The sequence below is a fragment of the Henckelia pumila genome, chromosome 3 (assembly GCF_033568475.1).
Source record: "Henckelia pumila isolate YLH828 chromosome 3, ASM3356847v2, whole genome shotgun sequence".
Classification (NCBI taxonomy): domain Eukaryota; kingdom Viridiplantae; phylum Streptophyta; class Magnoliopsida; order Lamiales; family Gesneriaceae; genus Henckelia; species Henckelia pumila.
In genome coordinates this window covers 68,727,614-68,799,702 of record NC_133122.1, presented here as the reverse complement: position 1 = coordinate 68,799,702, position 72,089 = coordinate 68,727,614, and the positions used below count along the sequence as shown (strand labels likewise).

At 38.5% G+C, this 72,089-nt stretch overlaps 1 protein-coding gene across 2 annotated transcripts; it reads right to left on the bottom strand.

Annotated features, from left to right (window-relative positions):
- Positions 1-33,199: 33,199 nt before the first annotated feature.
- On the bottom strand, positions 33,200-40,475 carry LOC140887219 (YTH domain-containing protein ECT4). Of its 2 annotated transcripts, none has more exons than XM_073294324.1 (8): positions 40,128-40,475; positions 39,101-39,138; positions 38,771-38,948; positions 37,709-37,767; positions 37,110-37,622; positions 36,026-36,520; positions 35,327-35,539; positions 33,200-33,940 (listed from the first exon to the last, which is right to left on the bottom strand). In XM_073294324.1, exons 1-8 carry the CDS (start codon positions 40,180-40,182, stop codon positions 33,680-33,682), a joined length of 1,812 nt encoding a protein of 603 aa, XP_073150425.1. In that variant the 5' UTR covers positions 40,183-40,475; the 3' UTR covers positions 33,200-33,679. The 2 variants fall into 2 exon arrangements, with proteins under 2 accessions (XP_073150425.1, XP_073150426.1); XM_073294325.1 differs by having other exon boundaries at positions 36,026-36,511.
- Positions 40,476-72,089: the final 31,614 nt, after the last annotated feature.

Below are 72,089 nucleotides of genomic sequence, written 5' to 3'. Positions count from 1 at the left end.
GGAATTTATTTGGCGAGTGAAAGAGAAGGGGAAGAATTAATCCCGTGAAAGTCGGGCTGACGACTTTAAACCAAGCGCTACTTGGGAGGCAACCCAAGCATTTTCTTTTATTTTAATATTTTTTTTTATTTTTAGTTTATTTAATTTTTGTTATTTAATTGTTTTAAGTATTCTATTTTTTTAATTTTATTTTCAATTTTTGAGCTTAATTTTTCTTAATTTTCAAAAATTTGTAGGCTCCAGAAATCTCAAATTCGAGCTAGCGGCGCGCCCGCTCCATTTATCAAAGCGCCCGCGCCTTACCTGGATGAAATTGGAGTTGTTTTGCGACTTAAAGGCGCGCCCGCGCCACTCCATTCGAGCGCCCGCGCCTCCCCTTCGTTGCACTGATACACGAACAGCGCATGACACTTGCCTAACTTGCGCCAACAAGATCACCAAGTGCGATAGCTCTTCCACCAGCGCAATCGCGCCCCTACAGCGCTGCATCCTAGCGCTATCGCGCACTTCATCAGCGCTGCATCCTAGCGCTATCGCGCAATCCAACAGCGCAAGAACTAAGCGCTATCGCGCAATCTAATGGCGCTGCATTGTGCGCTTTCGTGCTCTCTAACCGCGCTCCATCATGCGCTATCGCGCAACTTAAGGCCACCGCGGATTAATTCTGATTCAGAGATTTAAAAGCCCACTGCAGTCTGCTCGTTTCCATTCCATATCTAAATCTCACACTCTCGCATCTTGCCATCATAAATTTTCCCTTGGACAAAATATCATCATCTCAAGGATTTTGATCTGATTACAAGGCAGAGATTCTCAGAATTGGTCTTGCTCCATCTACGCTTGTCGAGAAAGGGGAATTTGGAGAATTTGGAAAATGTTATTCTTGAACGGTACAAAAGCTGAAATTTTATCTATTACATTTCATTCGTGATAAATGTTGTGATTTGAGGCTATTGGGTTGTCTGAGTTGTGGTATTGAGTACGTTTGATGCAGTGAAATTCTATATCATTTTATTCGTGCCTACCAAGTGTTTGCTGAATTGCTTGAGTTATATTTGAACGTTGGTTGCTGGAATTGTTTGGAGTTTAGTGCATTGTTTGAGGCATTTGATTTGATTTGAGTTGAATTATTGAGTTACAATGCCACCGAAAACCAAAGGGAAAGGAGCAATTTCTTCGTCCTCTGCTGCTTCATATGATAGACACAGATTTTGGAATGCCACAGCAGAGGAGTATTGTTTTGATGTAATGGAGAGAGGGATGCACAAAGAAAGAGGAATGAGTTTGAGAGAGCATAGTGCGCCGGTGTTAATTGAAGCTAAGAGAAGAGGTTGGGAGACATTTGTGAGGAGTCCACCAGATGCTGTTATATCATTGATTCATGAGTTTTATGAAAATTTGATGGTCAAAGATGTGAATCTGAAAGTTCGAGTTCGAGGTAAATTGGTGCCTTTTGATAAGAGTACAATTAACAGTCTCTATGAAATGCCGGATTTGGACATTTCAGATGATGAGTATGAGGTATTTAAGAATGAGTCATATCCAGAGAATATTGTAATTCAGACTTTGTGTCATGATGGGGCGGAATGAAAGAGGAATGCAAAGGATGAAGCTGTTACATTTCCATCCATCTTTCTTAGAAGAGAAGCGAATAATTGGCATGAGTTTGTGGCTGCCAGAATTTTGCCATCTGGGCATACATCTGATGTGACTAAGGTTAGAGCTGGTCTTGTGTACTGCATTGTCACTGGAAAATCTGTTGATGCTGGGAGGGTGATTCAGGAGTCTATTATTGCTGCAGTTAGGGGTTCCTCGACTATCAGTTTACCCCACTTGTCTTTGATTACTCAACTTTGCCGGTTAGCTGGTGTTGTGTGGGATGATACGGAGCAGATTCTTCCAATTCGAGGTCCTATAAGAATTACTGGTGCACTGAGACGGGACAAGAAGAAGAAAGCAGCCAGTACTTCTGAACAGGCAGCTGAACCACCGCAGCCCTCTGAGCCACTACCACACTTTGAGCCAGCACCTTCCCATTTGGAAGGACCTATGTCACTACCGACGCATCCGGCCACTGAGTATTCTACTCGGGATGATTCTACGGCCATGCTTACTCAGATGAAGAAGCAGTGGAAGATGATGCAAGCACATATGACATATATGCATAACTTCACTACCGCTCTCGCTCAGAATTATCCGCCCACTGTTGTGCCTTATCCACCTCCGCCGCAGTGGTCTTCTAATGATACTGCTGCTGCTGCAACTTCTTTCCATGGAGATGATGATGATGATGCCGAGTCCTGATGCTCGGTGTCGAAGGTATGAGTCCCTTGTTTTTTTTGTTTTTTTTTAATCATTAGGGACAATTATTACATTAAGTTTGGGGGGTGAATCAATGTTTGATTTAGTTGTTTGGTTGTTTGGTTGAAAGTTAGAGTTTTGAATTTCATAGATAAAATTTTTGTTGAGTTTAGTTATTTTTGGTTGAGTTGAGTTGAATTTAAAAGAAGTTGAGAAATATTGGATGCATGGCCGATGAAAAATATTTTTGTGCTATAACTGAAATCCATGATTGTCTACCTATTTGACAGATATTTTTGAGAAAAATGGAACCAATTAGATGAACAATTTTCTATATACTCTGTGATTAATACTTGAATCTGATTTTTGAGACATACAGACATAGATATGATTGAGGCATTGTTTAAAATTTTGGGCCTAATTTTCATTGAATTTATCCTTAGTTGCCCATTTGAGCTACAAGTATATTAGTACATTGAGGTACGAGAAAATCTAAATTTTTTGTGAAAATCATCGTTAACTGCTGATGATTATTTTTTCTGCACTGATTGAATTTGTATGATTTAATTGTGGATTGAGACTTGTCTAGAACTAGTTCGAACACTCTTCGAGGCAAAATACGGGCAAAACTGAGATTAGGAATGATTTAGGCAATTTTTTCTGAATTCGTTTGAGCCTTTCAAGCTACCTTGTAATGAATTTTATCCCTAGTACCTTATTTGAGCTTTATTGAAAATCGAATGGCATGCATGTAAACGTGTGATTAAACCCCCATTCGTCATTATTTCAAGGTCCTACATTGACTACCTGAATAGCTTATTCACTAATTTCTACCTTTAAGGGAATAATTTGAATGTTAAATTGTGATATGCTCCTAGTTTTATTTGTGAAAAAATGGAATGGTGTGATGATGAATTGAAAAGATGCAAAGAGGTAGTAGAAAAAAAAAATTGAAATTGTTGGGAAAAAGAAAAAAAAAGTTGTGAAAAAGAAGAGAACGTGAAAAGGTTGAAATTTTAATGAAGTGAATTGAAATAGAAGTGAATTGTGAAAGAAAAGGAGTTGAAATTAGAATTAGAGCATGAATGTGAATTACTCCTTATTTTTGAATTCTTATCCTTCATTTGTAGCCATGAGCCAGGCCTTACATTATAAGCTGAATAAGTCCTATTGACCAAGTCTCAGTTGCCCAATATACTAGTGGAGAAGAGTTGCGAGAATTTAGCCTATGGACTGTTGATTGATGCTTTTAATGATTATGAATTTTGATCGAAACACGCACATACTATTATTCTTTGCATTTACCTATTTGTGAGTGTTTTTTATTTATATCCTATATTTGATCCTATGTTATCCTTGAAAAGTCCTCATGATCTATGAATGTTTGAATTGAACTTGGATAATGGTGTTTTGAACGTGAGTTGCGGAGATTGTGAGTTTATGCGGTTATTATTTTGTGATTGGCTAAAACTTTCAAGTGTTAGTAGGTGTGACATGATTGGATTTGATATTTTTGAAATCATTGATGAGGCCATTGCTCCATAATATTTCTTGATTATTCTTGTGAGTTTATGATGATTTGAGTTTTTGGAAGTTATTGAATTTTAATAGTTTTGCTCGGGACTAGCAAAAGTCTAAGTTTGGGGGTATTTGATAAGTGTATTTTATACACTTAATTTATATATTATTTTTATTATTAATTGTTTTTTTCGAGCAGATTTATGTGGGTATTTTGTTGTTTTTGTGAGTGTAGGAAATTATTGATTTTATGTGGAAATGAGAGGAAAAAGGAGAAAAGAAGAATAAAAGAAAGGAAAAAAGAAAAGAAGAGAAAATTGAAGAAAAGAAAAGAAACGTACAGTAAAGAGAGGTTAATGGGCCTTTTGTTATTGGGCCAAGAGAATTCTTATCAGCGCTCCTTGTTAGAGCTTCTTCAAGAGCTAACGCTCAGAGTGTTGAAGACTGGAGAATTGGAAATTACGAGTTGAAGGCGCGCCCGCGCCGTCTATTGAGTGCCCGCCCCGTAGCTGTTTGGAAAGTTTTATTATTTCGGGTAATTTTTATGGGCTTGTTTTTGTGGGCTTTTGCTGAGCGATATAAAAAGATTTTTGTCAGACAAATTTGGGGAAGAGCCGCCACACACACTAGAAATCAGAGGGTTTGATCGTGTGATTTCCTGGAGATTTTCTGAAGCTTAACTTGAAGAACGAAGACGGAGTTTGATAGTCCGGACACGGCATCGACGATGGATTTGTTTCTTTTATCTTTATTTATTTAATTCTGAACATGTTTGGATTTATTATTTATTGTTTTCAGAATTTTATTATGAACTAATTTTTATAGTCTAGAGGTCGGATGGAACCTGGTGTAGACGCTTTCATGAATTCTTGATTTTATTGAATTGAATTTCTTTTAGATTAATTGTTTTTTCTAGAATTGATTGTCTTTTCAATTATCTGATCAATAATTGATTTGTTATATTTATTTGAAATCATTGCTCGGGAGAGGGGATTTTGAATAGGACATTAGAAAATACACTGTTAATTACTTATACAGCTCGGGAGAGTGTATGATTTTAACAGAGCTTTTAAAAAAGAACATTGGTTTGTGATAGATCACTGCGATAAATTCTTAATAGGGATATTGGAATTTAATTGTAGTTGATAAACATTATTTGTTGCTCGGGAGAGGGAAATAATATACGTAAGTATTCTTGGTTATTAATTGACTGAAATTCATGAAGATTAATTAATTAGGATTGATTGTTGTTGAAACCAGGTGAAGTCTATACCTCTAGACCATTTTTCTCTGATTGATTTTTAATCTGAAAGTTGTGTGCGCGCTTTTAAATCTTTTAATTATTTTATTTTTATTGCAAAATTCTCGATTATTGATTTTCTAGATAAAGTTTAGACTATTCTAATTACAAGTACTAAATATTTTCATTTTACTCCCTGTGGGATCGATATCTGAATTATTCACTATATTAAAACTTGACACTCGTACACTTGCGAGCAATTTTCACAACAATCAACAACATGTATTTCTAGGAATTCATCAAATATCAACCGACGGTGTAACGGTTCGAAACCGGAAATCCCAAAGGCTTTAACATATTCTTAACAAGCATTTAAACTCAATATCATCACAAATTCAGCAGCTTACACACGTGACCAGCAGCTCACATTTTCAGAAAATATTCGATAATTCAATAACATGTTCAAACGACGATCTTTTCTCGATCCGTCTTAGATATGCTATCGTCGTATATGCTAGAACATGTTTATACAATCAAATCTTAATTCTAACAACATCATAAAATTCAAACATGGTAGAACTTCATAAAACTTACGTCAAAAAGTGGCACTCAAAGTCGTGATCGCAAATATATGATCAATCGAAAATTCTACCGGGCGGATCAATTTTTATCGGAGCTTGAAAGGTTGAAAATGGACTTGGAACCCTTCTCCTTCTTCTCTCGGTTTTCTTGGCTGAGTGGGCTGAGATTCTGATGCATTCTATTCCACTTTACACGTTTTTATGGCCAAGTTTCAAGGAAATTACATTTTGGTCCCTGAACTTTGGCCTAATTTCAAATCAATCCCCGGACAAGCGATTTAATTCAATTTAAATCCTAAATAATTTAAGAATAGTAGAATTTAATTATAAACTCTAAATATTTTCAAATTAAATATTCTCGGATTAAAATTAAATCATTTTGGACCTTATCGCATTTTAGTCCTTAAATTTCTCAATATTTGCAAATTGGCCCTTGCTCGGATTTCATCCTCAAAGTCAATCCTTGATATTTATAATCTTTGAATTTACATCTTAAATTCCATAAATATCAATTCAAATATTTTTAATCTTTTAATTTAAGAATTCCGGATATTAAAATCTTAAAATCCGAAAAATCCTCAATTTAAATATTGTTGACCCGAAATTTAAATCTCTAATTCTGACATTTCTCAAATTCATATTTTCTCATATTCAGAATTTTAATCTTAAATCCCGTAATTAATAACTTAATATTTTCGGGCCTTGCAATTCCTCCCCTCTAAGGAATGATTTCGTCCTCGAAATCGCATTCGATCTTACTGCTGATTCTTGTATGTTGTATAGCTAACTGAAGTAATACTTACTTCAATTCTATGAGCTGTAGATATCTATTCTGACATCTTCTCTTCTATAGTATCTTATTCTTCTTTCTGATCGCTTCTGCAATCATATCTATTTTCATTAACATATAATCACTGAGTCAACTTATATCTAAGTTGATTTTTCTCGTGATCTAACTCTGCATCGGTTAGTCTTCTTCTCTTAAAATCCTATCGGTTTCTACTTTATCTTAATTGAATGCGCATACATATTCTAGCTTATATTCTTCAGCCAATGCATATGGATAACAATTCATCTATCTGACAATTCGAGATTGAGTATTAATCAATAAGCTAGATCAAATATTTACAGGGATCAATTATTATTTCACTACTAAAATCTCTTTCTGAACCTAATGATGCTCGGGAAAAAACTTCTTTTCTGATCATTCTGTTCAGGCTTCAAAATTCATATCTGTTGCTCATTTGCTAACTCTATCTATGCTACTCTGTTCTTATCCTGTTCAAATCAATCTTCACATTCTCTATCTTTTCTTGACTCATATCTGGTCTGATAGCTGATACTTCTTAAATATCATTTCAATCTAAAGATAATTCTGCTTTTCATATCATCTAAAAATCAAAATACTGTCTCTATATCTATCAGATAGCTTTCACAGGAATTATAGTAATCAAGTGGCAAATAATCAATCAACTAGTACCGAATCTAGTACTATAGTTCTGAGCATATCCTCGGAAATCTGGATAATCACATCTGATAGTCCACTAATCAGAGGATGGTATAATGAAATCTCATACAACCAAACACTCAGAACATCTGACAATCAGTGCCACAATCTAGAAAACAAATTTACAGTCTATCTCGACAATATATTTCAATAATTCCTGTAATCGGATCATATTGCTAACTTCGTAACAAGTATCTCTTTATGTTTGTATCATGTATAATACAACATATTCTTGAATCTGTCAAAATCTACTACAATCTAAATCGCAAAATCATGAAGATTTGAGTATAATCGAACTAAAATCTTTCACAAATTTGATCTTCTTTCAGCTCTTATGTAACTAATCTGTTACAGAAACCACTTGGGTTCTTCTTTTCTGCTTCTTTTACTGGAATTTTGGTATTGGTAATGTTAATTCTGTCGTATCTTTTTTCATTTCTTTCACCAATACTGATTTCCAAGTAATGACTACATGTAAGCCATACATGTTTAGACAACTGAATAGATATTAAATCTGTTGTCATATGCCTCTTTCAAAATCTGATATTTCATATCTGGAATATCTGGCATCCTCAAGCGATTATTCATCACAAAATTCATCTGTTTTGATCTGTTGTCTTGTCTCATATATTAATAGCATTCTCAATCAAATTTTGATTGCTTGATCTAATATCAATGTTATTTTTTATCTTTCCAAACCAATCGATTTTATCTTGGATTGCAACAATTCTGATTGTTTGAGTATCTGTCTAGCAAGTCACGTATAAAAATTACAGATCTGTAATCACTCGATCAAGCATTCATCTACTTTTCTTCTTCCTATTTCCCAAGTACTAGCAAATCATGCAATCAACCCATAAATATTGTGGATACTTTGAATCTGAATTTCTATCAGTTACGAGCCAAAAACTTCTAAATATACTGAATATACACATAAAATAATCAATGATTCACAAATTCGAATCAAAAAAACTCGCTCAAGGAAATGTCAGTCAAAATCAAATATTTTGAATGACAGCGAGTGAATCAAAGCAGACTCTAGCAAAAGAATAAGAGTCAATAAAAATCGATCGAGGTCAAATAACACAACCTCAGAATCGATATCAAGAAATTCAAGAATCATGATTTTTATGATGTAATAGCTTCAACAACATTGAAGAGAAAGCTCGACTGTAACTAATTTTTTTTATCTTCTATTGACATGAGTTTAGCTATTAATTCCCTTTTGACAATAGTCGAATATTATCTTTTCGACTTAACTTGTTGTCATAGAATTAATAATCACTTCGGTACTAGAATAATTCTTTGCTAATCAATATTTTGCTGTTTTTGGAGTTCTTCAGTTCAAGTAGTGCTTTTGAAACGACCCTAACTCTCTAATATGAATAAATATGCGGAAATTTTTTTTTTTATATACTTACTGAGTAAAGATATGTACATACATGCCCATACATATATGCACAGAATAAATAGATTTAAAAATAAATAAACTAAATAAAAATGCAACCTTTAATAAATTAAATATCTGAGTCAAACATTTAATAAAATACTGACATAAGAAAAAATAAATAAAATTTGCATGCACTGAAAATATTTAAATAAAATATTCCATAATGTCAACCACTGAAAATAAATAAATAAATGTATAACATGCTAAAATATTCAAAACATGCATAAAGACTCAGACGACTATCACGGTCACGGGGTCACTGCATGTCCGCTCATATGTCCTCGCCGCCGGTGGGAACCACATCCTCCTCTACGTACTCACCTGCACCATACCAGTGTAGTGAGCCTAGAGGCCCAACATGCTAACATAACAAGGGTTTAAAAATAGTATAAATCACTTTATTACTAATACATAACATATACATGAATGAGCATGCTTAAAATTATCATGACATAACATAACTTAAATTAACTTAAATATCATAATCATACATAATACATAAACATTGTTGAGCAAAGTATTTTCTAACATCGCATGGTTGTATCCATAGTGTAACCTTAAATCATACATTAAATACTGATCAGCGTGGAAACTAACGTACGTGGCGGTGACGAATCACCTCTTAAATTGGCAGTAAACTGCCCTTCAATAGTTCACATATGGGGACGAATCCCCCTTAAATTGTCACACTACTTCAACTTCCAACATAAAATTATTTTCTTTTGCTCAACCTTAAACATTAAATCATGCATAAAAATTATTTCATGAATGCATGTACTTAAATAAAATGTGTGTCCTTCATATATATTTAATTTTTATATTAACATATAAATACTAAAATAACATTCATGCATAAAATAATTAAATATATATTTAGGACACATGCAATTTCTCATGGTTTGTACTGAACTACTGGCCCTAACACTCAAGCTCATTTTCTTAAATTCTGGCCCACTAGCACTGAGACTGGCCCATTAACATACTTAAGCCCAATAATTAATTATTCTAAGCCCACTTAATTAATTAAAGCCCATTAAAACATTCTTGGCCCATTAACATTCTATTCCTGCCCAATGGGCCCAAAAGCCCAAAAACTGGCCCAATAATTCCCATGGGCTCTCAAGCCCATAAAAATTAGTGGACTAACTTAAATTAATTATTCAAGCCCATTAATAAACTTAAATGTAGCCCATTAATTTAATTAATCTAATTAGCCCAATAAAACACTTTAAACTTAATAATTAACTTAAAATTAAAAATACCCGAGCCCAATTAACTTAACCCGGACCCGGACCCAACTAACTTAACCCATGACCCACGGAATTGACCCGGACCACTAACCCGACCCGGAACCCACCTGGAACCCTAGAACCCGTCGCCCTATTCCCGTCTCGGCTGCGGCCGTGAGCAGCAGCCACTCCTTGGCTGCTGCCGGCCTGCTCCGGCCGCCCCTGGACGGAGCGCCGCCGCCCAGACGTAGCCCACGTCTAGGCGGACCTAACCTGCATCAGCCCCCAGCCCCATGCAGCCTAGACCCCCATCACCGAACCTCCTTCTCAAAACCCTAAACCTGCGCACTCCTGGAACCCGATTGAACCTAGCTTGCTTCCTGGGCTCTTTTGGCTCGAACCCTTCGAGCCACTCGAGTCCAGACCACCCTCACACCACCTAGGAATCCTTGGCCAGCAGCTAGACGCACCCATGGCTTAAAAACGTGAGCATGATTCCACAAAACATGAATAAAGCACATACATCCAACCAATTTCAATTATTTTCTGAAAGTCTTTGAATAAAACTGATGTATACACACACACACACACATGAACACTGATATAGTACAATAAAACGAAAGGAAACATGCCTTGCACCAATAAAAGAATAGGTAGGAGCGTGTAGAACAAATCCGGGACGACTGGGCAATGACAATCAACTTGGAAGCTTCAAAAACGTGGCTATGGAGTCCTTGGGGATGGCTGGTTGATGAAGAAGCTGATGAACAAAGGAGGGGGTGGCGGCCAAGGCTTGAAAACGTGGGGTTTAGGGTAGATTTAGGGTGTAATTTAAATAAAATAGGGGTTTGGTTAATTAAATTATTAATAAGGATTTTTAAATATAAAATATATAACTTAAAAACTCTAAATAAGAAGTAAAATCTGATAACTAAATTAAAATCCCGAAATATTAATTTTAGGGAATTTTAAATGTAATTAAAAGTCAATATTTTGGCTAAATTTGGATAAAAATGGACTCCTAAAATTATATAAAATTAAATACTGATAATTTTGAGGAAATAAAACTTAAAATAATATTTTTGGGCTCTAAAAAGACTCATAAAATAATTTGGATAGAAAGTTGTCATCTCGTCCGTCCACGGTCCCGTCTACGCGATCAAAAACAATTAATTTCCATAAATCGTGAAAATCACTAATTATGGGTTAAATGCTTAAAAATAACTTAAAACATGCACAAATAATTTCACATAATTATTTAACCCATAAATCTAAAATTTTCAATAAATAAATTTCCTAATTATGCATGCGAATTTACGTATTTAAAAATACCGGGTGTTACATCTTTTCTATACGAGTTGTCATAAGATTTTCTTACTAGACACCACTCTATATCGAACTGCAATCATATCGTAGAAAGGTCGTAATATGTCATTAAACTATTTCCTCATGCGATCCCGAATCTGTGTCACAACATCAGCTGTCTGCTGCACAATCTCAGGTCCAAGTAAAATCCTCTCACCGACCTCATCCCAATGCACAGGAGATCTGCACCTCCTCCCGTACAATGCTGCATAAGGAGCCATACCTATAGACGACTGAAAACTGTTGTTATAGATAAACTCCACTAATGGCAGTCTAGTCTCCCACGAGCCCTAAAAGTCGATGACACAAGCTCTCAGTAGATCCTCGAGAACCTGGATCACTCTCTTAGACTGACCATCTGTCTGGGGATGGAACGCTGTACTGAACAAAAGTCTAGTCCCCAATGCAGTGTGCAAACTCCTCCAAAAAGCAGACATAAATCTCGGATCTCTGTCTGATACTATCGACACTGGTATGCCATGCAGTCTAACAATCTCCTTGATGTAAAGCTCTGCATACTGTGTCAACGAGTAAGTAGTCCTCACCGGTAAGAAATGAGCTGACTTGGTGAGTCTATCCACGATCACCCAAATAGCTGTGCAACCTCTGGCACTCCTCGGTAAGCCAACTACAAAGTCCATCGTAATATTCTCCCATTTCCATTCCGGAATAGGAAGAGGTCTAAGAAGTCCTGCTGGACGCTGATGCTCAACCTTGACCTGCTGACAAGTCAAGCACTCTGACACAACTCTCCTGATGTCTCTCTTCATCCCGGGCCACCAATACAATAGCTGCAAATCTCGATACATCTTCGTACTTCCGGGGTGAATGGAGTACGGAGATGTGTGAGCCTCTGCTAAGATCTCAGCTCTCAACTGATCGACGTTCGGTACCCACATCCTACCACGGTACTGAACAATGCCATCCACAACTGTATACAGAAGATTACCCTTGGCCTCATCTCTTTGTCTCCATCGCTGCAACTCCTCATCAGTAAACTGTTCATCCCTGATCCGATCTCGCAGAACTGGCTGCACCGTCAACACTGACAAGCTCGGTGCATGACCACTCGAGTAAAACTCCAAATCAAACCTCTGAATCTCACTCTGCAGTGGTAGCTGCACTGACAAACACGATACCACTGACGACTTCCGACTCAAAGCATCGGCCACTACATTAGCTTTACCCGGATGGTAGGTAATGTCACAGTCGTAATCCTTCACCAACTCCAACCATCTCCGTTGCCTCATGTTCAACTCCTTCTGAGTGAAGAAGTACTTGAGGCTCTTATGATCAGTGAAAATCTTGCACTTCTCGCCATACAGATAGTGCCTCCAGATTTTCAAAGCGAAAACCACTGCCGCTAACTCCAAGTCATGTGTCGGGTAGTTCTGCTCATGAATCTTCAACTGCCTCGACGCATAAGCAATAACCTTACCACACTGCATAAGTACTGTGCCTAAACCTAGCTTAGACGCGTCGGTGTACACCACTAACTCCTCGTGTGGTACTGTCATCGCTAAAACCGGTGCAGTAGTGAGTGCTTCCTTCAGCTGATCAAAGCTCCTCTGACAGTCTGAACTCCAAATAAACTTCGCGTTCTTCTTGGTTAAGGAAGTCAAGGGTACTGCAATAGAGGAAAAACCCTATGAACTTCCTATAGTATCCTGTCAAACCCAAGAAACTGCGAATCTCTGAAGCATTCTTCGGAATACCCCATTTCTGCACTGCCTCAACCTTCGTGCAATCCCATCTCTCGAAATAATGTGGCCAAAAAATGCCACCTGCTCGAGCCAAAACTCGCACTTGCTGAACTTGGCATACAAACGATGCTCTCTCAAAGTCTGCAAGGTTGTCTGTAGATGCTGCCTATGCTCCTCAACGCTCCTAGAGTAGATCAAGATATCATCAATGAAGACTATGATGAACTGATCAAGATACGGCTGAAATACCCGGTTCATGAGATCCATGAAAACCGCTGGAGCATTGGTCATCCCAAATGGCATCACTAAGAACTCGTAATGCCCATAACGTGTCCGAAAAGCAGTTTTGGACACATCTGCCTCTCTAACTCGCAGCTGATGGTAACCAGATCGCAGGTCGATCTTGGAGAACACCGAAGCTCCCTGCAACTGATCAAATAAGTCCTCTATCCTCGGCAGTGGGTACTTATTCTTCACTGTGACCCTATTGAGCTCTCGATAATCGATGCACAGTCTCATACTGTCATCCTTCTTCTTCACAAATAACACTGGAGCTCCCCATGGAGAAAAGCTAGGACGAACAAAGCCTTTCTCTAATAATTCCTGTATCTGCTCCTTCAACTCTTTCATCTCGGTAGGAGCAAGTCTGTATGGTGCCTTAGAGATAGGCACGGTGTCTGGCACTAAGTCGATGCTGAATTCCACATCTCTCACTGGTGGAATTCCTGCAACATCCTCCGGGAAGACGTCCGGAAAGTCACGAACCACATCTATCTCTGATAATGATCTGCTAGGTGATTCTGTGGCCGTGACAATACTTGCTAGAAAACCTTGGCAACCCCGTTTCAACAACTTCCTCGCCTGAATAAGAGATATCACCTGAGAAATATCACTGCTCTGAGATGCATGAAAAATAAACGGGTCGCCTCCCGGCGGTTTCACTGACACTGTCCTTCGACGAAAATCAATCAAAGCTCCATTGAATGTCAACCAGTCCATACCCAATATCAAATCAAATCCACTCAATGGCAAAACCACCATATCTGCGCGAATGGAGTGCCCCTGAAGCTCCAACTCCAGTTCTCGAATGACACTAGAAGTAGAAATAATCTGTCCTGACGGCATAGTGACATCATAACCACTGTCAACAATCTCGGGTGTGATGCCTATCCGTCTGATAAACTCCAGGGAGATAAACGAATGCGTAGCCCCTGAATCTAGCAACGCAAACGTGGAGTTGCCTCCAACTAGAATTCTCCCTGCACGCAGAAGAATCCCAAAAATTTCATACCACTACTAAACTTTCCCCAAAGAGTCGCTAAAACCCTTAATTCTAATCACAAGTAAAACATGCTTCTTATTCTAACATGAAAATAGATAATCCAAATAACAACAATTCCACAGAAAACGAAATTCTTAACCAAAGGAAGAAATTATAAAATACTAGAGGTAAGATATACCAGTGATCAAGGAGGTGTTTGGGTCTGCCTCCTCTGCCTGCATGACGAACACTCTACCAGCGGTGTTCTTCTTCCTCGGGCAGTTAGCTATCTGATGCCCTGGCTCCCTACAGTGAAAACAAACTCCTGCTCCCAACAGACAAGGTCCCGAATGCATCTTCTGACACTTCGGGCAAGTAGGAAAACCTATAGCATTAGGGGCCCCGCCCCTCAACTGCTGTGGCCTCTGCTGCGGATTCGGGCCCTTAGACGCCCAGTAAACTGTTTCTTTGCAGGAGGCTGCGAAGATGGTCGCTGATACCCAGACTGAATCTGTCTCTTCCCCTGCTGCTCTCGCTGTATCTCTCTCCTACCCTCCTCTGACCTCAGTGCTCTACTAACTGCCGCCTCATATGTAGCGACGTCCATCATACGTACGTCATGCTTGATATCCGCCCTCAGTCCCTCCACAAACTGCCTCATCTTCTCCGGTGGACTGTCTGAAATCAGAGGCACAAAATGACAGCCCCTCTCGAACTGGCTCACATACTCAACCACTGACCTGTCTCCCTGCCGGAGACTCATAAAATCCCGGATCATGCGACTCCTCACATCCTCCGTGAAATACTTGGCGTAGAAGATACGCCTAAACTCCGCCCAAGACAGTGTAGGAAGGTGTACTCCCCTGGCAGCACCCTCCCACCAAAGAGCTGCGTCTCCCCTCAACATATACGTCGCACAGTTCACCCTGTCGGCATCTGTGATCCCCATATATGCAAAGATGGACTCCAAAGAACGAATCCACCCCTCAGCCACCAAAGGATCGGTGGTACCAATGAACTCCTTCGGCCCCTTCTTCTGGAACCGCTCAGCTAAGTCCTCCTCATGGGACATTCTAGGACGTGAAGCCTGCTGCTCTAACAGAGCAGTAACCCCTGTCATCAAAGTAGCATTGGCCTGCTCCAATGCTGCAAGTGGGTTCTGCGGAGGTGGAGGTGGAGGTGGAGGTGGAGGTGGAGGTGGAGGTGTAGGTGTAGATTCCCCACGTCTGTTCATCGGTCTGGGAGGCATTCTGCACCACCACATATTTCCTTACGTAAATCTCCATGCATAACTAAGTGTTTTAACATTAATGCTAACTTAAATTCTTAAAAGTAAATCATGCTATAAACACTTAAAACTTACAGACCGGTAGCGTGGATTTCTGAGCTCGCATAGCAGTAATGACCCCTCCAAGGACCGTGCTCTGATACCAACTGAAACGACCCTAACTCTCTAATATAAATAAATATGCGGAAATTTTTTTTTTTTTTATACTTACTAAGTAAAGATATGTACATACATGCCCATACATATATGCACAGAATAAATAGATTTAAAAATAAATAAACTAAATAAAAATGCAACCTTTAATAAATTAAATATATGAGTCAAACATTTAATAAAATACTGACATAAGCAAAAATAAATAAAATTTGCATGCGCTGAAAATATTTAAATAAAATATTCCATACTGTCAACCACTGAAAATAAATAAATAAATGTATAACATGCTAAAATATTCAAAACATGCATAAAGACTCAGACGACTATCACGGTCACGGGGTCACTGCATGTCCGCTCATATGTCCTCGCCGCCGGTGGGAACCACATCCTCCTCTACGTACTCACCTGCACCATACCAGTGTAGTGAGCCTAGAGGCCCAACATGCTAACATAACAAGGGTTTAAAAATAGTTTAAATCACTTTAATACTAATACATAACATATACATGAATGAGCATGCTTAAAATTATCATGACATAACATAACTTAAATTAACTTAAATATCATAATCATACATAATACATAAACATTGTTGAGCAAAGTATTTTCTAACATCGCATGGTTGTATCCATAGTGTAACCTTAAATCATACATTAAATACTGATCAGCGTGGAAACCAACGTACGTGGCGGTGACGAATCACCTCTTAAATTGGCAGTAAACTTCCCTTCAATAGCTCACATATGGGGACGAATCCCCCTTAAATTGTCACACTACTTCAACTTCCAACATAAAATTATTTTCTTTTGCTCAACCTTAAACATTAAATCATGCATAAAAATTATTTCATGAATGCATGTACTTAAATAAAATGTGTGTCCTTCATATATATTTAATTTTTATATTAACATATAAATACTAAAATAACATTCATGCATAAAATAATTAAATATATATTTAGGACACATGCAATTTCTCATGGTTTGTACTGAACTACTGGCCCTAACACTCAAGCCCATTTTCTTAAATTCTGGCCCACTAACACTGAGACTGGCCTATTAACATACTTAAGCCCAATAATTAATTATTCTAAGCCCACTTAATTAATTAAAGCCCATTAAAACATTCTTGGCCCATTAACATTCTATTCCGGCCCAATGGACCCAAAACCCCAAAAACTGGCCCAATAATTCCCATGGGCTCTCAAGCCCATAAAAATTAGTGGACTAACTTTAATTAATTATTCAAGCCCATTAATAAACTTAAATGTAGCCCATTAATTTAATTAATCTAATTAGCCCAATAAAACACTTTAAACTTAATAATTAACTTAAAATTAAAAATACCCGAGCCCAATTAACTTAACCCGGACCCGGACCCAACTAACTTAACCCATGACCCATGGACTTGACCCGAACCACTAACCCGACCCGGAACCCACCTGGAACCCTAGAACCCGTCGCCCTATTCCCGTCTCGGCTGCGGTCGTGAGCAGCAGCCACTCCTTGGCTGCTGCCGGCCTGCTCCGGCCGCCCCTGGCCGGAGCGCCGCCGCCCAGACGTAGCCCACGTCTGGGCGGACCTAACCTGCACCAGCCCCCAGCCCCATGCAGCCTAGACCCCCATCACCGAACCTCCTTCTCAAAACCCTAAACCTGCGCACTCCTGGAACCCGATCGAACCTAGCTTGCTTCCTGGGCTCTTTTGGCTCGAACCACTCGAGCCACTCGAGTCCAGACCACCCTCACACCACCTAGGAGTCCTTGGCCAACAGCTAGATGCACCCATGGCTTAAAAACGTGAGCATGATTCCACAAAACATGAATAAAGCGCATACATCCAACCAATTTCAATTATTTTCTGAAAGTCTTTGAATAAAACTGATGTATACACACACACACACACACACATGAACACTGATATAGTACAATAAAATGAAAGGAAACATGCCTTGCACCGATAAAAGAAGAGGTAGGAGCGTGTAGAACGAATCCGGGACGACTGGGCAATGACAATCAACTTGGAAGCTTCAAAAACGTGGCTATGGAGTCCTTGGGGATGGCTGGTCAATGAAGAAGCTGATGAACAAAGGAGGGGGTGGCGGCCAAGGCTTGAAAACGTGGGGTTTAGGGTAGATTTAGGGTGTAATTTAAATAAAATAGGGGTTTGGTTAATTAAATTATTAATAAGGATTTTTAAATATAAAATATATAACTTAAAAACTCTAAATAAGAAGTAAAATCTGATAACTAAATTAAAATCCCGAAATATTAATTTTAGGGAATTTTAAATGTAATTAAAAGTCAATATTTTGGCTAAATTTGGATAAAAATGGACTCCTAAAATTATATAAAATTAAATACTGATAATGTTGAGGAAATAAAACTTAAAATAATATTTTTGGGCTCTAAAAAAACTCATAAAATAATTTGGATAGAAAGTTGTCATCTCGTCCGTCCACGGTCCCGTCTACGCGATCAAAAACAATTAATTTCCATAAATCGTGAAAATCACTAATTATGGGTTAAATGCTTAAAAATAACTTAAAACATGCACAAATAATTTCACATAATTATTTAACCCATAAATCTAAAATTTTCAATAAATAAATTTCCTAATTATGCATGCGAATTTACGTATTTTAAAATACCGGGTGTTACAGCTTTTCTATACGAGTTGTCATAAGATTTTCTTACTAGACACCATGTTGTAAAACTGGCGAGTTCCCAGACCAATTACGATTGATACCCGGTGCAGCGGAAGTTTAAAAATTTTCTCATGGAACGATTCCATGGTGTGGGTATCAACCATACAACGATTGAATTATTGTGTGTAAAATTTAAATAACGATTAAATAAATTTTACCTCAAATCTCGCAACGAGATTAATGGACACCAACAGAACAATTCTGCTCTTGTTGTCTCTCCCTGGAACCGATGAACGCCTTCAATCAGGTCCACGAACAGAGGTTTAATCCCTCTGATAGATTGCACTAGAAAATCTATCAGAAGTTTTCTGCGAAGAGAATAAACGAATCTGATTCGTTATTCCTTACTGCGATTCAAAATCACAGACCGGAATTTCTCTGTGACAGAGCAAGGGGGCGGCCGAAATATTATTTGAGAGGAACTAGGGTTTTCGATTTTTGCTCTCAAAAATTATGACCTGTTCTGTGTAATTTCTGTACTGAAATAACTTATTTATAATGCAGGCCACTAACACCTTAGGGCCCATTAGTCATAAGCTGGGGCCCGACAAGCAAAGCCCACTCGTTCAGAAATTAATATAAAATTCATCGTGACTCCGATTGATGAAACGATTTCACCAATGTGCACAGAAACCATTTCTGCACGTTTTAAAGTCAAAATAAATTTTCCTGAATCCGAATTCAGTGGTTTCCAAAAATGTCCATCCCTATGTCATTTTAGGAAATCCTACTCCCTTACTCTTATTTAAGAAGTCCAACTCCTTAGTTCATTAAATTTAACTCTTTAAATTTAACTATCTCAACGGGGATTAAAACTCCATTACACTGTGTGACCCTCAATGGTTCAGGGATACAGCTAGCCGTGGGCTCACAACTCCTTGTGACTCGGAACAACACTTTCCGACTTGCCCAACGAATCATGGTAAAGCGCCTAGCAACATCGCCCCATGATTCCCTAGGTATCACTGATAGTGCCTACAAGAACCAGTAGATTTTGGTTAGCGTACAGTACGGTCCCTTCATCCATATATCCCGATCGAATCAACAACCATTGGTATATCGAGAGTCGCTCAAGATTCGATAACTATGCAATACATCTTGAAGATCAAATTAGTGACATCGCATGTGCTACTAAGAAACCATTTCTTAAATCACATCAAGTACTCTGGCCAGAGATTTGTCACACTAATATCTCCTCAGATCGCATAGGATATCCACACTCGCAAGTATGTGGTGAATCCTTGACAACAATGCATCGACTCCTATATGTGTCGTAACTGTACCCAATCTCGACACCTGATGACCCCCATAGAGTCGGTAAACGAGTCAAAGCACAGTACTAGCATATAGAGTCTCCATGATGTTTCAAGTCGTAAGGACTAATGGTGTACAACCAAAATCGCGGACTTCATCCACTCGATAAGTGATAACCACTTGGAAAGTCCGGATAGGGTAGTTCGACTATTCATCCTATGAATATCCATTTGCATGCTTCGAACATCTCCATGTTCCCTACCAATGAAACGTGGTACTCCGCATCGCAAATGCTAGTCTCAAACTCGAGCGATCCTTATCCTTATTATCGGACGGCTCAATCGACTAGGAACGGTTTTAGAATATACAGTGACTATAAGATGTATTTCATGATAGACATCTCCATGTTCTACCACATCTTACATACACTATAGTATATTCAAGGTCTTTATCAAAACAACAATAGTATATCACAATATAACAATATGAAGTAATATAAAGTCATTTTGCTTCGCGATGTTTGTCAAACAATGGTCCTGGCAATGACACATGGGTAGATGTCCTCTCTTGGACCCATCCATTGAAAACCGTTTCAATAGTATCGATATTGAGTGAGTCCTATCATTCTCTTAGATCTATCTTATAGATCTGAATCCCTAGAATGTAGGATGCCTCACCCAAATCCTTCATCGAAAATCTACCTGATAACCATATCTTCGTTGACTGCAACATCCCTACATCATTCCCAATGAGTAGGATGTCATCAACATAAAGTACTAAGAATGTCACAGCATCCTTAACTACTTTCTTGTACACGCACGGTTCCTCCGGGTTCTTGATGAAACCAAAATCTTTTATTGTTTCATCAAATTTCTGGTTCCAACTTCTTGATGCTTGTTTTAGACCATAAATTGATCTCTGAAGCTTGCATACCTTATGCTCGCTTCGGCAATCAGGATTCTTATGGACTTGAACATTGCAACTGGTGAAAAGGTTTCATCATAGTCAACTCCTTGCCTTTGAGTATAACCTTTCTCCACCAATCGCGCCTTGTAGGTCAATACCTTACCATCAGTTGGATCACATCCAATGTCGGGTTCATCTTGACCCTCTTCAAGAAGAAGACCATATCGAACTGGAGGTCTAGAAGTCCTCTCGGATCTTCTAGGTGCAGGCGTGTTCAGCAATGGTTCCTGAGGTGTGGGATCGTTATTTTGTATTTCGGGTTCTTCTCGAACTTCTTCGAGTTCCATCATCTCACCTTTCTTATCCAATAAGAACTCCTTCTCCAAGAAGGTGGCATTCCGTGAAACAAACACCTTTGTTTCAGCAGGATAATAGAAATAATATCCGATTGAATTCTTCGGATACCCCACAAAATAACACAAGCTGGATCGACTATCCAACTTATCTCCCACTGTCCGCTTCACGTAAGCAGGACATCCCAAATCCTCAAGTACGAATACTTAGGAGCTTTGCCATTCCATAACTCGTATGGTGTTTTGTCCACTGCTTTAGTGTGGACGTTATTCAACAACAATACCGCCGTTTCAAGCGCATAGCCCCAAAACGAAGGTGGAAGCTCAGTGAAGCTCATCATGGATCGAACCATGTCCAACAAAGTTCGATTACGACGCTCCGATACACCATTAAGCTGTGGTGTCATAGGAGGAGTCCACTGAGAGAGAATCCTATTCTCTTTTAGATAGTCCAAAAACTCGGTACTCAAGTATTCTCCACCTCGATCCGATCGAAGTGCTTTAATACTTTTACCTAGCTTGTTTTCTACTTCAGCCTTGAATTCTTTGAACTTTTCAAATGCTTCAGACTTATATTTCATTAAATATAAATACCCATACCTAGAATAATCATCAGTAAAGGTAATGAAGTAGGTGTGGCCATGTTGAGTCCCTACTCTAAATGGACCACAAACATCTGTATGGATCAAATCCAACAGATTTTGACTACGCTCAGGCTTCCCCTTAAAAGGAGATTTAGTCATTTTCCCTTTTAGGCAGGATTCACAAGTAGGTAGAGTTAATATCAGACATATCAAACATGCCCTCTCCCACTAGCTTGTTCATCCTCCTTGAGGAAATATGACCTAGTCTAGCGTGCCAAAGGTTTGCCGGGTTTTGACTATCGATTTTCCTTTTGTTTGTTGTCGCCGGTTTGTCAATACAATTTACTGGAACGTCTTTTAGTTTTAAATTGTATAGATCGTTTTCAAGTTGTCCATTTCCAATTAAACATTCATTCTTGTAAATATTGCAAATCCCATTCACAAAATTACAAGAATAACCATCTCTATCAAGCATAGAAATAGAAATAATGTTTTTAATTAAATCTGGCACAAATAAAACATCTCTCAACAATAATTTAAAACCATTCTGCAAAAATAAATATTTCCCATAGCTATGGATTTAACTCTGGAACCATTCCCGAGCCTTGACTGGGTCTCACCCATCCTTAGCCTATTACTTCTTATCATCATTTGCAACTCATTGCAAATATGAGATCTACATCTGGTATCCAATACCCAAGAAGTAGTATTAAAAATATTTATTTCAATGAATAACATACCCTTTGCAGTTCGCAACTGCTCGAGGTATTCCTTGCAGTTACGTTTCCAATAACCGGGTTTCTTGCAGTGATGGCAAACTTGTTTAGACTTGTCCAATTTTGTATGTAACATTTAGAAGCCTTTTCTAACACTTAGAAAATCTTTTTGGACAATCTTAACTTATGGAATCATTCTGTATTGTTTGCGTCAATAAGTTTGTTTTGTTGGAGAACAGAAACATGTGGATTACTGAGATAAAACAGACAATTATCGATGATTGTTTAAATAATTTACTAAGACATAAAATTGGCGAATTTTATTTTATGAATCTCACTCCCACTATTTTAACGATTTCACCACCCTCTAGTGAAAACGGGAAACTTTTTCCTTAGTGAGAACATGGAGTCCAATTGACAAACTTATGGTCCCGAATAATATCAGCCAACCATAATTCTCAAAAGGTAGAGCCCAATTGCTTCCAAAGCAACCCCCATGTGTTTACCTCATGTCCAATAAGGGCCCAATAATATGACGCCGTTTAAAGTGACATGTCAAGATGACCCACCAATATTAAGTTGTGATGGACGGTCGCCATGTGGATCCCCCAATAATATGAGCCGATCCCATGGGAGTTCCACCCAACTTACAACATTTGTCAATCCAATGTACAGCTTTCCGACGGACGGGCCCCCCCAATAATATGAGCCGGACCGTATCCGCGGGTAGCATCACATACATTGACCGTTGATGGAAGGTAGGAACATTAAAACAATATTTAAATTTCCTTTATTTATCTTGATATAAATTTTAAATCATATTTAAAATGAGGAATTTTATTAAAAAATATTTGTCTCATCATATTTAATTTATTGCATGCATTGCCGGATTCACGCAATTTATGTCTAAACATGCATACAATCATAATATCACATATTATATAGGATGATCGATTCCATTTCTAATTGACCCGTGGTTGCCAATCACGGGTCTTAGTCCAATCCTAGGTAATATGCAGTATGCAAATGCAATCCTATTACATATGCTTCCAATTTACATTTCTTCAGTCTTCATTGTCTGCTGGGCCCACCATCTTCAAATCTTGATCTCCCACTAAATCTAATGTATTTACAATAAATAACAATGACAAGTAGGGGATACATTTTACTTTTATTACATATGACATTCATATTGGGCCATAAACCAGGCCCATTAATAAAACCAACAACAATAAAGACAAAATGTAAATTCCTAACATACACCTACAAAATTGGTCATGGCAATCGATCATCCTTATCCAATAACATTTAATTCAAAATTAATTTATTGGATAACATGCTGTGGCATTTCAAATTTAAACAAGATAAAATCATATTTTATATATAAAATCACATTTCACATATAAAATCATATTTTATCTCCATATCAAATAAAATCATATTTTATCTATAAAATCCAATTTTACAAATAAAATCATATTTTATCTAATATATCATAAGATCATATCTTATCATCAATTGTACCAAAATAATTGATTTCAAAATTCAATTTACGGATAAAATATTAAAATTTTCCAAAAATTCAAATTTATCCAAAATCAATTTTAAAATTTACGGACTCGAACAATTCGATCCGAAAAAAAAAAAAAAAACACAGTTGGCTCACTGGGCACCCACTCTTACACACCACTCTATATCGAACTGCAATCATATCGTAGAAAGGTCGTAATATGTCATTAAACTATTTTTGTACATTCTAACCACTGACATATATGTCAATTCTAGGTTAATTATATACTAGTTCGATATGTATATCGACTAGAATTCTTCCGACATTCTTCCACTTTAATCTTTATATAACCACTACCGAAATAACAAAAATCTAATTTCTGAAACTCGTATCTTAACTATTGTTTAATCAGTGCACGGATTCAATCAGCTGTTAATTGGTACTCAGTTATTGCATTAATATCTATAATGCATGCTAGCTTAATACCCAAGTCGTATATTATCACATTCAATCTTATTTCCTCAAATCTGTATTTTATCTGTTCTGTCTCATCTGTCAAATATTTTCCATCTACTCAAAGGCAAAGACTCAGCAACACATACAATTAATAAAGGCTCAACAGATAAAGATTGTAGCATAACAAATCATTGATCTATGAATATATGCTATGCAATCAAGATATAAGCAGATTCAGTCAATTACGCAATTACCTGCAATCTCATTATCTGGTGCAACTTGAGCCTTATTTTCTGTACTTGCTTATTGTCTATGAACTTATCTGTCATTCAAATTTTCTCTTGATCTGTTTCAGCTAGGGGAGCTATGCTTATATTTCTTCATCTGTTGGCGTTTAGGCTGAATCGATCTTTGCTGATGTTGTCACTATCTCTTGCTTCATAGCTATACTGCTATGAAATTTGTAGTGGAGGTGATGATCATAGTTTTTCGCAATTACAGAGGCGTGAATAAAATTTTACTCTGCTTTATAAAACCGGTTTGTAGTTTCTTTATTCTATCTTTGGCTTCAATCAAGTCATTCAAGTTGATATGATTCTGTTTGGCACATTTTGTTTTTCCATGTCTTCTAGTACATAAAGAAAGAAACAATTATGTTTACTTACCTGCCAAACCATTTCAATATGTCTGCTCTTCCATAAGTTCTTCTGGCAAATTCACCAACTTCTTGCTAAGCCATGGAGTTTATATAAAATCAGGCTGGTTCTATGTTCATCTGAATATTCTTCACTTGAACAACTGATCCAGTTTTTCAACTCAACCCCTTTCTAGACATAGCATAATCTGTATCTTTCTGAGTTGGTGATTAATAGCTCTGGAGTTGTTCAACTAACATACTCCTCAGAGCAATCATCATATTGATCGTCTCAAAACCTTACCTCAACACTGTTTTGTTCTGTCTGAGGTTCTGTTCTGTCTGAGGTTCTCATGCTATCTGCACAATCTGTCTTATTCGATAACAGAAGAAATATATATTGCAGAGATTATAAAATACAATTTCAGTATAACATACATATAATCTCATGCTTCTAAATAGAACACATACTTGCAAATGCTCATGCTCTTCAAATAATACATGCTTACAACGAATTCACTTATTCTGATGAATTCAATAAATCATGCATACATATCAGCATATAAGCATGTAATTCTCATATCAGTGAAGCAAGCAGTGTTCAATAAATATATCATGTTCGCATACAATTTCTCAATTCAAGTAAATCATAATCATGCAATACTATAAATGCATGCGACTCAATCTACCCCGCTCAACTTTTATCTTAGTCCAAGACATTATGCTCGGATACCACCTGTTGTGGGGATCTCGGGTTGCTAATCTTTTCTTATGGCAAATTAAAAATTAACCATAATTGAATCAAACTAGAAACAATAAAAACAAAGACTGAAATTTTTTTTAACAGTACACGGACTCTGTGCACAGGTCCATGCTCGGGTCCGTGCATTAACCTGCACGCAAAATAAAAATAGGCAAGGTACATGGACCCTGTGCCTAACTCCGTGCCCGGGTCCGTACCCAAGTTTATAAATTTCTGAAGCTACTGGTTTCATTCCAGACCACACGGACCCCTACACGGATCTTGGCACGGGGTCCGTGCCTTTGCTTTTCTGCACATAATTAAAATCAGCGAGGGTACACGGACCCTTACTCAAAATATGCACGGGGTCCGTGCCCTGCTACAACATTCAAAAATTAAGCTTTTCAAATCTGAAAAATGATACAATCTATCATATAAGCTTTTCAACATGATTCTATATCATGAAATGCATTTTATCAGCAATCTAAACATTTTTAATACATGAAATCTTAAGCATAAATCAATACTCAATAACAATATATACAAAGGTTATTGTTGCTCTAACATGTTTACCAAATGTCTAAAATACATGTCATCTGCTTAAAACCCGAGTCACTACTTCTAATCTATCAATCTCGCGCTATCCAAGTCATGTCTGACTTGCTCATGCCCCAACCTGATGCAATGCACACATACAAATAAAGCAACAGCTGGATAACTCCGATGAGAATAAATATCAGTATGAATGATATGCATATACATCATATAAGCGTAATAAATCTATATTCTATAATAATCTTAAATCTCAAACATGTAAGAACATGTCAATCATAGAAGCATAATCGAATCTTCATTCATATAACATAACTATTCATTTACAGCAATATCAAATCAATCATATAAATACATTCATAGCTTGAATGACATATAATCACATGCTAGCATTTATAAACGCATATTCTAAACCATAAAAATTTCAAGGTTAATGCATAAATGCAATGCATGTTTCAAGGAATAGGCTATCAAATCTGATACCAATAAAGCTTAGTTTTTGAGATCCCGGGGAAATAAAATCTTTAACCGACCACCAACTTACCCAATCGAGGTGGCGTTAAATATCTCAAATCCCCTGACTTTGGTGCAACTATAGTGAGTCTTCTAGCTTTAGAAGTAAATCTACATTTCGTGCCACTCAACTACAGCCCTCCAAACGTCATATGCACTCTAGGCCAATCAGCTCTCTGTGCTTTTCAAGGTAGGTTTCAAGATGAATGCAACAAAATTTGTATGCATTAATACTGTAAAACATCTTGAACACTCAAATCATAATCAAGCCAAGCAATAACAAACAGCAATTCATATGAACTCATATAAACAATTAAGTACGTGAGTTTAGGAAAACTCAAAAACCACCACGTTCTCGAGTTGTTCTACGTGGCGAAGATAATGTCGAATCATACCTTTGATCTGGATTCAAACATCTTGAATCGTTGCAAAGTCTTGCAAATGCTGATCAATAGAAACTTGCAAAATCTGTCATCAAATGATGTTCTTAAAAATCGGTGCTACTTGAAGTTGTTCTTGATTCAACTTCAACACTTCAAGTCATTTGAACTTGACTCGTAGATTTGACTTCTATAATCTTCGATTCAATCTCGTTATAACCTATTCAAGTCTGAAATGAAGTATGTAACAATATCATATCAATTCTCACACTCATTTCAATTCATGATCAAGGCTTAAACAACTTCAAATGTTGATCAAATGATCAACATTCCAATCGACGACGCCGTGATTCGAAACCAAAAATTCCAACAACTTAATCATCATCTAAACATTGATATATAACTCATATCATTCCTATTTCATTGCTGGAAATTCGAAATCAACAGCATGTATTTCTAGGAATTCATCAAATATCAACCGACGGCGTAACGGTTCGAAACCGGAAATCCCAAAGGCTTTAACATCTTCTTAACAAGCATTTAAACTCAATATCATCACAAATTCAGCAGCTTACACACGTGAACAGCAGCTCACATTTTCAGAAAATATTCGATAATTCAATAACATGTTCAAACGACGATCTTTTCTCGATCCGTCTTAGATATGCTATCATCGTATATGCTAGAACATTTTTATACAGTCAAATCTTAATTCTAACAACATCATAAAATTCAAACATGGTAGAAATTCATAAAACTTACGTCAAAACGTAGCACTCAAAGTCGTGATCGCAAATATATGATCAATCGAAAATTCTACCGGGCGGATCAATTTTTATCGGAGTTTGAAAGGTTGAAAATGGACTTGGAACCCTTCTCCTTCTTCTCTTGGTTTTCTTGGCTGAGTGGGCTGAGATTCTGATGCATTCTATTCCACTTTACATGTTTTTATGGCCAAGTTGCAAGAAAATTGCATTTTGGCCTCTGAACTTTGGCCTAATTGCAAATCAGTACTCGGACAAGCGATTTAATTCAATTTTAATCCTAAATAATTTAAGAATAGTAGAATTTAATTCTAAACTCTAAATATTCTCAAATTAAATATTTTCGAATTAAAATTAAATCATTTCGGACCTTATCGCATTTTAGTCCTTGAATTTTTCAATATTTTCAAATTGGCCCTTGCTCGGATTTCATTCTCAAAGTCAATTCTTGATATTTATAATCTTGGAATTTACATCTTAAATTCCATAAATATCAATTCAAATATTTTTAATCTTTAAATTTAAGAATTCCGGATATTAAAATCTTAAAATCCGAAAAATCCTCAAATTAAATATTTTTTACCCAAAATTTAAATCTCTAATTCTGACATTTCTCAAATTCATATTTTCTCATATTCAGAATTTAAATCTTAAATCTCGTAATTAATAACTTAATATTTTCGGGCCTTACAGCAGTGGTGCTAGATTTTGGCATCAGTTGGCAGGATTCATTACCACTCGTGGAATTCTCGTATAATAACAGCTATCAGACGAGTATAGAAATGGCTCCTTTTGAAGCACTGTATGGTAATAAGTGTAGATCTCCTCTGTACTGGGATGATGTTTCAGAGGCTTCTAAACCTGGGCCGGATATGATTCGGGATATGACTGAGAAAGTGAAGCTTATTCAGCAGAGAATGAAAACAACTCAGCATAGACAAGACAGATATGCAAATGTCAGACGTAGACCGTTATGTTTTGAGCAGGGAAACAGAGTATTTTTGAAGATTTCTCCGTTCAGGGGTACTGTCAAATTTGGCAAGAGAGGAAAGCTGTCTCCGAGATTTATTGGTTCGTATGAAATTCTGGAGAAGATAGGCGATCTTGCTTATCAACTTGCATTGCCTCCATCTTTATCTGGAATACATGACGTCTTTTATGTATCTATGTTGCGGAAGTATCAGCCTGATGCATCTCATATTCTTCAACCTGATGAAGCAAAACTTGATGAGACTCTGAGTTATTTTGAACAGTCTATTCAGATACTTGATCGTAAAGAAATACAACTCAGAAACAAGACAATACAGTTAATCAAAGTTCAGTGGAATCGACATGGAGTTGAAGAAGCGACATGGGAGACTGAAGAAGATATGAGACAGAGATTTCCATATTTGTTTCATTGATGTGAGTTCTTATTTAGAAATTCTATTATTTCCTTATCTTATGTGTATACAGATTGTATGCGATTCCGAGGACGAAATCATATCTTAGAGGGGGAGAATTGTAAAGCCCCAAAAGTATTTAATTTTAATCCGAGAATATTTAATTTGAAAATTTTGGAGTTTAGATTTAAATTCTAATATTCATAAATTACTTAGGATTGAAATTGAATTACAAAGAGGGTCGAGGACTGAATTGCAATTTATGAAGTTTTGAGGGGCCAAAAGTGAAAATAAGCAAATTTGACTTGGACCCTTGTTGAATTCAGAATTAAGCTGATCCTTCTCACCATTTTTCAGAGCAAGCACCAAAACCCTTCTCTTTATTTCAGATTTTAGCTAAAACAATTGATCTTTCAAAGCTTGTATCTTTTTATCCGGCCAACCGAATTTAATTCCGGACATAGCGCTGCGATCCTCTTGCGACGAGCTTAGATTTGGTGTAAGTTTTCTTATGTTCCAGCATGTTTTGAAAATTGAATGTTGGCATAAATCAGAATCAATCATGAATATGTGTTTTTGAGATTCTATGCGTTACCGTATCGAAGTCGGATTGAAGAACGGATATCGGTTTGATTGTTATGCATTGTCCAGCCTATGTTCGAACCTAGCCATGTTTTATTGTGCTGGTTTATGATGATATCTTGTTGATATGAGCTGATTTTTAAGTACAGTATATTGATAGATTGAGTTTGATATCATTTCGGTTACCGATTTTGTTGTCGTTATGCCGTCGGTTCGAAAATAGCCAGACTTGTGATATTTTTTATTGATCTAGACATGGATTGAGATATTTTTGATATATTATGCTTGTGATCACTTCAATTGACAGATTTATACGAAGTTGACGAGCTCGGGAATTCCGTATTCGAATCGGTTAAGAAGTGAACAAGGTTTGAAGTTGTTTTGGTATTGAAGATTGAGTTGTGAGTTTGAATAGATGTTGATATGAGTTTTGTTGTAGATTGTCAAGACTTGAAGCATCTAAAATTCAAAGAAAAGAAAGGTATAAAATGACATCGATAGAAAGAGATTTTAATACTCGAGCTAGAGGATTCTCGAGTTGTCCTGTGAAATCACATACTTGTTTACTTATATGTTCTTGTTTTAGAATTTGACTTGTTGATCCATCACAGGTAGTGGATCTTTATAGTATAACTGAAGTTATATTGTTGTCGTATCAAATATGACTATCGAAAATGGATCCATCCACGGTTCAGATATGAATCTTGAGTCCTGGAGCGACTTTAAACCTCAATCCAAAATTAGATACGAGTCTTGAGGCCTGGAGCGGCTTTAAATCTCAACACCAAGATTTTATTCAAATCTTGAGGCCTGGGGCGGCTATTAATCTCAACGAACGAAGCTGTTTTACGACTTATGAAATTTATTCTTGTATCTTGAAGTTGAGATATGTTAATCTTGCATGTATATGTCTTTTATACTGAGAATTATATTCTCACCGGATATTTCCGGCTGTTGTCTTATTTTGTATGTGTGCATGACAACAGATGGAGCAGGAGCTAGTCAGAGACGTCATGGGTAGCTCGAGAGAGAGAGTCTTAGCACTTGGAGTTTTGGATTATAGAAGAAGTTGTATGATGTATGGTTTGTGAAACACGTTAGAAAATCATCACTTGATACAAACTAGAGAGCATGTTGAACTTATGTGTAGTTGGTTTTGATGTATTCTCGACTTCTAGTTTTATGTAACTAAAGCTTGTAATTATATTTGAAACTTGAGTTGTATGTTAATGCATGTTTTCGACCTGAATTAATATGTTTTAGAACAAAAAGAGCATGTTTGGAAGAGGTTGGAAGATCAGGGAGTTGAGCTGCAAAACAAGGCAGAAATCTGCCCCAGGCAGCACCCGAGCTGCATTTTTTGGCAGCCCGAGCTCAGCCCAATTTTCCCCAACCCGAGAGTTGGGTAACATGGGGCGCCCGAGCGGTAGCTTATGACCGCTCGAGCGCTCCCTATTATAAAAAAAAATTTTTGTTTGATCTTTCTCCTCACTTGTTTAATTAATGATGTTTAATTACTAATTGCCTCAAAAATGAGATTAGCAACCCGAGGCCCCACAGCGTGGAGATCCTATTTCTGTTTAGATTGTTAGGTTGGACTTTTAGTATCTTTCGTTCGATGGGTTTGTATAATATTTTTATTTAACCCGGTTGTTCTGCCGGTGTATGTTGTATTACTATAGTTCAAGTTTCCGCTGGATTTATTTAATGTCATTTTAAGATTTAATTACATGCTTAATCTCTGATTAGTTAGTGATTTCGGGTTGGATCACTACAAGAACTCGAGAATTTATATTTAGGATCGATATTCTTCGAGAATTTTAGCATATCTTTATGATAGTTTAATATCATTCAAGAATATTAACAAATCTCGTACACTATATCAAAATTATTTTAAGAAAATCGATAAATATTTTATTATGCGTTAATATCCTTCATAAATATTTAAAATCAATAACATATCATTTATCGATACAAATCTTACTCAATATATTCAAGAACGTTGATATATCTAAAATCAATATTCTTCATATTGTTGCTAGATTTAAAATTAATATTCTTCGAAAAATTGATAATGTTGATATATTTAAAATCATTATTCATTGACATTGTTTCTAGATCTAAAATCATTATTTTTTATGAAATTTATAATCTGATATCAATATTTTTCAGAAATATTGATAGATTGATTTTATAGATTTAATTTCTCGGTCTAAAACTTTTCAGGAATATCGACATTTCTTATATCATAATTCATAAATCTGACCAGATTCCAATTATCAAATCAATATTCTTCAAAAATATTGATAGATATGGATTTTGCTAAGTATCAATATAAAATTGTACCGTGCCACTTCAGGAGCATCAACAAAAAAACTACAATATTGTGCTACACCAAGAGCATTAATTGATATAACATTATGAATATTTTATAACGAGTTGTACTCTTCGGGAGAACAACTCAAACGAAAAGCATTCGTGTAATTGATATAACATTACAAATATTTTATAACGAGTTGTGCTCTTCCGGAGATCAACTCAAACGAAAAGCATTCGCTGATAACGTGTTATAAATTTAATGTGAAAAGAGAGAAAAGTGAGTTTCCATAATGATTCATACTTGTTTCATTCATAAGTGAGAACCCTTATTAATAAGGTACAATTAATAAGATACAAATATGTAGATAGATAAGATTGAGATATCTATCTTAACAAAAAATCTATCTTGATAATCATCTATATTCAAAATCATATCACTAACTTGTTATTGATGGAAATCTTTAATTATCAAGTTTGTTTGTTTGTTTTTTCCTTTTCTCGTGATTATTTTAATTGAACATCTGTGTAGATTTCACGTGGCTATTTGCTTGATCTTGAATTGTTTCCCTTTCTTTTTGTTGTTTGGTCGTTTTGGTTGATTTTAACCTAGCATATGAATAATACCCCAATGATAGATCTAATGTCTCATGATTTGCCACGTCAACAATATATAATTAATTACGCCAATGTGTAAAAATACGAACCGTTGAATGCATGATTTGAGTATTACCCATATGTTAGGATCTCATCTACCGATAATTTTGAATCATCCTCGCGAAACGGTTGGTACGATACCTCAACAAATATTGGGACAACTGACAAGCATTGGAATAAGACACTGTTATGAGTGTAAATCGAAACTAAATTTCAACTCTAGTTTTGAAATTTGATCTTATCCGTCAGATCTTAGTGTAGATCACACCCCTTCTGATGAATCACAACTATCCGATCACACCACTTGATCGAATTTCAATTGTATACATCTATTTTGAATTGGACCAAATCACGCATTTCCATGTCCACATCCCTTGGACGCAACCCTTGATCTATAAAATCTCAACAACATTATCTAACGTTAAGATTTCATCACCTTGTTCTATAAAATCCATTATAACATAAATTTTATCCAAACAAAGCTAATAGTCTATTACAGTGGATGTAAATTGTTTCAACTCCAAATCCATCGACCCGCACACTGTTAATATAAATAATCGGCTATTTAAATTTAAAAGTAAACAAAAGGGGCATCTTATTTGATCTTTTCCTATCCTGTAAACAATGTCACTGCATTCATTGGGATTTTAACTGCCACCTTTTTTGAGGGGCTTATACAGAATGTTGATACATAGCATCCTAATACAAATCTGCCCTCCAAGTAATGTAGAAAAGCTAAAAAAAAATTACAACCACCAAGCATTCGGCACGCGAATTTCGCAATCCTCCCATGCTTACACCACCCTATCTTAAATACGACAAATTAAAAATGGCGAAAAGTAAAAATGAAATGACCACAGGAAATAAAGAAGAGTACAAGAGCTGTCCCGGTGTCCGGCCTCTAGTCTTCCCTAAAAATCTCGAATAAACAAATAAGATGAAGAGAAAGAGATTCGGAGAAAAGGGTAACCCCAGCTGGTAAGAGATACCATTCCCCGGTCAGTGACTTCTGATAATAAACTCGAATGCCTAGAAGCAAATGATGTAGTCTGCTAATGCTAATACAGTAACTGCTACTCCAAATCCTTAGTTTTGGACAGGTTTTTGGCACCATCCAAATGGAGTGTGTCCACCAAACTATCAGATAGTTGATTTATTGATTCAGTAGCAAGGGAGGTTGATGTATTTCCAGTTGAAATGGATCGTTGTTTGGCCTTTCTCTCAAGCAAGGACTTTTCACGCTCATCATAGAAGTTGAAGTCGTCAAGAAGCGATGTTTCAGCATCGTAGTTCTTGAAAATTTTGATCATTTCAATTCCCTGTTCTAATTTCACCTGAAATAAGGAACCATGGATAAATAAATCAAGAGGCATGACCCTACAACTTTTCAAAGACATCGACGCTTGTAAGAGTTGAGATGATTTGGTGAATAAACTAACATGTAGGGAGACAATAAATCTGGAATTATACAGTTTAAAGCGAGAATATTCAGTCGTGCATGTGGTGTTCAAAACTAAATAAGAACATACATGCCCACAAAAGAGGCCCTGCTTTCACACCAGGAAATGCCGAAGGTTATAAGTGATTAAGAATGTGATACAAGGTTGTGGAGAAAATTAGTCCATAATTTTAACAATTGATGGAAGATGGTTATGATTAGGAAAAAAAAAGTCAAATCAATCCACTTAAACTAAAAAATTTATGGTATTAGTAGACCTTTTTGAAGGTTTTCCCATTTATGAGAACAATCCCTTTCCTCACAAATCCTTCCCATCGGTCATCTGAAGCTAAAAGCCGCATCTGAACAAGTGCCAAAACCATTTTTAAAAAAGTACACTTATTACATTGATCCAACGACCTTAACACTCCCCGCGTCACTCTCAGCCTCCCACTTCTCTAGAGGTCCAGTCCCACCCTAGTAGTCTAGTACTCGAAAGTTCATAATGCACGACCATCTCTCCATGCTCCCCAGCCAAAACAGTCCACTCACCAATCTAATCCACCATCATAACACACTGCCCCCAGTTTATTACAAGTAAACATGCATATCTAACTACAAAAGTGTTTGTGTGCGCCAATTGTGCAGCTAGCCCATGCAGTTATGGAAAAGAGGGAAACAAATCAAAGAAAGTATTTTCCACACTTCCGTTCTCCAACAAGAACTACTTCAGTTAATCTACCATGATGCAGCTAAGGTCAAAGAATTGCCAATGACAAGAAGCTAACTTCTACTACAACTCCCAGTAAATTCAATAAACTTTCAAAAAAGTTAGCCCTAGATAATCTACTATGCGTTCCAAATCAATCACTTGTAAAAATTAAAAATAAAATCAGCACTGTGAAATCCTTCTAAGTCAAATACAATTGCATCCTCAGTAACTATTAATCATTACCGATATCCTAAATAAAATTCTGACTTCTTCATGGAACTTTGAAGTATCTTCTTAGATACTCACCTCAGACAATGGAAAATTCCAATTCTTCCCACTTCTATCCAACAATAAATATCAGTTTAAAACAAAATAAGAAATTTAGAAGACGTACGAAAATATCAGAGAAAGGAACCTAGTAATTCTCAAGTCAAACCAATTGAAAACAATGAGAATTTGAGTTAAAACTTTTTTGAATAGCTTAAGATCTCTGGATTGATTTCTAACAGTTACCAAAATCTGGAAAACATGATTTAAAATCAGAAAAATAAATTCAGAACATAGCAATACCTCTTGTGAATCTCGACTGTGAGTAACAGGCTTGTTGTCATTATTTTCAAGAAGTATGTGGCGGAAGAGACTGTTGGGTACATCTTTAATGATGTGCCATTTGACAGGAAACCGTCCACTCCATCTATCCTGTTGCCAATAATCAGCATCATTCTCAAAGTCAACAGATCCTACCATCTCAGCTACACCACAAAACTGCCCACTAGCATTAACCTGCAGTAGTTACGCAGCCATTAAAAAATGTGAATAAGCTAATTATCAATGGCAAAACTAACATGTGCAACCTGGCAACCTGCCACCAAAAAAACTATGTAAGATCAAGCAAATGCTGGTTAGCACCAAGCAGACAATAGTTCACACGATTCGTAGTATCAAACCTCTAATTCCGAAATGAGTACTCCGCTGTCGGAGTGAGTGCAAGTAAAACAAAAAACAGAGTATTGTCAGTTAAAAATTCAATCAAGGAATCCAAAAACAGCTATTTGACTCCAAAAAGAATAAAGGATTTTCCTTGTGTGTCCAAACACTTTAATCAATTTCAAAACACCAACTATATTTATCACACTTCTTGCAACAAGAGGACAATAGTTTGCATGATTCATGGTATCAATCCTTTTATTCTAAAAAAGTACTCTGCTGTCGGAGTGATTGCAAGTAAATTACAAAGAGTATTGGCAGTTAAAAAGTTAATCAACTTACCGAGAAAAAGAGAAAGAGGGGACAATTGCCTTCCATTTTCTTTGTATCACTGTAGGCAGCATCCAGCTTCCTGTTTCCCAGAGGGGTACTGGACCAAACACCATATTTTATACTTTTATGGATATTATCTTCGCTGAAAGACTTAATGACAAAAAATTTGGCACATTCATGGTCAATTATGAAATCTGGGGAGTTAAACTCATTGATTTGAAACCCAGAAGTAGATTCAACATCTTTAGTGCCTGATGCAGACCCCTCGTCAGGAGAACTCTTGCCTTTGGCCTTCGACGCCCTTGGCCCACGATTCCGGTCACTTGAAATACCTAGTGTATCAGCGGAAGTATTGATAGTGTCCCGATCTCGTTCGCGTCTTCCACCTTTGTCAATAGCAAACCGATTTCGGCTAAAATTAGACCCAGAACCACCTTGGTATGAACTGCCATGAGCATAATGTCTGGATGAGGAGTTTGGTGTCACTCCAAAACCCTGAAATGCCTGACAATACAATATTAGAAATCAAGAAAGAGACACTACTTTAAATAGGTCTGCCTCAAATGGTGTACAGACTAAATTAAATCGAAAAAAATGCAACAGATTTTGTGAAAGTTAGCACTACAAATTGCAGTGTGGGACGTAAAAGACCATTTTTCTGTGCAAAATGATACAAGATCAAAGCTCCACATAGAGTGATGATCACAAGGCATTTGGTTGATAATGTTAATACAAAGCAAACAGTATACTGGAACTTTTCAGTAAAGTCAAATCGAACTCCTATATGCTAAAAATAAAGATCTGGTACACATGAAGAATGAGATATTTGGTAAATACTATGTACTTTGGTGAAAGTTGTGTTCGTTCTGCTAACAGCTTAACAGGTTAGAGAAAATTCTTTTGAAGTTCCTAGCAAAAATCATCTTCACACCATCAACCAACAATGAAAAGCAATGATACTAAAAAGAGACACAGATTATTATTCGTCTCAATTGTGGAGGCTCGGCATTCTCGAAAGCATGTCTATTTGATACATTCTATTTTTTCACTAAAAAAAGAATGTGTATGTTTTATAAGGAAATGTTATTCGAACCTGTGCAACATTTTGCTCATATGATCCAAGAATGCCAATCGGTTGAGGGTATACAGTTCCAGAACTTAATGGAGACATGAACCTGCTAGTATCTAGAGAACTGGAACGACTCGGCAACGGTTCACTGGATCCAAACTCTCCAGGAAATTTGTAGAGACCAAGTCCACTATTTCCAGATAGATCCCCTCCACCAAAAGATCCAAAAGGTAGATAATAACCTGATCCAGGCCCAAAAAATGTGCTGTCAATCAGATTTTCTTGACTGCTACTTCCAGCTGGTATCAACTCAGCCTGTGAAACTGAATGCACCGACGTAGCATGTGGTGGGCCGGGTGAAACAGCTGGCGGATAGTACGGTGGGGTCACAGGCATTTGGTGTGGAGAGAACAGCTGACCATCTATCATTATTGTCGATAAAGGGCTAGGTAATGGGGGGAACTGTCCATATGCCATCGGGGAGTCGAAGCCGTAACCCGGAGGGAAGAAGAGGGAAGAATTTTCGTTGTACATTGCCTTAAACATGATAAAACACATTTTAGCATCTGACTGTTCTACGTTTCAGCAAAATAATATAGATACAACAAAAAATGTATACCCACCGGTGGTATGATTTGTAAGTTGTTTGCATTGTCCCAGTTACCAGTGCCATTGTCAAACCCTGGAAAAAGGGAAAGTAGATTGTAAACCTAAGCCACACAAAGAAGCGAGAACAATACAACAAATATAAAAACATAATGATGATCACTCTACAGGATCTGACTGACTGACATTTACTCTATATTTCATACCCCTATCTTGAAATATGAAGTCATGTTAGCACCAAGAAATGAATATAGTATCCCGATATAGCAGCCCAAAGGCATTTCTAACTATTGTCTTTTCCAAAAACTGAGATGAAACCCAATCTAAGTCTCCAGATTCAACATGAGTCACATTTAAAGGCACTACCATCATGCCTGGGAGACCACCACCCAGGCACAACCCTTGCAAAAGCCTGAAGCGCACTTTTACACAGAAAAGGAAAAAAAAAAACCCATAGACCTGCTACTTCTCACTATAAAAAGAAAAGGAAACCCTAAAGTCCAGCCCAAATGCTGTACTTGTTAATGTGCGAAAAAACTCCAGGTCCTGTAAATAGTAGACCCAAAAAGAGTGTGATTTCCTCCCTAAAATCTGCTATTAGAGTTGAGCCTCCTCCCTAAACTGTAGTTGCAGCATCTTTCTCAGTTACAGAAGTTCTTTACCACGAGAGTCTAATTATTTATCCAGATTGATTGATCTCTCCTTGCCCAATTCAAGTCTTTGGTTGTTTGCTCACTGTTTGAAAACATTAGATTTTTACAACTAGATTGCATAGTTTGAAATGCTAAATTCCAATTCCAAAATCACTTCAAACCCTCGACTAATTTATGCTGTGACTGAAATTGTCAAGCCATGAAAATCTAGCTAAGAAAATGTTGTTGCACCTTAATGTACGAATTGCTCTGACAATTATCTTACTATAAGTGGTCAGTAAGCATCAGCGAAAACGAGAATAAAATTCAAATCCTTGCGAAAACAGAACTAATTGCCTATTTTTTCATTGAATGTGAATGTTTCCGTACACGAAAGTAATACTTCCTACATGGTACATCGCAATAGAAATAAATCAAACCACTGACCTCCAAAATAGTAATTTTGATCTTGAGGTTTATATGAACTGAATGGATATGTAGTTGTGAGAGATCCACTAGTTTCCGAAGTTGCAGGCATATCTTTTGGGTTTCTTGAAGCCCCGGATATTGCAACATTTGGAGGAGGATTTGCAGAAATAATCCTTTCATCTTTTGGTGAAAGTGGCTGATGATATAATCAGATAGAAACAAAAATGAAGCAAATCATCAAAGTTACTTCAAGCGCGTGCACACACACACACACACACACACACACACACACACATATATATGTAAGGGCACAAAAACCAAATAAATCGATGCATGGCTGATACTCACCTGTTCAGTCAAGTTATGCAGCTCAACAGTTCTGTCACCTGCATCACCAAGGCAATCAACAACTTTCCAAGAAATAGGTTGCCAGAAAAATATCAATAAGCTACTTTTAATAGTATATATTAATCCACAAAAATGAAGACTGGGTTATTTCATGGTACTCCCACCACATCACAACACATGATGATGTGCAGGTAAAACCAATACAGATAATGATACAAAAAGGAAAATATAAGGCTAAGAAATTACTACCGATACAGGCAACTCAGTCTATTACAATGACTGGTGCAAGTTTAAAAGGTTAAAAAAATCAGTATGCTAAGCAAGAGCAAGAGATGGACCACGGAATGAGTATCTGTGTGCCCTGATGGTTAAACTTAATCAAGAGTGACTGATGTCAAGCTACGCATACACAAGCATCTGTTAATATATTAATATTTCATGGATCGAATGCTCACACACAGGATAGAAATTAAAATTACAAGAATAATTGTCTAGACGAAATTCTTTCTAACAACATTTTTTCTATCTTAAAACGGTACAGTGACCCTCGTTTAGTTTTCAGAGAATAACTAAATCATGCAGAATAAGTGAGAGGTTGATCTTTTCTTACTCACATCAGAATACCAGTTTCTTAAATTATAAGTTCAGACTAGACTTTTCATGGGCCTTAATTTCCATAACCAACCCCGAATCAACTGACACTTAATCACCCAACAAAATTCACAATTTTTAAAAAAAAAAACAAAAAACAACTGAAAAGCAAACATTAGAACGAACAAATTATGCTTAAATTTCTCTAATTTATTAATATTTCAGGGCGATACAGCTCAAATCCGGTTGACACAGTGCATGTAAGAAATCCCCAAATCAAAAAAATTGTTCACGAACGCCCAAAACCCAAGACTTCGACAGACAAAAATGCAATATAAATTCAGTTCTCCAGAAACCAAAAATAAAAAATAAAAATTGAGACATAGAAGAACATAGAAATAATCACATAAAAACAGATTAATTGATAACAACGAACCAGGCGATGAGATGGGGGCGAATCGATCGAGGCTCTGCCGATCTGTTTCTTCCATGGAACCCAAACAATGTTAACCAATGAAAACGAATCAAAGGGGAGAAAAAAAAGAGCCAAAAAATCTCAGATCTATCCAATCCAACAACCAAATCGAAGATCAATCGAAACGAACAAAAAGATTTGAACCAAATAAACCCAACTGTACGTGAATAAAACCCTCGAATTATTCTCAAACAATTGGAAATCTCGAAGTTTTGAGGAAATCTTCGAAGGGAAAAATTTGCTTCGCGGGAGGGTTTGAAAAACAAACGCACACGAATACGATGGGGTTTTACAGAGCCATACTGACTGACTGTGCAGATGGGTTACAAACTATTTATGTTATTACCGTGTTTCATTTTTCATTTATTAAAATGTAATATAATTGAGTGTTAGAATATGTGATTGACTTAGGGCAAATTAGGTTAAAATCTTTGTCCTTATTTTCATTACAAATCAATCTTTTTGCCAGAATATTTTATTAAAGGCTCGTCATTGTCAATTGTTTTTTAATTTCAACTCTCTTGTTAGAATATTTTATTAAGGACTCTTCACTGTTAATTTTTTTTTTAAGTTCAACTCCCGCTGTCAGATTTTAATATTAAGAGCTCTCTATTATAAAACAAATTTAATTCTAGGTTCCTACACCTTCACCATCAAAGTTATTCTCCGACAACGGTGATTGTCCTCACCGATGAGATCATTAAGAGATTTTGCAAAATTGTCATGTGATTATATCCTACTTTTACCGCTCTTGCCTACAGGAATACAATAACAAAGAAAAGTTTTCAAGGTGTTGTTTCTCTCTGCCCCCAAGATCTGTTAATATTCAGACTACTTTATTTAGGAAGAAATGTTTTTAAAAAATGTAGCTCAATTCTTTGATTTTCTAATGTTATAACGAGTTTTATCATTTTAAAAAGAAAACTGTATTGTGTTTGAATGAACAGTGGGAGAGTTGAAAACAAAAAAATGAAATGAAAATGAGATGGAAATTTTTTTAAATTTTTTTATAGAAATGATTTTGGAAACGAAGAGGAAATGAAGTCAAACTGAGTACCTGTAGTATGTACGAGTCACCGAACTGTTGCTCTACTACAATGTTTCGTAGTGTGATGGAAGAATAATTAGTGAAAGACAACTCACTGAATCAAATATTATCCTTTTTCGAAATGGTTAATCATGCCAAAATTAGCTTCAATTGTTTGAAAATTGAGAGCGTGCTCAAAAAGTTTGATGTTCCTCCTGTGTCCTTCAATTTTGGAGACAATATATCGGTTTGTTTTATGTCGTCAGAGTTTTTCATTGTGATGGGGCTAGAGTATGTCAAATAACTAGTGAATATTTATTTGAAAACGTAATTTGATTTTGTAAAGTCCAAAGATTTTCAAAATATAAAGACTGTGAGGTTGTTCTGGATTGTGGCGTGTTTACATGTCACTGGGTGGAATGCTATTGTCATGGCAACCTCTTTGCATGAAACCATCAGAATATTGCAACACAGACACTATTAAGGCACTCATTGCTGCAAACATCATAAGTGAAGAATATGGGGGTGAAAATAGATTTAGAGGAATATGTGGAATTGCTACTATATTTTTGTTGAATTGATATTTTATATTGGTGGGATTTATAGTATATTTTTGTGTAAAGTCCAAGGATTTCCAAAATATAGAGACCGTGAGGCTGTTCTGGATTGTGGCGTGTTTACATGTCATTGGGTGGAATGCTATTGACATGACAACCTCTTTGAATGAAACCATCAGAATATTGCAACACATGCACTATTGAGGCACTCATTGCCGCAAATATCTCAAGTGAAGAATATGGGGGTGAAAATGGATTTAGAGGAATATGTGGAATTGCTACTGTATTTTTGTTGAATTGATATTTTATATTATAGTATATTTTTTATGAAATTGATAATATATCTTTGTTGAATTGAAATGATATTTTGGTTTAATTGATACTCTATCATGGTTGTATCGAAGCGATATTTGGTTGAATTGGTATATATTTTAGTTGAATCAATGCGATATTTTGCCATTTTTAACTATGTTGGTATTGGAATTAATCTTAGTTGTACCACATTTATCACATTAATACTACATAATAATGCAACTGGTACTCGTTTGCACACAAAAATGGCTCGAGCGGGTGTATTGCGGGCGTGTCAGGCACTCATGTGCCAAAATGAAATGAAAATGAAAATAAAAATCTAACTTAAAAAACTAAGCAAAATGAGTCTTGGTTTCGTCGTCGGTCTCAATTGCACAGTTATATGCCAAAGAACGCAAGAAATAACGAAGAATAAGTCTTAATAACAATCAAATTTTCGACTTTGTTACTACAAACTTGAAAATGACAAATAAATGCCATCAAAACTAAGAAATACGCTACTGGATAGTTCGAGAAACCAACAAAAAGTGCTAGACATGTGCACTGAAAATTTTTGGAAAAATATGAAGATGACGAAGACTTAAAAAAATGCAGAAATATTGTTGTAGAAATGCAGAGATTTTTGAGCTGTTTTGTTGTGAATTTTTTTGTGTGTCTTCAATTGTTGCTACCGATTGCTTTATGTTCCTGATTGGAGTAACTTTCCACTCTTCTACTCTCTATGAAAATGGGCCACGTTCTCTTACCACTCTCCACCATTATCTTTTGACTTGGTCCAAGTCTTTAAATGAAACTTTCATTTCAATTTGACACTGCCATTTTTTATTTGACTTGGACTCTTTTTTATGTTGATGGGCCGAAATGATTGGGTTGTGCTGCCTCAGGAACTAGACCGATAGGAACCTGTAGTGACCCTTACCCGGATCACTTACTAAACAAACACTTAGGCATGCATTTAACTTAATTAAACAGATATCAGAATAAACTGCGGAAACCATAAACAATATACAATCCCAAGTAAAGAAATCTGTAATTTATCCAATATTATACAACCAAATCGAATAGCTGTATCAACCCAAACAACAGTAATAAAACCTAGACGAAGCTTCAGCTGGCCAACCACTGACTAGCCCCTCCTGGATCCACCCTCCTCGTCCAATCGCAAACCTGTCCCATGGAATAGGGTGTCCAGAAAATACAGAGTACGAGACGTGAGCATAAAACGCTCAGTACGAGAGTATGAGTATACATGCATGCAATGTGAACTCCCTATAGACTCGAGGTCAAGGATCAGATAACAAAGACAGACCGGGCCCTGGTATGTAGCACGCTGTGCCGTCGCTTCAGGAGGTGGCTCCCATACCGAGATAACCGTGGATACGCCGGACCCAAATCGATGGAAGTCCATCCACTAACAGGATAGGGTACAACCCTACTAATAGACATCTCGAAAGAGATACAGCAAGATGCAAATGAATGCAGCATAATATCATGGCATATAAATCATGCAGTCACATAATACATGCATACTCAGTCAGGATATCTCGAATAGCTCTACCAACTCTAGGTCCACGCCTATAGTCTGCTCTACACTGCCAAATGATACTACTATCATTAAAGTGCTCTAAAAGCCTTAACTAAGCTATTGCATACTCCTAAATATTTATAGGAAGCAAAAGCTATACCTTCGTCCGTCGTTAGCCCTTTGATGTCGATGCCTCCAGAACTTGGGCACAACTCCGCTACGACTACCGAACGTCTCGCCGACCTCCGAACCAAGCCTAAGAAGACTAGAACAGCTCCAAAAGGACTAGAATGGAAAGGAAAACTCGGAATTGGCAAATGAAAGTGAAGCCTCGGCCTTGTATTTATAGACAACGATCGGAACTTCCGATCCTTGATCGGAACGTCCGAACCTCGATCGGAACGTCCGATCCTGCCATCGGAGTTTCCGAAGATCCTGATCTGCCACGTGTCAAAATATCACTAGTTGAATTCGGATAGGGATGATCGGAGCTTCCGATCCTGATCGAAGCTTCCGATCTAGCCAATCGTCATGGATGACGTAATATCATCGGTGATTCCGATCGTTCATCGGAGCTTCTGATCCTGTTCGGAGCTTCCGATCGTGCCTTCGGAGCTTCCGATCCGTCCGATACCCAATTTATTTAATTAGCATTAATCCTTTAATTACTCAATTAGGGTACGGGCTACTACATTCTCCCCCACTTAAGATATTTCGTCCTCGAAATCAGATCTTAAGTACCAAATGCAAATACAGAAATCAGAAACATTCTTTATTCAAATCAAACGTTTACAGAGTTTGCAACTGAATACAACTTAAAGAATGTTATCAAAACAACTCAGGATGGTCTTTACGCATCCTGTCCTCAAGCTCCCAAGTAGCTTCCTCAGTGCCTCGGCGCTGCCACTGAACTAAAACCGAAAGAATGACTTTGTTCCGTAAAACCTTATCCTTATAATCCAGGATACGAATAGGTTTCTCAACATAAGTCAAATCTTTGTCTACCTGAACCTCAGACCTCTGTAGAATATGAGATTCATCCGCCACATACCGTCGCAACAGAGATACGTGGAACACGTCGTGAATACTGGATAGATGCGGTGGCAAGGCTAGTCGATAAGCCAAATCGCCAATGCTCTCCAAGATCTCAAACGGACCGATAAATCTGGGAGACAACTTTCCCTTAAGGCCAAATCTGAGAATCTTGCGGAAAGGTGACACTCTCAGAAACACTTTCTCCCCGACCTCGAACTGCAAGGGCCTACGCTTGATATTAGCATAGCTGGCCTGACGATCCTGTGCAGTCTTAATCCGTTTCTTGATCTGATCAACAATGTCTATCGCCTGCTGGATAAACTCCGGTCCCTCAGCCTGTCTCTCCCCCACTTCTTCCCAGAAGAGTGGAGTACGACAACGTCGCCCATACAACGCCTCAAAAGGTGTCATCCCAATACTAGTGTGATAGCTGTTGTTGTAAGCGAACTCGATCAACGGCAAATGATCCTGCCAGGCTGAACCAAAATCCATGACGCACGCTCTAAGCATATCCTCTAAATTACGGATAGTGCGCTCTGACTGACCATTAGTCTCCGGATGATAGGCTGTACTCAAACTGAGAGTAGTACCCATCGCACGCTGAACACTCCCCCAGAATCTAGAAGTAAACCTGGGGTCCCGATCGCTGACAATGCTCACAGGCACTCCATGAAGTCGAACGATCTCATGAATGTACATCCGTGCCATGCGATCCACAGAGTACTCTCGGCTATAGGCAATGAAATGGGCTGACTTGGTGAGTCGGTCCACCACAACCCAGATAGCATCACAGTTCCTCGGGGATACCGGCAAATGGGTCACAAAGTCCATTGTGATAAACTCCCATTTCCATTCAGGAATAGGCAGACTGTGAAGCAATCCTCCAGGTCGTCGGTGCTCTGCCTTGACCTGTTGACACACCAAACATCTCGAAACAAACTGATAAACACTGCGTTTCATTCCCTTCCACCAGAATCGAGTACGGAGATCCTTGTACATCTTGTTGCTCCCAGGATGAATACTCAACTTAGTGCGATGTGCCTGAGACAAAATCTCCTCTCGCAACTCTTCATCCTGTGGAATCACAAGCCTACCAGACAAACACAGAAAGCCATCTGACTGATAATGAAATCCAGACGAGCTACCCTCGTTAGCTAGACGAGCTAAACGCTGGGTCTTCGAATCAGACATCTGAGCATCTCGGATCCGCGAATACAAGGCTGGCTCAGATAATATCGCAAACATCTGGATACTCTGCATACCTTTCTTATGCTTGAAGGTATAACCTGAAGTACAACAGTCACTGATCGCACTAGACATCGAACAAGTTTGAAGTGCGGATAGTCGCATTTTGCGACTCAAAGCATCAGCGGTGAGATTAGCAGCTCCCGGATGGTACTTAATCTCGCAATCATAGTCCTTAAGCAAGTCCATCCAACGTCTCTGCCTCATGTTCAACTCCGCCTGAGTGAACAAATACTTGAGACTCTTATGGTCGGTGAAGATCTCAAATTTCTCGCCATACAGATAATGACGCCAGATCTTCAAAGCGAACACAATGGCTGCTAATTCCAAATCATGGACTGGGTAGTTGTCCTCGTGAAGCTTCAGCTGTCTAGAAGCGTATGCGATCACATGCCCATTCTGAGTCAGGACACAACCTAACCCCTGAAGAGAAGCATCCGTGTAAACTACATACCCTCCAGATCCTGACGGTAATGCCAACACCGGGGCAGAAGTCAACCGCCGTCGAAGCTCACAGAAATTCTCCTCGCACTCGGAGGACCACTCGAAATCCACACCCTTGCGGGTAAGCTGCGTCAACGGTCGAGCTAACTGAGAGAATTTCAGAATGAAGCGACGATAATACCCTGCTAGACCCAGAAAACTACGGATCTCAGCAACTGTCGTAGGACGCGACCAATTAAGTACCGCTTCAATCTTGCTTGGATCAACAGAAATCCCTTCCCTGGATATGATATGGCCAAGAAAGACCACTCTATCCATCCAGAACTCACACTTGCTCAGCTTGGCGTACAACTGCTCATCTCGAAGAGTCTGTAGTACTAACCGCAAGTGAGAAACATGCTCTTCCGTATTACGCGAATACACCAAGATGTCGTCAATGAAGACCACGACAAACTTGTCCAAATACTCCTTGAAGACACGGTTCATCAGATCCATGAATATAGCCGGCGCATTAGTCAAACCAAATGGCATCACTAGGAACTCGTAATGCCCATAGCAAGTACGGAATGCAGTCTTGGCTACGTCCTGATCACGGACTCTCAACTGATGATACCCAGATCTCAAGTCAATCTTGGAGTAAACTGATGTGCCCTGCAGCTGGTCAAACAAGTCATCAATACAAGGCAACGGATACTTGTTCTTCACAGTGACTCGATTCAGCTGCCGATAGTCAATGCACAGCCGCATCGACCCATCCTTCTTCTTCACGAAGAAAACAGGAGCTCCCCAAGGAGATACACTAGGACAAATGTACCCCTTGTCCAAAAGATCCTGTAGTTGATTCTTCAACTCACGCATCTCTGACGGAGCCAGACGATACGGTGCTCTAGAAATAGGCGAAGTACCCGGCATCAACTCTATGCCAAACTCGACTTCCCTAGCAGGAAGAAAACCCGGAATCTCATCAGGAAATACATCTGAAAATTCATCCACAACAGGAATGCTCTCTATCCCAATACTCTCAGAGGACAAATCAAATGCATAGATAAGGTAGCCTTTCCCGCTAGACTCTAGAGCTCGACAGGCTCTCAAAGCTGATACCAAAGGCATCGGGGGTCGCGCTCCCTCACCATAGAAAAACCAGCTCTCGCTCCCCTCCGGATGAAAGCGTACTAATCTCTGATAGCAATCCACTGAAGCTCGATAGGTAGTCAACATATCTATTCCCAGAATGCAATCAAAGTCGTCCATCGCCAGGACCATGAGATTCGCTAACAGAATGTACCCTTCAAACTCTAAAGGGCAACCCATCACTAGACGCTTAGTCAAAGCAGATTGGCCCGTCGGAGTAGAAACATACATCACTATGTCTAGTGCAATGCATGGTAACTTATGCCTCTTAACAAAACGTGCAGAAATGAAGGAATGAGATGCACCAGTGTCAATAAGTACAAGAGCAGGTATACCATAAAGCAGAAATGTACCTGCGATGACTTTCTCATTCTCCTCCACTGTCTGATCATGTCTCAGGGCAAACACCTGGCCAGAAGCTCGTGGCCTCAAATGAGAACTCCCAGCAGACTGTCCCTGCGACCTCTGCTGTACGGTGGCCTGAGAACCCGATCCTAAACCAGAACCAGAACCGCCTCCCCCAGACAGTGGACAATCCCTCCGGATATGACCAGTTTCTCCACAACGGAAACTGAAAGAGTGGGTGCCCGGTGAGCCAACTTGTGGCTAAGGGCTTTGATGACTCTTTGTATAAACAATCTTTTGTTTAATATAATTTACACTTTTATTAATGGAAATGACTTTATCTTTCTTCATATTGTTATATTGTGATATACTATTGTTGTTTTGATAAAGACCTTGAATATACTATAGTGTATGTAAGATGTGGTAGTACATGGGGATGTCTATCATGAAACACATCTTATAGTCACTGTATATTCTAAATGGTTCCTAGTCGATTGAGCCGTCCGTTAATAAGGATAAGGATCGCTCGAGATTGAGACTAGCATTTGCGATGCCGAGTACCACGTTTCATTGGTATGGAACATAGAGATGTTCAAAGCATGCAAATGGATATTCATACGATGAATGATCGAATTACCCTATCCGGACTTTCCAAGTGATTATCACTTATCGAGTGGATAAAGTTCGCGGTTTTGGTTGTACACCATTAGTCCTTACTACTTGAAACATCATTGAGGCTCTATATGCTAGTACTGTACTTTGACTCGTTTACCGACTCTATTGGGGTCATTAGGTGTCGGGATTGGGTACAGTTACGACACATGTAGGAGTCGATGCTTTGTTGTCAAGGATTCACCATATACTTGCGAGTGTGGATATCCTATGCAATCTGAGGAGATATTAGTGTGACGAATCTCTGGCCAGAGTACATGATGTGTTTTAAGAAATGGTTTCTTAGTAGCACATGCGATGTCACTATTTGATCTTCAAGATGCATTGCATAGTTATCGAATCTCGAACGAATCTCGATTTACCAATGGGTGTTGATTCGATCGGGATATATGGATGAAGGGACCGTACTGTACGCTAACCAAAATCTATTGGTTCTTGCAGGCACTATCAGTGATACCTAGGGAATCATGGGGCGATGTTGCTAGGCGCTCTTACCATGATTCGATGGGCAAGTCGGAAATTGTTGTTCCGAGTCACAAGGAGTTGTGAGCCCACGGCTAGCTGTATCCCTGAACCATTGAGGGTCACACAGAGTAATGGATTTTTAATCCCCGTTGAGATAGTTAAATTTAAAGAGTTAAATTTAATGAACAAAGAAGTGAGACTTCTTATTTAAGAGTAGAGGAGTAAGATTTCCTAAAATGACATAGGGATGTGCATTTTTGGAAATCACTGAATTCAGATTCAGAAAAATTTATCTTGACTTTAAAAGATGCAGAAATGGTTTCTGTGCACATTGGTGAAATTGGTTTATCAATCTGAGTCACGATGAATTTTATATTAATTTCTGAACATGCGGGCTTTGCTTTTCAGGCTTGAACTTATGACTAATGGGCCCTAAGCTGTTAGCAGCCCACATTATAAATAAGTTATTGCAGTACAGAAATTACATGACAGAGGTCACAAAATATTTTCGAAAACCCTAGTTTTTCTTAACAGTGGCCGCCGCCCCCCTCCCTCTCTGTCTGAAAAATCCAGCCTGTGAATTTTGAATTGCAGTCTGGTTTAACGGATCAAATTCGTTAATTCTCTTCGTAAAAACTTCTGATAGATTTTCTAGTGAAATCTATCAGAGAGATTAAATCTCTGTTCGTGGACCTCATTGAAGAACAGTTCGTCCATCAGTTCCTGGGATATACAACAAGAGCAGAGTAATCTGTTGGTGTCCATAATCTCGATTCGAGATTGGAGGTAAAAATTTAATTGTGATTTAATTTTTACACGCACAATTTAATCGTAAAGTTTTGATACCCATTATGGAATCGTTCCATATAAAATTTTTAAACTTCTGCTGCACCGGGTATCATTTCTGATTGATATGATCACCGTTCTCCAACAGTGGTATCAGAGCCAGTTTGCTCAGATCAAGCGATTAAATTAATCGATTGTACAAAAATTTTTAAGCCTCGGTTTTTGAAACAAAATAAATTTTTTAAAATAAAATTTTTTTTTTCGGGCAAAACGATCGCTGCCCGGGGGGCAGCCCGGGAGCGTCCCGGGCGGCCCGGGAAAAATTAATTTTTTTATTTTTAAATTAAAATTTTAATATGTTAAAATTCTATTTTTGGTCCGATCGAAAATTGTTTTTTATTGGTCCACGAGGCGTCGGATCGAATTGTTCGAGTCCGAAAATTTTAAAATTGATTTTTGGATAAATTTGAATTTTTGGAAAATTTATAAATTTTATCCGTTAAATCAGATTTTATGAAATTAATTATTTTTGGTACAATTGATGATAAGATATGATCTTATGAAAATATTGAGTAAAATATGATTTTATGTATAAAATTGGATTTTATATGTAAAATATGATTTTATTTGATAAAAAGATAAAATATGATTTTGTATGTAAAATAAGATTTTATATATGGAATATGATTTTATCCTTTTAATTTAAATTGCCATTGCATGTTATCCAATAAATTAATTTTGAATTAAATATTATTGGATAAGGATGATCGATTGCCATGACCAATTTTGTAGGTGTATGTTAGAAATTTACATTTGTTTTTATTGTTGTTAGATTTATTAATGGGCCTGGTTTATGGCCCAATATGAATTGTTATATGTAATAAAAGTGGGCCTGGTTTATGGCCCGTTCTCACCCCTTAAAATGTATCCCCTACTTGTCATGGTTATTTATTGTAAATACATTAGACTTAGTGGGAGATGAAGATTTGAAGACGGAGGTGGGCCCAGCAGACAATAAAGACTGAAAAAATGTAAATTGGAAGCTCAATGTAATAGGATTGCATTGCATACCTGCATATTACCTAGGATTGGACTTAGACTCGTGATTGGCAACCACGGGTCGATTAGAAATGGAATCGATCATCCTATATAATATATGATATTATAGTTGTATGCATGTTTTAGACAAAATTGTATGAATCCCGCAAGCATACAAATTTTTATAATGATGAGACAAATTTTCAAAATTAAAATCTCTCATTTTAAATATGATTTAAAATTGATATCAAGATAAATAAAGGAAATTTAAATATTGTTTAAATGTTTTTATCTTCCATCAACGATCAATGTATGAGATGCTACCCGCGGATAAGGTCCGGCTCATATTATTGGGGGGGGCCAGTTCGTCGGAAAGCTGTACATTGGATCGACACATGTTGTAAGTTGGGTGGAACTCCCATGGGATCGGCTCATATTATTGGGGGATCCACATGGCGACCGTCCATCACAACTTAATATTGATGGGTCATCTTGACATGTCACAATAAACGACGTCATATTATTGGGCCCTTATTGGACATGAGGTAAAAACGTGGAGGTTGCTTTGGAAGCAATTGGGCTCTACCTTTTGAAAATTATGGTTGGCTGATATTATTCGGGACCATAGTTTGTCAATTGGACTCCATGTTCCCACTAAGGAAAATAGTTTCCCGTTTTTACTAGAGGGTAGTGAAATCGTTAAAATAGTGGGAGTGAGATTCATAAAATAAATTTCGCCTATTTTATGTCTTAGTAAATTAATTAAACAATCACTGATAATTGTCTGTTTCTTTTCAATATTTCATTAAGATGAATTCGCGCAATCCACTATTCTCTATCCTCGAACAAAATAAACTGACTGGCGCAAACTATACGGAATGGTTCCGTAAGTTGAAGATTGTCTTAACCTCGGAGAAGATGCTCTACGTGTTAGAAAAATCTCCTCCGAAGGAAGCACCAGCTGACATAAGTCCGGAAGAGTTGGCCAAACTTGATAAATGGTGGGACCATGATATCAAGGCCAAATGCTATATGCAAGCCTCGATGTCTGATGAACTCCAGAGGCGATTTGAGGACACCGTGAATGCTGCTGACATTCACGTACAACTCAAGGAACTTTTTGGGGCTCAATCGAGAGCTGAAAGGTTCGCTACTGTAAAAGAGCTAATGACGTGTCGCATGCATGAAGGGACTTTGGTCCGTGATCATGGGGTACGAGTGATTTGGCTCATACAGAAGTTGGTAACGCTTGATTTGGTGTTGGAGCATGAACTCAACGTGGACTTATTACTTCTCTCTCTTCCTTCTTCGTTTGACGGTTTTGTGGTTAATTTCAATATGAACAAGATAGAGGTCTCCCTTGAAGAGATGGTCAATATGCTTGTAACATATGAAGCCACTTTAAAGAAGGATAAACCGGTTCTCTTGGTGGGCTCCTCTTCCTCTGCTAAGAAGGGGCCAAGTACAAAGGGTAAGAAACGTTCTGCCCCACCCAAGAAAACCGGACCCGAGAAGAAGAACAAGACAAATGCTTCAAACATGGAAAAATCCAAGGATGTTTGCCATTACTGCAAGAAACCCGGTCATTGGAAACGTAACTGCAAGGAATATCTAGAGCAGTTGCGAACTGCGAAGGGTATGTTCTATATTGAAATAAATGTTTCACTTAATACTACTTCTTGGGTATTGAATACCGGATGTGGATCTCACATTTGCAATGATTTGCAGGTGATGACAAGAAGTCGCAAGCTTAGAATGGGTGAGACCCAGCTGAGGCTCGAAAATGGTTCTAGAGTTGAAGCCAAAGCTGTGGGAGACGTTTATTTAATTTTGCAGAACGATTTTAAGTTACTTTTGAGAGATGTTTTATTTGTTCCAGATTTGATTAAAAACATTATTTCTGTTTCTATGCTTGATAGAGATGGTTATTCTTGCAATTTTGTGAATGAGATTTGCAATATTTACAAGAATGAATGTTTGATTGGAAATGGACAACTTGAAAACGATCTATATAACTTAAAATTAAAAGACGTTCCAATAAATTATGTTGATAAACCGGTAACAACGAACAAAAGGAAAATCTATAGTCAAAACCCGGCAAACCTTTGGCATGCTAGGCTAGGTCATATTTCCTCAAGGAGGATAAACAAGCTAGTGGGAGAGGGCATGTTTGATATGTCTGATATTAACTCTCTACCTACTTGTGAGTCCTGCCTGAAAGGAAAAATGACTAAATCTCCTTTTAAGGGGAAACCTGAGCGTAGTCAAAATCTGTTGGATTTGATCCATACAGACGTTTGTGGTCCATTTAGAATTGGTACTCGATATGGCCACACCTACTTCATTACCTTTACTGATATTATTCAAGTTATGGGTATTTATATTTAATGAAATATAAGTCTGAAGCATTTGAAAATTTCAAAGAATTCAAGGCTGAAGTATAAAACAAGCTAGGTAAAAGTATTGAAGCACTTCGATTGGATCGAGGTGGAGAATACTTGAGTACCGAGTTTTTGGACTATCTGAAAGAGAATGGGATTCTCTCTCAGTGGACTCCTCCTATGACACCTCAGCTAAATGGTGTATCGGAGCGTCGTAATCGAACTTTGTTGGACATGGTTCGATCCATGATGAGCTTCACTGAGCTTCCACCTTTGTTTTGGGGCTACGCGCTTGAAACGGCGGTGTTGTTGTTGAACAATGTCCACACCAAAGCAGTGGACAAAACACCATACGAGTTATGGAATGGCAAAGATCCTAAGTATTCGTACTTGAGGATTTGGGGATGTCCTGCTTACGTGAAGCAGACAGTGGGAGATAAGTTGGATAGTCGATCCACCTTATGTTATTTTGTAGGGTATCCAAAGAATTCAATCGGATATTATTTCTATCATCCTGCTGAAACAAAGGTGTTTGTTTCAAGGAATGCCACCTTCTTGGAGAAGGAGTTCTTAATGGATAAGAAAGGCGAGATGATGGAACTCGAAGAAATTCGAGAAGAACCCGAAATACAAAATAATGATCCTACACCTCAGGAACCATTGATGCACACGCCTATACCTAGAAGATCCGAGAGGACTTCTAGACCTCCTATTCGATATGGTCTTCTTCTTGAAGGGGATCAAGATGAACCCGATGTTGGATGTGATCCAAGAAACTTCAAAGAAGCAATTTCTGATGCGGATTCAAATTTATGGCTTGAAGCTATGCAGTCGGAAATAGATTCGATGCATACAAACCAAGTTTGGTCTTTAGTAGATCCTCCCGATGGAATTGTTCCAATAGGGTGTAAATGGATCTACAAGAGAAAGCTTGGGCCTGATGGTAAGGTATTGACCTACAAGGCACGATTGGTGGCGAAAGGTTATACTCAAAGACAAGGAGTTTACTATGATGAAACCTTTTCACCAGTTGCAATGTTCAAGTCCATAAGAATCCTTATTGCCATAGCTGCTTGGTATGACTATGAGATATGGCAAATGGATGTGAAGACTGCATTTCTTAATGGAAACATTAAGGAAGAGATCTATATGACGCAGCCTGAGGGATACACATCCATGGGAAGCGAGCATAAGGTATGCAAGCTTCAGAGATCAATCTATGGTCTCAAACAAGCATCAAGAAGTTGGAACCAGAAATTTGATGAAACAATAAAGGATTTTGGTTTCATCAAGAATCCGGAGGAACCATGCGTGTACAAGAAAGTATTTAAGGATGCTGTGACATTCTTAGTACTTTATGTTGATGACATCCTACTCATTGGGAATGATGTAGGGATGTTGCAGTCAACAAAGATATGGTTATCAGGTAGATTCTCGATGAAGGATTTGGGTGAGGCATCCTATATTCTAGGGATACAGATCTATAGAGATAGATCTAAAAGAATGATAGGACTCACTCAATCAACTTACATCGAAACCATATTGAAAAGGTTTTCAATGGATGGGTCCAAGAGAGGACATCTACCTATGTGTCATGGAGTTTCTCTATCCAAGTCTATGTGTCCCAAGACTGATGAAGAGATAGAGAAAATGACACATGTACCATATGCGTCAGCCATAGGTAGTATCATGTATGAGATGATATCTACCAGACCGGATGTAGCATTTGCTCTGAGTGTCACAAGCAGATATCAAGCTAATCCTGGTCAAATGCATTGGAAAGCCGTGAAGGACATTCTTAAGTACTTACGAAGGACTAAGAATATGTTCATGGTATATGGAGGAAGAGAACTAAAATTGGAAGGCTATACCGACTCTAGCTTCCAAAGTGACGTGGATGACTCGAAGTCAACCTCTGGATTTGTGTTCATGCTCAATGGCGGTGCTGTTTCTTGGAAGAGTTCCAAGCAGGACACCACAGCGGATTCCACCACTGAGGCAGAATACATTGCGGCATCAGCTGCTGCTAAAGAGGCCGTTTGGATGAGGAATTTCGTCCAAGAGTTGGGCGTCATTCCTGAAGTTGTTGGTCCAGTCCCGGTGTACTGTGACAACACAGGTGCCGTTGCTCAGGCAAAGGAACCAAGGTCTCATCAAAGATCCAAACACGTACTGAGGAAATACCACATCATCCGGGAGATCGTGGAAAGAGGAGACATCACTGTCGAGAGAGTGGCCTCTGCAGACAATATCGCTGATCCACTTACTAAGCCCTTGCCAGGACCATTATTTGACAAACATCGCGAAGCAATGGGTCTACGTAGTATGACTAGTTGGCTTTAGGGCAAGTGGAAGATTGAAAGAGTGGGTGCCCAGTGAGCCAACTTGTGGCTAAGGGCTTTGATGACTCTTTGTATAAACAATCTTTTGTTTAATATAATTTACACTTTTATTAATGGCAATGACTTTATCTTTCTTCATATTGTTATATTGTGATATACTATTGTTGTTTTGATAAAGACCTTGAATATACTATATTGTATGTAAGATGTGGTAGTACATGGGGATGTCTATCATGAAACACATCTTATAGTCACTGTATATTCTAAATGGTTCCTAGTCGATTGAGCCGTCCGTTAATAAGGATAAGGATCGCTCGAGATTGAGACTAGCATTTGCGATGCCGAGTACCACGTTTCATTGGTATGGAACATAGAGATGTTCAAAGCATGCAAATGGATATTCATACGATGAATGTGTTAGAGTAGGTGCCCGTCGAGCAAATGTGTTGGCCGATGGTCCTTGAGAGAACTCTTGTATGACAATCTTTATTTTAATAATATTTGACATTATTTAATTTGGCACATCTTTATCTTTATACCCATGCAAGCTGCATAGATAAAGCCCTTGAATATACAAATAGTAGAAAGAATATGAGATGGTCATGTGATGACTATCATGAAACTCATATTTGGAATACTGTATATTCTAAACTGTTCCTAGTCGATTCAGCCGCCATAAAGAAGGATAAAGGCCGCTCGAGCTTGAGACTAGTATTTGCGATGTGAGTACCATGTTTCATTGGTAGGGGACATGGAGATGTCCAAGCATGCAAATAGGTGCTCCTTGTAGAGTGCACTGAACAACCCTCCCTAAAGGATTTTCCAAGTGGTTCTCACTTATCGAGTGGAGAAGTCCTAGTTTATGGTTGTACACCATTAGTCCTATAACCCGGGACAACATGGAGACTCTATATGCTAGTGCTTCACTTTGACTTGTTTACCGACTCATCTGGGGTCATCAGGTGGCAATGTTGGGTGTTGTGACGAAACATATAGGAGTCAATGCATTGTAGTCGGGGATTCACCGCTTACCTACGGGTATGGATATCCTATGTTATATCATGCATACGTAGCTTGAAATCTCTGATCAGAGTAAGTGGTAATTAAGAAAGGAGTTTCTTGAATTACACTTTCGATGCAACTACGGCATGACACATAGTTATCGATTCAATGACAACTCTCGATAAACCAATGGTTGTCGAATCGGTCGGGATATATGAGTTGAAGGGACCGTACTGTACGCTAACCATAATTAATTGGTTCTTGCAGGCACTATCATTTGATAGGGAGTCATGTAAGCAATGCTGCTAGATGTTTACATGACTGGTTAGGTACTATCAGACTTGAGTTTTCTGACGTTCTTATTATCAATGTGTTGATTAATAAGAATGGAGCTATATAGGGTATGCTCATATAAGGGACTTGTTGATCCCGAATCACATGGAGATGTGAACCCATTGCTAGTTGTATCAGTGAACCATTGAGGGTCACACAAGTACTAGCTTTCTAGATCCCGTTGAGATTAAAATAAGTTCAATGTGTTGAACAACTTATAAAGAAGTTTATAAGTAAAATAAATTAGAAGTTTGACTTCTAAATTGGAGAATGAATGGAATAAGTAACTTTTAATTTGTGAATGTGTTCCAAGATTAAAAGTTGACTTAAAATAATTAGTTTATGAAAATGGTGATTTTCTAAACTATTATTTTGAACTTAGTTAATTAATTCAAGTGTTGAATTAATTTAACACTAGTAGACATTTTAATATACAAATAACTAAATTAATTCAAGTGTTGAATTAATTAAACACTATTGAGTCTAGTAGAGCTCAAATTAATATAGTGTTGTATAATTATTGATACTAGTGGACTTGAATGGGTTCAAGTTAAATTTAATTAATTGATTAAAATTAAATGGGTTTAGGTTTAATAAATAATTAAAAATAAGTTCAAATGACATTTGAATATATATATTTATATAGGTATATATATAGGCGTGTATATATATATATATATATATATATATATATATATATATATATATATATATATATATATATATATATATATATATGTAACGCCCCGTTTTTATCTTAAATGAGTTTATTTGAGTTAATCAGAGATTACAGAGTTCTCGAGCCGGTTTGATTTTGATCAGGGTCCTTTTTGCAAATTTTGGAAATTTCAGGGACTAAAATGCAAATATGGAATTTTATATATTATCTACACTTATCTTGACTCTCAAAAGGAGCTCCTCCTCTTCCTCTCAACCGTGAACTCCATTGAAGCTTGGGGAAAACGTTTCCAAGCTCTTCCAATCTCGGTTTCCGGTCGATCCGTCCGTTAGAAATTAATTCTGAAGGCAGATTATCGATCACTGCAGTGAGAGCTCTGTTATATTGTAAGTTCTTCTACGATCGGATACATTCTAGTTTTTGGACGTTGTTAGAATCGTTCTAGATTCGAGTATGTTGTTCTCTACAGAGTTCTGATCGTTTATTATCTGTCGGTTTTGAATTAGAGCGACGTTCGGAATTGTTATGATTTTTGGAAGTATTATTCGAAAATGTGGGTTTTGAGATTTGTTGGGTTTGTCTTGTTGTTGTGGTTTTAGCATTGAATTGAGTTGATATCAGTATTGAACTGCTGTCTGCGTTGCCGGTTTGTTCAGTTTATAGCCGTTATGCCGTCGGTTTGAGTTTTGAGGGTTTCGAACCGTTTTTTAGTTGTTGAACTTGGCTTGTAAGTTGGTCTTTGTTGTTGATCAATCTCTTGTATCTGAACAGATTCGTTTGGAGTTGTCAAGCCCTGAGTTAGCAGCTGATTGATCGTTTCAGAGTTGGACGAAGATCGGTAATGAGATTTACCTTGATCCGTAGTTGTTGTTTAGATTGTATAGTTGTTGATACAATCTTTTGTTGTAGCTTTCCTGGAGTTGGAACTACTGCATTGAAAGGTAAAAGCAGTCATCGTAGCGGGATAGCATACTCGGGACTGTTGGTTCTCGAGTTTCCCTTTTTAAATCACATATTGCATTGATACTTGTTCTAGCACGTGGAACTTGTAATTGTTGATTGATTGAGTTTTTGTTATGTGGCTTATGTTTATGTTTCTGTTATGCATTCATCTTGAGCCTACTTTGATTTCAACGGGCAGAACCGCCCTTTTTGTTAGACGTTTGGGAACTATGATTGAGTGGCCTAGGTTGTAGTATTTCGCCTAGTGCTAGCATACTCATTATGGTTGCTCAAAGTCTAGAGGAGTGGGATACGTGGCACCACCTCGATTGGGAGAGTCGGTGAGTCGTTACGTGATCTCATCCTCGGGATCCCAAAAGCAGAGCAATACTCCCGTGTTTATTAGAATCGATATCCTGGTTCTAAAGACATGCATATCATTAACTTCGACTTGAATATGTGGTTTGATAGCATGTTGTGTATTCATTACTTGATATGTTGCTTTTACTGGGATTATCATTCTCACCGGTTATCCGGCTGTTGCTTTGTTTTGTATGTGTACTTGGCAACAGGTGGGGCAGGAACAAGTCAGAAGAGGCATGGTTAGCTTCGAGGGCAAGTAGTAGAAGTGAGACTCGGTTTAGAAGTCGAATTAACATTTTTATCTAGTTTAAGATTGAAGCATGTTAGAACTCGAACTTGATATGTTTTGTTATTCGAATTAGTTTGTATTCGGATTGTAATCTAAAATCGAAGTATGTTGTTGTTGTATCGATTTAGACTTCTGGTTGTTTTTATGCCTTCTGAAAGCATGACTTGTTATGGCATGTTTCCCTACACCCTGTTATTGTAATTGTATTTGAAGGCATGTCGGACCAAGCGCGGAATCCCTTTTCTTTTCCTGCAGCCTGAGCATTTCTGCCCAGGCCTTCCGCGCGCGGGCGAGGCGTTCCTCGCGCGCGCGCGAGGCCTCCGTTGGGCCTCGGAAGGGTTTGCCCGCGCGCGCGCGAGCTTGGTACCTCGCGCGGGCGCGAGCCTTTGGTTGGTCTCGGGATCGTTTGCCCGCGCGCGTGCGAGGTTGGTACCTCGCGAGGGCGCGGGCCTTTTAAAAAAAAAAAAAAAAAACTTTTGAATTGTTTTAGTCTTGGATTCTTGTTCGCTTACTTGTGTTTAATTCGAGATTAGTGGTTTAGAATCGAGGTCTCACATTAAGTGGTATCAGAGAGTTAAGATTCTTGGTCGGACTAGAGTGAGCGGGGTAGATCGAGTCTGTGTGTAATGACTCCTCGCATGTGTTTGAATTATTTAATTGTGTACTTAATTCCATGCGAGCATGCTTTATTGTTTGAGCATTATTTGAATTACATGGTTGTGTGATTTAAATTAATAAAGCATGATCTACTTGAGATATAACTGTTTCTGTTCTCGACTGGTATTCGGTATTCCAAGCGGTTGTAAGGGCACTGATGGTAGCGATTGAGATATCTCGTGTGCTAACCTTTGATTATCAGATGGGTCCTCGTCGAGTGATAAACAGAAACACACCACCAGTTATCCCTGCGACTGAGCAAGCTAGCACTGAGGTTGATCAGTTGGATGCTTCAGCGACTCCTATGGAAACCTTGCTGAAGAGGTTTCAGTCGTTCAATCCGCCATTGTTGATGGGTTCAGAAAATCCAGTTGACTGTGAGAGTTGGTTGGATGATATGGATCAGTTGTTTGATTCCATTGACTACACAGATGACCGCCGAATCAGGTTAGTAATTCATCAGCTGCGTGGTGGTGCTAAGAGCTGGTGGATCATGACAAAGAAAGCATTTGAGAGTAGAGGTACAGAGGTTACTTGGACTCTTTTTAAATCTGAGTTTTATAAGCGGTTTTTCCCTATCTCGTATCGTAAGGATAAGGGAGCAGAGTTTGCAAATCTGAGGCAAGGGAATCTGAACATTGAAGAGTACGTGGCTAAGTTCGATAGTCTGTTGCGTTTTGCATCGCTAATTGCCGGAGATGAAGAAGCTAAGGCAGATCAGTTCATCAACGGGTTGAACCCCGATGTCTTCACGTTGGTTAACACCAACGGGCCTAGCAACTTTGCGGATGCCATGAATTACGCAAAGGGAGCAGAAGCAGGCTTGTGGAGGCAAAGAGGTAATCAGGGGGCACCTCAGCAGCAGAGGCAGTATCAGAACCAACCATCTCAGTACCAGAATCAGCCACCTCAACATCAGAACCAGCAGCAGAGGTATGAAGGTGGAAACAGTGGGGGAAACAGAAAGGATCAGTACAAGGCAAGAGGTAAACAGTTCAAGAAACAGGGGAACAGTTCGTCCAGTTCCAGTGGTTCGAAGCAATTCGGTTCAGGACCGAGTTCTGGGTCATCATCCTTGTACTGCAGCAAGTGTGGAGGAAGACACTCACCGGATCAGTGTGTGGGAGTCTTCGGCAATTGTAACACATGTCAGCAACCGGGACACTTCTCTAAAGTGTGCCCTCAACGTAATAGAGATAGAGCTCAGAGTGGGAGTTCGTCTAGACCTGCAGCTCAGCCGGAGAGGCAGTCGTCTGCAGTGCACTCTTTCCAACCCCAGCAATAGCAGAACAGACAGGGAGGTAGCTCTAGTGCAAATCAGCCTCCGAGACAGCAAGCACGAGTCTTTGCATTGACAGAGGATCAGGCTCAGGCAGCACCTGACGATGTCATAGCAGGTAACTGTTCGATTTTCGGTCATTCTGCTCATGTCTTGATAGATACCGGTGCTTCCCATTCCTTTATCTCTGAGAAATATGTGTTATTGCATGCTTTGCCAACTGAATTGTTGCCTACAGTAGTAGCTGTTACTTCACCTTTGGGTGGAGGAATTGTTTCTGTCCGACTAGTCAGGAACTGTGAACTTTGTTTTGAGGGGAATTTGTTAGAATTCGACTGTATTGTACTGGGCTGTCAGATTTTGATTGTATTGTCGGGATAGATGCTTTAACCAAGTACAGGGCGACAGTTGATTGTTTTCTGAAGGTTGTCAGGTTCAGACCTGAAATGGCAGACGAGTGGAAATTCTTTGGTAAGGGTTCTCGATCTAGAATTCCTTTGATTTCAGTGTTATCTATGACTCGTTTGTTACAGAGAGGTGCAGAAGGATTTTTGGTTTATGCGGTTGATGTACTGAAATCTAGCCAACTTTGGTTGACTTACCAGTGGTTAGAGATTTTGCTGATGTGTTTCCGGAAGATGTTCCTGGATTGCCACCCATTCGAGAGGTTGAATTCAGCATTGACTTAGTGCCAGGTACTCAACCTATTTCAAAAGCTCCTTATCGTATGGCACTTATTGAATTGAGAGAGTTGAAGGAGCAGCTTGAGGATTTGATTGCCAAGGGATACATCAGACCTAGTGTATCGCCTTGGGGTGCTCCTGTTCTATTCGTTCGGAAGAAGGATGGTTCTATGCGGCTCTGTATCGACTACCGCCAATTGAATCAGGCTACAGTTAAGAACAGGTATCCTTTACCCCGAATAGATGACTTGTTCGATCAACTGCAGGGTTCTTCTGTCTACTCTAAGATTGATCTGAGGTCAGGCTACCATCAGTTGAGAGTGCGAGAGGAAGATGTTCCTAAGACCGCATTCAGAACGAGGTATGGTCACTTTGAGTTTATAGTCATGCCGTTCGGTTTGACTAACGCTCCAGCTGTTTTTATGGGTTTGATAAACCGTATCTTTCAGCGTTATTTAGATGAGTTCGTCATTATTTTCATCGATGATATTCTTATCTACTCGAAGAACCGTACTGACCATGCAGAGCACTTGAGAATCGTCTTGCAGATTTTACGAGTTGAGCAGTTGTTTGCCAAGCTATCGAAATGCGAATTCTGGTTAGATCGAGTTGTCTTTCTCGGTCATATTATTTCTGAAGATGGGATTTCTGTCGATCCCAGCAAAATCGAAGCGGTTATGAATTGGCCTAGACCGACATCAGTACCTGAGATCCGAAGCTTCATGGGTTTAGCTGGTTATTACCGTCGTTTCATCGAGGGTTTCTCGTCTATTGCCAAGCCTATTACCCAGCTGACTCAGAAGAATGCGCCTTTTGTTTGGACTACAGATTGTGAGGCTAGCTTTGTTGATCTGAAGAGGAGACTGACCAGTGCTCCAATTCTTTCTATTCCGAAGGGTACTGGAGGTTTCACAGTGTATTGTGATGCTTCTAACCGAGGTTTGGGTTGTGTTCTTATGCAGCACAAGCATGTGATAGCGTATGCATCGAGGCAGCTGAAACCGCACGAGACTCGTTATCCGGTTCATGATCTTGAACTTGCAGCAATTGTATTTGCTTTGAAGATCTGGCGTCACTATCTTTATGGTGAGTCTTTCGAGATCTTTTCTGATCATAAGAGTCTTAAGTACTTGTTTTCACAGGCAGAGCTGAATATGAGACAGAGAAGATGGTTAGATCTGTTGAAGGATTTTGACTGTGAGATCAAGTATTATCCAGGGAAGTCGAATGCAGTTGCAGATGCCTTGAGCCGAAAGCTTTGTTCTTTATCTCTTTCAACTATCGGTGTTTCTCAGTTGGTCGATGATTGTTGCACTTCTGGTTTAGAGTTTGAAACAGATAGGGAGACTATCAGAGTGTTTGCTATTCAAGCCGAGCCGGAGTTGTTTGTTGCAATCAGAGAAGCACAGAAGTCTGAGCCGAGCATTCAGGTTTCGGTAGAGAAAGTCAGAACTGGGCATCAGTCAGAATTCCAGGTTAGAGATGACGTTTTGTTTGTGAATAACCGTATTGTTGTGCCTGATATTTCGGAGTTGAGACAGCGTATTCTCCGAGAGGCTCATTGCAGTCGGTTTAGCGTTCATCCTGGAGGTCGTAAGATGTACAACGATCTGAAGAGTCAGTTCTGGTGGAAGAGAATGAAGGACGATGTTGCGAGATTTGTATCTCGGTGTTTGAACTGTCAGCAAGTGAAAGCAGAGCGGAAGCGACCAGGTGGTCTGTTGCACAGCCTATCTGTTCCTGAATGGAAATGGGATCACATTTCTATGGATTTTGTCACGAAGCTACCACGATCCGTTCGAGGATGCGATGCTATTTGGGTAGTGATCGATCGATTGACGAAGTCTGCGTGTTTTATTCCGTACAGGATGACGTATCGTCATGATCAGATGGCTGAATTGTATGTTAGCAATGTTGTGAGATTGCATGGTGTGCCGAAGTCGATCATTTCAGACAGAGATCCTAGATTCACTTCTCACTTCTGGCACAGTCTTCAGGGGGCACTTGGTACTCGATTGCATCTGAGTACAGCTTATCATCCTCAGACAGATGGACAGTCAGAGCGGTGTTGGAAAAAACTGGCGGTCAGATCAATCACGATTGATACCCGGTGCAGCGGAAGTTTAAAATTTTTATCATGGAACAATTCCATGGTGTGGGTATCAACCATTCAACGATTAAATTATTGTGTGTGTAAAATTCAAATAACAATTAATTAAATTTTACCTTCAATCTCGAAGCGAGATTATTGGACACCACACAGATTTCTCTGCGCTTCTTGTATCTCCCAGGAACTGATGAACTCCTTCAATCAGGTCCACGAATGGGGTTTAAATCCCTCTGATAGATTGCACTAGAAAATCTATCAGAAGTTTTCTGCGAAGAGATTAAACGAATCTGATTCGTTATTCCTGACTGCAATTAAAAATCACAGACCGGAATTTCTCGGGCAGAGCAGGAGGGGGACGGCCGAAAATTCTTTGAGAGAGAAGGGTTTCGATTTTTGCTCTGTCTCAAAAATTATGACCTGTTGTGTGTAATTTCTGTACTGCAATAACTTATTTATAATGCAGGCCACTAACACCTTAGGGCCCATTAGTCATAAGCTAGGGCCCGACAAGCAAAGCCCGCACGTTCAGAAATTAATATAAAATTCATCGTGACTCCGATTGATGAACCGATTTCACCAATGTGCACAGAAACCATTTCTGCACATTTTAAAGTCAAAATAAATTTTCCTGAATCCGAATTCAGTGGTTTCCAAAAATGTCCATCCCTATGTCATTTTAGGAAATCCTACTTCCTTACTCTTATTTAAGAAGTCCAACTCCTTAGTTCATTAAATTTAACTCTTTAAATTTAACTATCTCAACGGGGATTAAAACTCCATTACACTGTGTGACCCTCAATGGTTCAGGGATACAGCTAGCCGTGGGCTCACAACTCCTTGTGACTCGGAACAACACTTTCCGACTTGCCCAACGAATCATGGTAAAGCGCCTAGCAACATCGCCCCATGATTCCCTAGGTATCACTGATAGTGCCTACAAGAACCAGTAGATTTTGGTTAGCGTACAGTACGGTCCCTTCATCCATATATCCCGATCGAATCAACAACCATTGGTATATCGAGAGTCGCTCAAGATTCGATAACTATGCAATACATCTTGAAGATCAAATTAGTGACATCGCATGTGCTACTAAGAAACCATTTCTTAAATCACATCAAGTACTCTGGCCAGAGATTTGTCACACTAATATCTCCTCAGATCGCATAGGATATCCACACTCGCAAGTATGTGGTGAATCCTTGACAACAATGCATTGACTCCTATATGTGTCGTAACTGTACCCAATCTCGACACCTGATGACCCCCATAGAGTCGGTAAACGAGTCAAAGCACAGCACTAGCATATAGAGTCTCCATGATGTTTCAAGTCATAAGGACTAATGGTGTACAACCAAAACCGCGGACTTTATCCACTCGATAAGTGATAACCACTTGGAAAGTCCGGATAGGGTAGTTCGATTATTCATCCTATGAATATCCATTTGCATGCTTCGAACATCTCCATGTTCCCTACCAATGAAACGTGGTACTCCGCATCGCAAATGCTAGTCTCAAACTCGAGCGATCCTTATCCTTATTATCGGACGGCTCAATCGACTAGGAACGGTTTTAGAATATACAGTGACTATAAGATGTATTTCATGATAGACATCCCCATGTTCTACCACATCTTACATACACTATAGTATATTCAAGGTCTTTATCAAAACAACAATAGTATATCACAATATAACAATATGAAGTAATATAAAGTCATTGCCATTAATAAAAGTGTAAATAATATTAAACAAAATATTGTTTATACAAAGAGTCATCAAAGCCCATAGCCACACAGTTGGCTCACTGGGCACCCACTCTTACAATCTCCCACTTGCCCTATAGCCAACTAGTCATACTACGTAGACCCATTGCTTCGCGATGTTTGTCAAACAATGGTCCTGGCAAGGGCTTAGTAAGCGGATCAGCGATATTGTCTGCAGAGGCCACTCGTTCGACAATGATGTCTCCTCTTTCCACAATCTCCCGGATTATGTGGTATTTCCTCAGTACGTGTTTGGATCTTTGATGAGACCTTGGTTCCTTTGCTTGAGCAACGGCACCCGTGTTGTCACAGTACACCGGGACTGGACCAACAAATTCAGGAATAACGCCCAACTCTTGGACGAACTTCCTCATCCAAACGGCCTCTTTAGCAGCAGCTGATGCTGCAATGTATTCAGCCTCAGTGGTGGAATCCGCTGTGGTGTCCTGCTTGGAACTCTTCCAAGAGACAGCACCGCCATTGAGCATGAACACAAATCCAGAGGTTGACTTCGAGTCATCCACATCACTTTGGAAGCTAGAGTCGGTATAGCCTTCCAATTTGAGATCTCGTCCTCCATACACCATGAACATATTCTTAGTCTTTCGCAAGTACTTAAGAATGTCCTTCACGGCTTTCCAATGCATTTGACCAGGATTAGACTGATATCTGCTCGTGACACTCAGAGCAAATGCTACATCCGGTCTGGTAGATATCATCCCATACATGATACTACCTATAGCTGACACATATGGTACATGTGTCATATTCTCTATCTCTGCATCAGTCTTGGGACACATAGACTTGGATAGAGAAACTCCATGACACATGGGTAGATGTCCTCTTTTGGACCCATCCATTGAAAACCGTTTCAATATGGTATCGATGTAGGTTGATTGAGTGAGTCCTATCATTCTCTTAGACCTATCTCTATAGATCTGTATCCCAAGAATGTAGGATGCCTCTCCCAAATCCTTCATCGAAAATCTACCTGATAACCATATCTTTGTTGACTGCAACATCCCTACATCATTCCCAATGAGTAGGATGTCATCAACATAAAGTACTAAGAATTTCACCGCATCCTTAACTACTTTCTTGTACACGCAAGGTTCCTCCGGGTTCTTGATGAAACCAAAATCTTTTATTGTTTCATCAAATTTCTGGTTCCAACTTCTTGATGCTTGTTTTAGACCATAAATTGATCTCTGAAGCTTGCATACCTTATGCTCGCTTCCCATGGATGTGTACCCCTCAGGCTGCTTCATATAGATTTCCTCCTTAATGTCTCCATTAAGAAAAGCAGTCTTCACATCCATTTGCCATATCTCATAGTCATACCATGCAGCTATGGCAATTAGGATTCTTATGGACTTGAACATTGCAACTGGTGAAAAGGTTTCGTCATAGTCAACTCCTTGCCTTTGAGTATAACCTTTAGCCACCAATCGCGCCTTGTAGGTCAATACCTTACCATCAGGCCCAAGCTTTCTTTTGTAGATCCATTTGCACCCTATCGGAACAATTCCATCGGGAGGATCTACTAAAGACCAAACTTGGTTTGTATGCATCGAATCCAATTCTGACTGCATAGCTTCAAGCCATAAATTCGAATCCGCATCAGAAATTGCTTCCTTGAAGTTTCTTGGATCACATCCAATGTCGGGTTCATCTTGATCCCCTTCAAGAAGAAGACCATATCGAACTGGAGGTCTAGAAGTCCTTTCGGATCTTCTAGGTGCAGGCGTGTCCAGCAATTGTTCCTGAGGTGTAGGATCGTTATTTTGTATTTCGGGTTCTTCTCGAACTTCTTCGAGTTCCATCATCTCGCCTTTCTTATCCAATAAGAACTCCTTCTCCAAGAAGGTGGCATTCCTAGAAACAAACACCTTTGTTTCAGCAGGATAATAGAAATAATATCCGATTGAATTCTTCGGATACCCTACAAAATAACATAAGCTGGATCGACTATCCAACTTATCTCCCACTGTCCGCTTCACGTAAGCAGGACATCCCCAAATCCTCAAGTACGAATACTTAGGAGCTTTGCCATTCCATAACTCGTATGGTGTTTTGTCCACTGCTTTAGTGTGGACGTTGTTCAACAACAATACCGCCGTTTCAAGCGCATAGCCCCAAAACGAAGGTGGAAGCTCAGTGAAGCTCATCATAGATCGAACCATGTCCAACAAAGTTCGATTACGACGCTCCGATACACCATTAAGCTGTGGTGTCATAGGAGGAGTCCACTGAGAGAGAATCCCATTCTCTTTCAGATACTCCAAAAACTCGGTACTCAAGTATTCTCCACCTCGATCCGATCGAAGTGCTTTAATACTTTTACCTAGCTTGTTTTCTACTTCAGCCCTGAATTCTTTGAACTTTTCAAATGCTTCAGACTTATATTTCATTAAATATAAATACCCATACCTTGAATAATCATCAGTAAAGGTAATGAAGTAGGTGTGGCCATGTTGAGTCCCTACTCTAAATGGACAACAAACATCTGTATGGATCAAATCCAACAGATTTTGACTACGCTCAGGTTTCCCCTTAAAAGGAGATTTAGTCATTTTTCCTTTTAGGCAGGATTCACAAGTAGGTAGAGAATTAATATCAGACATATCAAACATGCCCTCTCCCACTAGCTTGTTCATCCTCCTTGAGGAAATATGACCTAGCCTAGCATGCCAAAGGTTTGCCGGGTTTTGACTATCGATTTTCCTTTTGTTTGTTGTCGCCGGTTTATCAACATAATTCACTGGAACGTCTTTTAGTTTTAAGTTGTATAGATCGTTTTCAAGTTGTCCATTTCCAATTAAACATTCATTCTTGTAAATATTGCAAATCCCATTCACAAAATTGCAAGAATAACCATCTCTATCAAGCATAGAAATAGAAATAATGTTTTTAATTAAATCTGGCACAAATAAAACATCTATTAACAATAATTTAAAACCGTTCTGCAAAGTCAAACAAACATCTCCAATGGTCGTAGCTTCAACTCTGGAACCATTCCCGAGCCTCAGCTGGGTCTCACCCATTCTAAGCCTGCGACTTCTTGTCATCACCTGCAAATCATTGCAAATGTGAGATCCACATCCGGTATCCAATACCCAAGAAGTTGTATTAAGTGACATGTTTATTTCAATATAGAACATACCCTTTGCAGTTCCCAACTGCTCAAGATATTCCTTGCAGTTGCGCTTCCAATGACCCGGCTTCTTGCAGTAATGGCAAACATCCTTGGATTTTCCATTGTTTGAAGCCTTTGTCTTTTGCTTCTTCTCGGGCTCGACTTTCTTGGGTGGGGTAGAACGTTTCTTGCCCTTCATACTTGGCCCCTTCTTAGCAGAAGATGAGGAGCCCACCAAGAAAGCTGGCTTATCCTTCTTAAGTGTGGATTCATATGTAACGAGCATATTGACCATCTCTTCAAGGGTGGCCTCTATCTTGTTCATATTAAAATTTATCACAAATCCATCAAATGAAGAAGGAAGAGACAGAAGCAATAAATCCACATTGAGTTCATGCTCCAACACCAAATCTAGGGTCGCCAACTTCTGTATGAGCCAAATCACTCGTACCCCATGATCACGGACCGAAGTCCCTTCACGCATGCGGCACGTCATCAACTCCTTAACAGTAGCGAACCTTTCAGCCCTCGACTGAGCCCCAAAAAGTTCCTTGAGTTGCGCATGAATGTCAGCAGCATTCACCGTGTCCTCAAATCGCCTCTGGAGTTCATCAGACATCGAGGCTTGCATATAGCATTTGGTCTTGATGTCATGGTCACACCATGCATCAAGTTTGGCCAATTCCTCGGACTTATGTCAGCTGGTGCTTCCTTCGGAGGTGCTTTCTCTAACACGTAGAGCATTTTCTCCGAAGTTAAGACAATCTTCAACTTCCGGAACCATTCCGTATAGTTGGCGCCAGTCAACTTGTTTTGTTCGAGGATCGAGAATAATGGATTTCGCGAATTCATTGTATGAAATACTGAAAAGAAAAACAGACATATATCAATGATTGTTTAACAATTTACTAAGACATAAAATAGGCGAATTTAATTTTATGAATCTCACTCCCACTATTTTAACGATTTCACCACCCTCTAGTGAAAACGGGAAACTTTTTCCTTAGTGAGAACATGGAGTCCAATTGACAAACTTATGGTCCCGAATAATATCAGCCAACCATAATTCTCAAAAGGTAGAGCCCAATTGCTTCCAAAGCAACCCCATGTGTTTACCTCATGTCCAATAAGGGCCCAATAATATGACGCCGTTTAAAGTGACATGTCAAGATGACCCATCAATATTAAGTTGTGATGGACGGTCGCCATGTGGATCCCCCAATAATATGAGCCGATCCCATGGGAGTTCCACCCAACTTACAACATTTGTCGATCCAATGTACAGCTTTCCGACGGACGGGCCCCCCCAATAATATGAGCCGGACCGTATCCGCGGGTAGCATCACATACATTGACCGTTGATGGAAGGTGGGAACATTTAAACAAATTTAAATTTCCTTTATTTATCTTGATATAAATTTTAAATCATATTTAAAATGAGGGATTTTTAATTATAAAAATATTTGTCTCATCATATTCATTTTATTGCATGCTTGCCGGATTCACGCAATTTATGTCTAAACATGCATACAATCATAATATCAAATATTATATAGGATGATCGATTCCATTTCTAATTGACCCGTGGTTGCCAATCACGGGTCTTAGTCCAATCCTAGGTAATATGCAGTATGCAATGCAATCCTATTACATGTGCTTCCAATTTACATTTCTTCAGTCTTTATTGTCTGCTGGGCCCACCGTCTTCAAATCTTGATCTCCCACTAAATCTAATGTATTTACAATAAATAACAATGACAAGTAGGGGATACATTTTAGGGGTGGGAACGGGCCATAAACCAAGCCCACTTTTATTACATATGACATTCATATCGGGCCATAAACCAGGCCCATTAATAAAACCAACAACAATAAAAACAAAATGTAAATTCCTAACATACACCTACAAAATTGGTCATGGCAATCGATCATCCTTATCCAATAACATTTAATTCAAAATTAATTTATTGGATAACATGCAGTGGCAATTCAAATTTAAACAAGATAAAATCATATTTTATATATAAAATCTCATTTCACATATAAAATCATATTTTATCTCTATATCAAATAAAATCATATTTTATCTATAAAATCCAATTTTACAAATAAAATCATATTTTACTCAATATATCATAAGATCATATCTTATCATCAATTGTACCAAAATAATTGATTTCAAAATTCAATTTACGGATAAAACATTAAAATTTTCCAAAAATTCAAATTTATCCAAAATCAATTTTAAAATTTACGGACTCGAACAATTCGATCCGAAATCTCGTGAACCAATCAAAAACAATTTTTGACCGGACCAAAAATAAAATTTTAACATATTAAAATTAATTTTTAATAAAAATATAATTTTTCCCGCGGGCCGCCCGGGACATTCCCGGGCCGGCCCGCACCCGGGGCGCGGGCCGGGGGCAGCCCGGCTGCCCCCTTAGGGCAGCGACTATCGCTGCCCTGGCGGCGCCTGGTGCCGCCGCTGGGCGGCGCCGTGCGTCGCCCCTGGGCAGCGCCGACCGTCCAGGGCAGCGCTCGGCGCCGCCCAGGGCGGCGCCCGGCGCCGCCCGGGGCAGCAACAATTGCTGCCCCACCGGGCAGCGATCCAATCGCTGCCCGGGTTTTGCCCCGGAAAAAAAAATTTTTTTATTTAAAAATATTTATTTTGTTTTCCAAAAACCGAGATTCAAAAATTTTGTACAATCGATTAATTTAATCGTTTGTTCTGAGCAACCTGGCTTTGATACCACTGTTGGAAAAAACTGGCGGTCAGATCAATCACGATTGATACCCGGTGCAGCGGAAGTTTAAAATTTTTATCATGGAACAATTCCATGGTGTGGGTATCAACCATTCAACGATTAAATTATTGTGTGTGTAAAATTCAAATAACAATTAATTAAATTTTACCTTCAATCTCGAAGCGAAATTATTGGACACCACACAGATTTCTCTGCGCTTCTTGTATCTCCCAGGAACTGATGAACTCCTTCAATCAGGTCCACGAATGGGGTTTAAATCCCTCTGATAGATTGCACTAGAAAATCTATCAGAAGTTTTCTGCGAAGAGATTAAACGAATCTGATTCGTTATTCCTGACTGCAATTAAAAATCACAGACCGGAATTTCTCGGGCAGAGCAGGAGGGGGACGGCCGAAAATTCTTTGAGAGAGAAGGGTTTCGATTTTTGCTCTGTCTCAAAAATTATGACCTGTTGTGTGTAATTTCTGTACTGCAATAACTTATTTATAATGCAGGCCACTAACACCTTAGGGCCCATTAGTCATAAGCTAGGGCCCGACAAGCAAAGCCCGCACGTTCAGAAATTAATATAAAATTCATCGTGACTCCGATTGATGAACCGATTTCACCAATG

Bases quoted from the DNA above. Each gene is read 5' to 3' on its own strand.
- LOC140887219 (XM_073294324.1), bottom strand. From the start codon at position 40,182: ATGGAAGAAACAGATCGGCAGAGCCTCGATCGATTCGCCCCCATCTCA. The intron at 39,139-40,127 runs GTTCGTTGTTAT...TTGGTGATGCAG, and splicing joins CGCCCCCATCTCATCGCCTG to GTGACAGAACTGTTGAGCTG. The intron at 37,768-38,770 runs GTCAGTGGTTTG...CCCTTTTTCCAG, and splicing joins TCAAAATTACTATTTTGGAG to GGTTTGACAATGGCACTGGT.